We start from the raw sequence: 57462 nt of genomic DNA on the forward strand, positions 1-57462 counted from the left end.
CATGGGAAGTGCTTTCTAGAAGCCCACATTTGATGCATTTGCAGAGATGTTGATTGTTGAACAATCTCACTTGATAGATTTGGGACTTCTCACAACATCAAAGACCAAAGCATCGGTCGCTAGTGATGAGCACCAATCAATTCAAGGAGGGAAAAGTTATAACAAGAAGAAGAAGAAGTAGTGGAAGCAAAAATTACAATCTAAGACACGACAATCCTCCTCATAGCAAGGCAATTCTTCTTCCAACAAAAAGGGAAGTAATGAAATGGAAAAACTTCTTTGTGCATATTGCAAAAAGCCAAATCATGATGAGCATCATTACAAGACTAAAAGAATCGATGAGTTGGAAAACCTACTCAGGAAGAACAAAATTCGAGGGCCAGGTACTTCCAAGGATTCAACTCCAACCACTTTAAAGGGAAAAGGGCAAGCACTTATGGCAAATACAAGTTCTTCATTAGAATGGATTCTTGACTCAGGTGCCTCCTATCATATGGGTTCTTCAAAGGGAGAATTTTCTTCATTGAAGCAGTTATAGGTACTGCACATCTTTGTGGGAGATGATACTAAAATGAAAGTTGAAGGGAAAGGACATGTGGAGATGGAAAATGGAGAATTCAAAGACATTCTCTATGTTCCAAACCTAAGCTCTAATCTCCTCTCAATATACCAAATCACTCACCTTGGAGATGGTAACAAAGTTGAGTTCCTTCTAGATTCAATGATAGTGTGAAGTCTAAAAGATGATTCATTGGTTGCAATGGGGAAAGTCAATCATGACAAGAGGCTTTATTCCTTCTCCCACTTTGTGTCTAAGTCTCCTTCACATGTATTGTTAACTCAATCTAATTCACAAATCAAACTATGGCATGAGCGGTTTGGTCATCTTGCCTTCCGCTATCTTCAACAACTTTGCTCCAAAAACATGGTCAAAGGTCTACCTAACATCAACTTTTCTAAGGGTGAATGTTCATCGTGTTCAATCGATATGCATCTCGAGGAGAAGTATGATAAAGGGAAGTCTTCAAGAGCACCAATTGTTCTTCAGATGGTTCACATGGTTTTAGTAGGTCCTTTTCTAGTGACTTTAGTCAGCCAAGGCTGCTACATCCTTACTATTGTTGATGAATTTTCATGCTTTACATGGGTCTACTTCCTTCATCACAAGAATGAAGTGGTTGATCAGCTTCAAGCCTTCAAGATTCATGTTGAATTGAAATCAAGGAAAGCCATCAAGGTTCTACGACTGGACAATGAAAGCAGATATGTGGACAGAAGACTTAAAGATTTTTGCAAACTTGAGGGAATTGATCTTCAAAATCCACCAGCATTCAGTCAGCACAAGATAGATGTTGCAGTTGTGAGGATTGGAACTCTTAAGTCCATGGCAAGTTGCATGATTAAAGTCAAGTCTCTTGATCCAACACTTAAAGTTGAAGCCATTAGCAGTGCTACTCACATACTTAACAAGTCTCCTCATAATGCCCTCGACGGGAAGACTCCTTTTGAGGCATGGTGCGACAAAAAACTAGTTGTGAGTCACTTTAGAGTCTTCAGTTGTCCAACATGGGCAAACATATCTTCTCGGGGATGTAAGGCACCACCACCTATGCCTTGTACTTTCATCGAATATGAAGACAGTACTAAGGCATACATATTTCTATATCTTGAGACTCATGAGATCTTTGTGGAGAAGGATGTACACTTTGAGGAAAGTTCACCCAACTTATCCTCTAATCCTCTTCACACTTCATATACAATGGAAACTGATAGTGACACCAACAATAGTGCTTCAACAGATTTAGATACGTGGGGTTCTATCGACAGTTGTAGCAAAAGGTCACACCATTAGTATAGTCCACATGCATATATTGCCACAGTGATAGGTCTATCACATCAGGGTACACATTGTCTTCCAACTTCAGCAACAGAAGATGACTACATGGCAGACATTGCAGGTTTGTTCGTGGAGTCACACACCGTAGATTTGGGAGAGAGCCTTGATGATTTACATCTTCTCTTTGATGAAGATGATCTTTCTATAGTTGTTGCGAGGGCTCACTCTAACCCTCATGTTCATTCTCTATATGATCAATCTTTATAGGTTGGCATGATTGTGGATCCTTATGAACAACAGTTATTAGAGGTCTCTTTATCAGTTGAGGAGATAGATGGTTCATTGGGACAAGTTCTACAGACATCCTTGCCATATCTGCATTCTTTCTTTTCAGCAGTGTTGGAAGGGGTGACCATCAGTATCAACATAGGGATACTTGAGCAGGTTTCAGGGCCACCATACATCTTCAAGATTGTACCTTTGTCATTGTTTCTTCCAAAGGGGAGGAACATCATTCTACACTCATGGACTAGCTTCTTCCTTGGAGCAGCAATCCCTGGTCGACATTCTTAATTGGGGGGGGGACTACCTTGTCTCTCTTCCTCTTCTTTCTTATGGGGGGGACTTTTTCCTCTTACGAGGTTTTGTTCTTCTCATTCTTCACTATTGTATATACTTAATGTATGTCGTAATGGGGGGGTCTTGATTACTCCATCCATCCATGCATCTTGTTTTTCATCTCTCTTTTTGGGGGAGGGTTTTTCCCATGAGGTTTTCCCTCTTTCTCTGCTTTATGAGAGATTGCATTTCATTATGTACATTGGTACCTAACATGGCCCAGTAGCTAGGACCAATTATGCATTTCATTCTAGTTTTCGTAAGCTTAAGGGCATTCCCTAAGTTGCACTTAAGGGGGGGGGGGGGTGTTGGTGTAAATACGTATTTACTATTTACACTTTACTTAAGTTTACTTAGGATAATGCATTATTTTATTATTTATTTTGTGAGACACTTAGGAGTTTGCGTACCTTTATGAGTTGTGTTTGTGTTTGAGTTCTTTGTTCTTGGGTGAATTTTGCCCTGAGGCAAATTTTTACAATATGCACACGCACATGTGCACACACATGCACATGCACATACACATATATAAACACATACACACATGTGTGTGCATGTTAAACATGGACAAAAAGTAACTACTTATAAATTAAATTTTTAAAAAGTATTATGTGATGTTATAGACCATCCAAAATGTTCAAGAAAAATGAAAGGACACTAAGGTGCAAAAAAACCCTCCTAAAAGTAATCTAGTGAGGTAGATAGTACATTATTTTCTTACAAATTGTAACTACTATCAAAATATATGCACATTCAAAAGGAGATAATGAACAAGCATAAATATAAACAACAATATATACAAGATATGTCATGGAGAAAACTATTTCAAGAGAAATGCTCCACACTTTAGAAGGATAAATTTTTCTATTTCAATAAATAATACAATGTAATATCATTACTTAGCTTTTTTGACAAACCAGGATACAGGGTTGAATCCCATCATAAGAAAGCCAAGATATTTGATGTTGGTGGTGAATTGATTGGAAGTGGTAATCAAACAAAAGGAAACTTGTTCTATCTAGTTGGTAATGATGCACCATGTCTTATGAAAGGTAAATAATCAATACATGATAAGATCAAGTATGACAATGTTTATTGGGTTGAAGGACTTAACTATAGCTTGTTGAGTGTTTCACAGTTGAACAAATTAGGATACAGGTGATGCAGAGCATCCTATAAATCAGCAAATCAGTGGGATACATGCTGATCCCATCAAATTCCATGAGATAAATTCCATTCTTAGACATCTCATGAGGCAAAACACAACACTTTTCAACACAAGTTTACTAGTAATTCACCATTTGCATTGTCTGATTTCTATTCCATAGAATATAATACATAACTTTTGTTTTTGACATTTTATTTCCAAACCCTTTGGAGGAATTCTTTGAAATTAGTCTTTCTCAAACATATCCAAATCTGAGCCTAATAAAATAAACGAATTACAAGTTATGGTCTCTCTACCAAGACCTATTTTCTCTGTCATAAACCAGAAGCAAAATTGGTCACCCTTCCTAGGGCATCCAATATATTCTTCAAGGAATATCCCAATGATTCCAAACCAATTTCATAGTAACCCTATATGAATCTAGTTTCCAAAAAATGTAAGCCATTGAATATTTCAATCCATAAATCATCACATGCATACAAACTATGCTTACAACTCCATTGAAGATATAAAAAACCAATTTCCACTAAAACATTCATAACTTCTAGAAATATGATTGAAAATAACTAAAACCAAAAGTAAATGAAATAATATTCACATATCTTTCCAATGAATCCATTTGAAGGTCATAACTCTTCCATATGTGTCAGTACCAAGTGTTGCAACACAACTGTTTGCGAGAGTTCTCAAATATGAAAATAGTAACCTTCACCAAAATCATCATAACTTCCTTAAAAATGATTAAAATTACTCCAAACCAAAGAGAGGAAAAATATAATTCATAACAATATCCAAATATATAGATTTCACATGGTTTCTGGGCCATACATAGCCTTGCAAGGCTTGGAACCAACACACATCCAAAAAAAAAATCAAAATAACAATAGTAGAAAACACCAAAATTGCTCCAAAATGATTCCTTTTTCCCCTTGTTCTCATATATTGATTTGGAATGACCATTTCAATTTTATAGGATTTTTGATAGTTGATAACTTCCCAACCAACTTTTGAACCAACTTATTACATTCTTTAACCCTTGTTGCACTTTTTGCACTATTACAACTTTTTAGTTTTGCACTTTCTTGAAAACTTTACATTTATTGCCTTTAGGTATTACCATTGATTCCATTACATGGAATATAACATATGAAATTATTAAAATATTTCTTGGGATAATCTACAATATCTTTATGACTAGGTTCTCATGCACCAACAGGGTTGAATTCCATCACAAGAAAGCTAAGATATTTGATGTTGGTGGTGAATTGATTGGAAGTGGTGATCAAACAAAAGGTAACTTGTTCTATCTAGTTGGTAATGATGCACCATGTCTTATGAAAGGTAAGTGATCAATACAATTGACTAATAAGATCAAGTGTGATAATGTTTATCGGGTTGAAGGGCTTAACTATAGCTTGTTGAATGTTTCATATTTGAACAAATTAGGATATAGGGTTGAATTCCATCACAAGAAAGCCAAGATATTTGATGTTGGTGGTTGTTGACATTACAATCATGTTTGTTATTAGTGACATACACTTATTTAGATTGTAAGTATCTACCAAGCATATTGTATAGTTAACAGAGTTAACCAAGCATTTCAGACTCTACCGAGTTCTACAGTTGCTACTGAGTCCAAGGGACAATATTCAGTTTGTGCCAAGTAGTTACTACCAAGTTGGCGATCAACAGTGTAAACCAAGCTTAGTAAGGTTTACCAAGTTCCTTAGTGCAAACCGAGTTGTGTAATGCTCACCGAGCTTACAATTACAGTGATGTGAATCTAGTGTTGACCGAACCACTCAGTGTTAATCAAGTGACTTAGTTTATATCGAGCTCATAGTAATAGCATTACCGAGCTATGTAGTCAGAATCAAGTGACTCAGTTTATATGCCGAGTTACACAGTATTCCCCGAGTCATCAGTGCAAACCAAGTTCAAGATCACTTGAAAGTGATTAGTATGGATCGAGCTTCTATGTCTACCTAGTACGTGACGATGTCGAGCATTGAAAGTAGATGTCGAATATCAGAACCTCACCAAGCTAGTCTTCAGAACCTGAGTTCCTACAATTGGGCTGACTTTGTGTAAACTTGTATTGTGGCCAACTTTATAATTTATAATTTGAATTGGTATATATGTAACACATTTGTATCGCATCCAATGAGAAGTAAGAAGTAATGTAACAAGCAGAGAAGAGCTGAAGAACGAATTACAAAGGCTACAACAGTATAAGGAGCAACAAAGTTTTATCTATCACAGCAAGGTGATCATTACACTCAAAGGAATCTCATTCAACAAACCAAGTTGCATATCAGAGATCAACTACTATTCATCCCAACAAGTGGATCAATTAAATCCTTTCACAAGGTAGACCTAACAATCTTTTGTAAATCTCTTTACTGAGTGCATACTTCATTGTGTGTTTGTAAATCCTTTTGCAAGCTGGACCTAGTAGTCCTTATTGCTCCTAACACAACAGACCATCGGAAGTGATCATTGTAAGCCTTAACATGCCAACTTTATACTACAATACTAAAGCTTGTGGGTATCATTCCCACCCTAGTTTTACTTTCTATTTGGAAAGTTTTTGGGTCACCAAATTGTGTGTCAAAAGTGTTATGAATGCTTTTATGTTTTCAATTTCTCATGCATGCAATTAGATCATAATACTCTTGAAGGATTAATTGCTAGTAAAGGATTAAGTTTTATTGGTTACTGATTCACCCCTCCCCTCTCAGTAACTTAGCCTATCACATATATTTCCAACAGGTGGTAAACTAATTGAAGTGGTGATCAAACAAAAGGTATCTTGTTCTATCTAGATTTATCTGATGAGAATGTTTGTTTGCACAATGTGAATATAAATGGTTATGGCATAAGAGGTTATGTCATGTGAATTTTGACAATTTGATAAGCATTAGTAAGATGAAAAGAGTAAGCGGTTTTCCAAAACTGAAGAAATCTAATAATGTTATGTGCAAACAATGTCAATTGGGAAAAATGACAAAGTCTAGTTTTAAGAGCAATACATACTCATCTAATGATATTTTGGAAGTGGTTCATAATGGCCTTTGTGGGCCTATTGATGTTCAAAGCTACTGCGGAGACAAATATTTCATTCAATTTTTTGATGACTATTCTAGGATGATGACTATGATGTTTCTTAAAGAAAAATCTGATGCTTTTCAATTGTTTAAGTGGCATTTAGCTAGAGTTGAAAATGAAGTAGGTAAGAGTCTAAAGCGCTTGAGATCTGATAGAGGTGGAGAATTCATCTCTAATGAGTTCAATCTATTTTTCAATGATAGAGGAATCGAAAGGCAAATGTCAACACCTAGGACCCCTCCCCAAAATGAAATAGCCGAAAGGATAGATAGATCAATCATGGACCATGCTAGAACACTGATGATGGAGAAGAATGTGTCACAGAAATATTGGAGAGAAGTTATAAGTACAACTGTTTATACTTTGAACATAGTGAAAGTCAAGAAAGGTACAAATGTTACACCTTTTGAATTGTGGTATGGATATGCACCTAATGTGAAGTATTTTGAAAATTTTGGAAGCAAAAATAAAAATGGAAAACTTGATGCTTAGAGCAATATTCCTAGGATATTCCACTAAGAGTAAAGCTTATAAGTGTTTGAACTCTAACACTAACAAAGTTGTGAAAAGTGCAAATGTGAAAGTTGATAAATATGCACATGCACATACACATACACATACACATACACACATGTGTGTGCATTTTAAACATTGCCAAAAAGTAACTACTTGTCAATTAAATTTTAAAAAAAGGTATTATGTGATGTTATAGACCATCCAAAATGTTCAAAAAAAATGAAAGGACACTAAGGTGCAAAAAAACTTTCCTAAAAGTAATCTAGTGTGGTAGATAGTACATCTTTTTTCTTGCAAATTGCAACTACTATCAAAATATATGCACATTTAGAAGGAGATAATGAACAAGCATAAATATAAACAACAATATATACAAGATATGTCACAAAGAAAACTATTTCAAGCGAAATGCCCCACACTTTAGAAGGACAAAACTTTGTATTTCAATAAACAATACAATGCAATATCATTACTTCATTTTTTTGGTATGAGTCTACGACTAATAAGACACAATTAATTCTAACAATATAATAATTCCTTTGTGATACATAACACACAATGCTTTGAAGACCACTTTATATAGAAAAAAGTAACTAGATTGTAACTTCTAGATGAAGATATAAGATGAGGTTGTGTAAAACACTTAGCACAATTTTCCATCCACCTAAAAGCATGCAAATGCCACATGTACATCTTTTAAAGATTTCCAATTCAAAATTCTTAAGTTGGGTTCATGAAAATTACCACCTTGAGGTATGAAAGATGCTCTTACACATCTTACATTTGCCACAAGAATCCATCATAAATATTTTCATAAATTACAACAATTGTAAGAGAATATGTCATAGTTGACAATAAATAACCCATTCTCTTATAGTTTGTCATAACCAACTTGGGTGTCTACCTTTTTCAAATGAATATATCTCCTATCACTTGTCCTTTTTGTCATAGAATATATCATAGGTTGTAACATATAAGTGCGTCATAAAATGGTCACATATTTTGTCACAAGATGACACTTGTCACCTACATATGCTAAATACAAGAATCTCAAAGTGGGACACCTATGTCCATATGCGCAACACGTGTAAAAAACCACCACAAAATAAGATGCCACCCTATCTATGCATCCCATTGGATGACTAGACATATATAGGCAATGCTTTAATAAACAACAAACAAGTATATCAAATATTACAAAAATTAATGTTAAGATTTGCAAAGGTTAAGAACCTTAACAACCAGTTATACCCCAAAATGATCCTTTGAAAATGCGAAATGAGATAAATTCAAGTAGAAAAACTTGAGCATAACCATTATAAAATTTAAATAGAGGCATTCAAAGGATAAAAACACTCCATTAGTTCAAATTCCTAAGGGTAAGGTGCTCATCAAAATGAAAGGGTAAGGTAAAAAACTTGCACAATCCTCAAAAAGTGTTCAAAGAAGAAAAAGCATGAGAAGAACATAGCGAGGGTACTTATAGACATGTGACTATACCATAAAGAGCCAGGAAGAAACCTATGATATGAAAAATTCAAATAAAGTATATAAAAAAACAACAATAATTCACATGCCTTTTAATAATATGTATATCTACAAAGTAGACCTATGCACTTATAATGTAATATTTACTTCATAAAATAATACTTTGTTTCTCATTTCAAGAAAATAATAGTCCATATAGGATAATGAGTGAGAAGATTAATTAATGGTTGGCCTAAGTGACAATATAAACTACCTTTACTAAGCTTCTACCACCTCATTTGTACTATAGTAAGAAAAAAATCTTCTTATTTCTTGGAAATGTAAAACTATTATAATCTATCATATGTAACGAGTTGGTCCAAACAATTTAAGCACTTTATTCACACCTCATTGAATAGTACAAGAAAAACAACACTTCATAGAAAGAAAAAACCTCAACCAAACTCTACAAAAACCTCATCTTAAGATTGCTTTGTATAATGGCCACTTTAGAGATATATTATGGTAAGGTTTATCCACGAACACCACCCTCCAGGCCTACTATGATTCAAAAAGAAATAATAATAAAAATTCCCTTTGTAGAAATGAGATTAGGTAACTATTATATCTTAAATGCAATCGTAGATGTTAACTCAAAAAATTATATGCAAAAAACCTCAAAGATAAATGGACACCAAAACTATGATCAAATTAAAAATAAAATATTAAAGGAAAAAAATAATTCATAAAATAGAAATAAAAATAAAATTCAATAAGTAAATTGCATTTTCCCCTCCTCAAATCTACCCAAATCATTTAACGACGAGTTAAAACGACAAAGCAAAACAATTCAAAGAATCATTTGAAGCAAGCTGTTGGTGAAAGCCTTGAATAATCCGCATAAATGTACTGGCGTTCAATAATTAAGCACAAATGTACATAGATTCTGGGGTGATTGTATTCGAAGTTTCAAAACCGCTGAACTGGCAATGCCATGTATATACATTCATAGAAAAGGCATATACAATGTGTATCCATCACGTGCTCGCCTGCATTTTAAATTTTTGCAAAATCCAACATTTATTGGAAACAATCCTTGTGCGTTACAGACCTTGTTGACTGTCGGTAGAGATCCAAATAACTCAACAGATTTCCGTCAATTGACTGACAAAAGCTACAACTCACCAAACTACTGTAGTAGTAGGTGTGGCTTCCATTAAAGCCCTCGGCGACCCAACTCATCTGACGACATCATTCTGTCACCCGACAGGAAAATTGAAGCGGAGCGAGACAGATTTTTATGTCCGAAGGTCAAATATTCCGTCCATTAACGCGAACGGGAAGCCCTTGAAGTCGTGGAGAGTGATTGAAACGCGAATGTCAATAGACAACCACATGAACTGCAAGTTTACATCTTCAGAAAAGAGTAAATTAGTTGGTCACACACTTTTCTTCTTCTTCTGACGCTTGCTTTAATTGATTTCTCTGTGTGAGCCCACCAAAAGAATTCCTTATTTAAAAACCCATGTAAGCAGCTCTCGAATCCCTTCAATGTTTCTAAGGCTCAAAAAAATCCGGCCAAAAATCCTTAAAAAACCCCATAAACCGGATCCATAAGCTGAAAAGTATCGGTAAAAGCCTTCATATATCACAATGCAGGTTCAGGATCGAGCTGCTGCAAAGCCGTCCAAGCCCAGAATTGCCTCTTACGCAGCGGACGCCCCTTCGGAGTCCATTTATGATGAATATCATAGCCAGAAGCCTCGCTTTTGGGACTGGTTCTCGAACAATCTGCCCAAAATAATTATCGTGGGGTTTATATTCATAAGTGCCTTGATACTCATCATTCTCCGCAATGGCGGTGACACGGCCGCATTGCTGTGCTTCGAATCTGTTGCAAAAGAAATGGAAACAATTGCCTATCCAGAGGTTCACTTCAAAGACATTCAAGTTATCAGAGACAGCAGCAGATACAGCATCATTAAAGCAGAGAAATGGATTGTTGTTGCCGTAACGGGTCACCCAACGGAGGAAGTCCGTCAATTGACCAAGATCAAGGGCTGGCGGGTCGTGGCCGTGGGAGATTCAGAGACGCCATCGGACTGGAATGTCAAGGGTACAATTTTTCTGTCTGTAGAGCAACAGTCTGCCCTGGGCTATCGGATCCTCAATCATGTTCCTTATAATTCGTACGTAAGAAAGAGTGTCGGGTATTTGTTTGCCATTCAGCACGGGGCCAAGAAAATATATGATGCAGATGAGCGTGGGTCTGTAATCAACGGGAATTTGAGTACCCATTTCGACGTACAGTTGATAGGCGAAGAGGCCCGGAGGGAGCCCATGCTGCAGTATGTGAATAAGCATAGCCGAAATAATAGAAGTATTGTAAACCCTTATATTCATTTTGGTCAGAGATCTGTCTGGCCTCGGGGGTTGCCTTTAGAGGATGTGGGTGACGTTAATCCCGAGGATTACTATGGAGAGGTTTATAGTGGAAAACAATTTATTCAGCAGGGAATTGCCAATGGGCTTCCCGATGTGGATTCGGTGTTCTACTATACTAGAAAGTCTGGAATTGAGGCATTTGATATCAGGTTTGATTCACATGCTCCATCAGTTTCCCTGCCACAGGGTATCATGGCCCCTGTGAATTCGTTCAATACTTTAATTCATAGCCCTGCGTTTTGGGGACTCATGCTTCCTGTTTCTGTCAGCACTATGGCCTCTGATATACTCAGGGGCTACTGGGCACAGAGGATTTTATGGGAGATTGGTGGTTATGTTGCCTTTTATCCTCCTACTGCTCACAGAATTGATCGAACTCAGTCATATCCTTTTTCAGACGAGAAGGACCTCCATGTTAATGTAGGTCGTTTGATTAAGTTTCTTATATCCTGGAGGTCTACCAAACCGACCCTGTTTGAGAAGATTTTGCATTTGAGCCATTCCATGGCTGTGGAGGGCTTCTGGACTTCACAAGATGTGACTTTCACTGCTGCTTGGCTTCAGGATCTGCTGGCTGTGGGTTACCTTCAGCCGAGATTGTTGTCATTAGAGCTGGGTAGGCAAAGTGCTGTAGTGTTCCATGGAGATCACAAAGAGTTTGTGCCTCTGAAACTTCCGTCGGTGCATCTTGGTGTTGAGGAAGCAGGTGCAGTGAATTTTGAGATTGGAAACCTGATCAGGTGGAGGAAGTTTTATGGGAATATAGTGCTTATCATGTACTGCAGTGGACCTGTGAATCATACTGTTCTAGGGTGGAGAATGCTGTATGGTCGCATATTCAAGAGTGTGGTGGTTGTATCGGAGAAGAGTAATCTAGATCTTGGAGTTGAGTATGCTGAGTGGTGGCAAGTTTACAAGTAAGTTTCATGGTTTGCACCAGTTTTTGTATTTTGTCAATTTATTTTATTTTATACGGAATCTCGATCTGCTTTAGGATCTTGTGGAAAAATATATGATAGATCGAAACTATGGATCTTTGTTTGATCATCTGTAAACTGATGCCTACTACAAGAACTGATTATGTGATGCAACCATCACAATGTGCGCAAATGACAATTTTGTATCTTTCATGGTTTTGTGATTTCTATGCCTCGAGAATTTAATAATTTTAGGGTTTTACTCCTGCATTTGCTACTTATTATATTTTTCTTTTGAGTTGTATTTATAAATCAATTCTTTACAATGTTTTGACAATGGGCCTAATGTTTAAAATCATATTGTCTTTATTGATTCGTTTTTCTCAGAATAAGATCTTGTGAGTCCATGCCACATTTATGTTTTACTTGTATCTTGTTTCTGAATTGGTATAACTACATATTTAAAAGATAGCACAAGTAACAAAGTTGTGTGGCTCTTTTGCAAAATGCTAGAACAATCCCTTGCAATTTTGTGACTGAACTTCATATATTAATAGTGCCTTTTACATTGCTGTACCAGCTCCTGAAAATTATAGAATAGTTTTAGCTGGTTCTTTAGCATGATAGAGTCCTATTCAAGCAGTAAGGAACATACGCTACTTGCATTTGATTTTGCAAAATGTTATTTCTGACCACCTGAATAGGGAAACCATTTGATCATCATGGGACGTCCCATAGAACAAAACCTTATGCTAGTTGTACTTGGTTTTCTTGACTCCACTCTTAAGTAAAGTAACTCACTTTGTAGTAAGTAGATGATAAGAACAGCTGTCACAAGGTTCACTTTCCTACTTAGTTTTTTTGTATCCTTATTTACTAGCAAATACATTGAATACTGCTTCTGGATTGAACAGTGTCTGCAATTTTTTTTTATACCATCCTTTTTTCTCTCTTCCTCTTGATGATGGATCACAGAGTGTAATCTGAAAAGTTACTATCATATGTTGCAAATAATTCAGAAGCATTATTCAATATAAGCACGAGCTTTAGAAATCTAATGAAATTAAGCAAATGCATTGGTATACTCTTTTGCCTTGACTCCTCGATCGGCTTAGTATATAATAAGGTAATGTGCAAAATAATTTAAATAATCCTTGGGCGATGTTGCGTTAGGGGGTATCAGTAACAACAGTGTGCATCTAGTTTGGAGTCATAGACTGCAGCCAAGGATAACTCATGTAGCTAATGTTGTGCCCCTGCTCAATTGATATTGCCCCTAAACTCATCACTTTACTTGCCATTAAACTGAATATTAAATATAAAATAATTGTATAAACTGAAGTATAATGGATTTAACCCTTGGTCACTAGGAAATGGGGGTGGAGAAAAGATGGTTATGCCTTTTTTTTGGTATGAAGACCCCATACAGCTGATTCTTGATTATTCTTATTTTAATGTCCCTTCTCGGGATCTTCCCCATTTTTTCTCGAAAATAACAATTTTAACTTAAGTTGGAGTATGCAATTCATTTATAAAGATAACTTCTATAAAATATTATTAATTGTGATGCATATATGCGATAATTCTGGTTTAGATATTACATTAATATGAATTAATAATCATTAATAAGTAAGAATATATGATAACATCTACTCAAACGAGTATTATAATTAAATATCAACAAGTTTTCAAGGTAACATATAAATTCATATGAGCATCATGCATCTCTAAACCAAAGTGTCTCAATAGCATTAATAATTTTTCTAAGGGAAATTTCTACTGTAATCATATCAAGAATTTGTCAGAAATGTTTTCTAAACATAAATCTCAAGGATGGTTGTCTTTGTATTGTGAGAACATGGGTGAATTCTCTGTTCATCCATCTGTGTGGCGTACTTGATAAGACCCTCTGGCCCGGGAACACTCATACACTTCCTGGCCCATGAATATGGTATGATCTTCGGTCCATTCCATGCCTCAGCCCACCTTGGAGGCTGACTGTCCTCCTTAATCAATCCTTGGAACACTTATTTGCCTCACAGCCCATGAGCATGACAGGATTTTTGTTCAGTCCATGTTGGGTTAGTGTACATGAGATCTCATGAACTTGGAAGGCTAGCAGTCCTTATTTACAATCCATTTCTAGTAAATTCAAAACTAATGTCATGTAGAAATTTGCTGTATGATTCTGCTATTAGATACCCTTAAAAGGAAATGCAATTAAATTCCTCACAATGAGCAATCACTTAATTCCCTCAAGGTACATATGCATCTATTCAATGGTAATCTAATATTATTCCTAAACTTTCTCACAAAATTACTATTGCTGAAGGCTATATTTGTTTCTGCTTTTTATGACTCAATTTCCTTTTGACTTTCCAATTTGCCCCTTGATGTTCAGATTTCCTATTCTTGAAGGGTCACACCTTTTCTGTATCTCTTTGGAAAGAGTCATACTTCTTCATAATAAAGTGCTGCCTTGGCTCTTTATTTCTTATTAATTATTGCCGAATTATATTCCGTCTTAGTCAGCCCTTTACAATAAATTCTTTTAAGTAATTGTTGATAATTTTTTCTACTCTGGTTGGCCTGTATCTTGAATTGCTATTGCATTCTCATGCCTAATAAACTATTTAATGTTGTATTAATGGTCATTTAGGCATATTTAGTTTATTAGTTAGTTTTTAGATAACATAGAAAGTTTCTTGTTGGCTTTTTAGAAAGTTTCTATTTTGTTCTCAGTCATTATCTACATAAGGAGACTGTCTTCATTTGTAATCTCTCTTCTTGAATAATGAAATATTGTAACATGCCATCAAAGTGTGCTGATGGACTTCTTTAAGATTTGGGGAATTTTTTAAAAGAATAATTCGTAGCCTTTTTGTTGTGGAATTTAATAAATTTATTCCAGAAAATTTTCACTGTTTTTTTAATGAAAAAATGACTGTCCAAATTCATTGGTGGATTCGAAGACTTTTTGTTGAAAATCCCGAGCCTAGTTGAGGGTTTTGGTCACGAGATTTCCTAGTCTGAGCAAAAGTTTGTGAATCTTGTGGGTTTTCTGAATTTTCCCCCAAAAGATGATGATGGTGGGTTTTCCGATTTTGTCCATAAAAGATCATGATGGTGGGTTTTGGGTTTTCTGAACTTTTTCCATAAAAGATCATGATGGTTGGTTTTCTGATTTTTTTCTATAAAAATCATGGCAGTGGGTTTTCTAATTTTTTTCCCATAAAAATCATGGCGGTGAGTTTTTGATTCCCTTTTCCACAAAAAATCATGGTGATGGGTTTTCTAATTTTTGTCCTTCAAAAATAAGTGAATGGATTTTTAATAATTTTTTCCTTAAAACAATTCTAGATGGCATTTTCATTATTTTTTCCTTCAAAATTTTGGGAGGGTTTTATAATTTTTGACCATGAAAAAATTGTTGTAGATTTTGTTCAAATTCTTGCCCCAAAAATCGTTTTGTAAAAGGGTTTTACTGTTTTTCCTCAAAAGTGAAGTTTTGTATTTTGATATGTATCTTGGATCTTGTTTTGGGTTTTGATCAATTTTTCTCCTAAAAAATTGTGTTTTTATTTTATTTTATCCTTAAATCATTTTTTGGGTGTTGCATAATTTTGCTCTAAAAAATCATGGATTCTTGATTGAAGGGCTTTTTGCCATTTTCCCCCAAAAAACTATGCTTTGAAAACTTTAATTTCAAGGTTTGGTGATTTTGCGCAAAAATTGTGGTTTTTTGCATTGCTTTAGATCACATCTAGAGTCACTAGGGTAACAATATGGTTTGGGGCTATTTTTCACAAAAAATATGATTTTTTATAGTTGTTTTGTATGGCACCTTTAGTTGCGAGGGCAACAATTTGCACACAAGGGTTTGTTGATTTTTCCACAAAATTGTGATTTTTGGTTTCAACATCTAAGCTCAAAGGGATCACTTTATTACCCAACATTAGGTTGGGTGAATTCTTGGTTGCTAACATTTCGCAAATCTAGGGAGGGTCTCAGCAGCAACAAATGGTTTTGATGAGAAGGGGGAAGCCTTATTTGTATTTATGACTAATAGACATTATGTCTTCTCTAGGTTAGTTGATAAAACAACCATTAAAGTAGGGTAGTAAAGTATTTAATCTTATATTAAAGTATTTGCCATTTTCCCCCAAAAAACTATGCTTTGAAAACTTTAATTTCAAGGTTTGGTGATTTTGCGCAAAAATTGTGGTTTTTTGCATTGCTTTAGATCACATCTAGAGTCACTAGGGTAACAATATGGTTTGGGGCTATTTTTCACAAAAAATATGATTTTTTATAGTTGTTTTGTATGGCACCTTTAGTTGCGAGGGCAACAATTTGCACACAAGGGTTTGTTGATTTTTCCACAAAATTGTGATTTTTGGTTTCAACATCTAAGCTCAAAGGGATCACTTTATTACCCAACATTAGGTTGGGTGAATTCTTGGTTGCTAACATTTCGCAAATCTAGGGAGGGTCTCAGCAGCAACAAATGGTTTTGATGAGAAGGGGGAAGCCTTATTTGTATTTATGACTAATAGACATTATGTCTTCTCTAGGTTAGTTGATAAAACAACCATTAAAGTAGGGTAGTAAAGTATTTAATCTTATATTAATTGTCATTTAGGCATATTTAGTTTATTAGTTAAGTTTTTAGATAACATAGAAACTTTCTTGTTAGCCTTTTAGAAAGTTGTTTTTTTTTTGGTTCAATAAGAGGCCGGAGCCAAGATTAATTATTATTATTATGTGTTGTGATTACCTATTATTACTATTTATTAAGTTCAACTAAACTCGAATCCAAGACCTCGCAAATAAGAGGCTCACAATTTACTGTTGTGTTGTAGGCTCTTGCCTTAGAAAGTTTCTATTTCATTCACAATTATTCTCTATATATGGAGACTACCTCTCCATTTGTAATCACTCATTTATGAATAATGAAATGTTGTAACAATACCTTGGTTGGCCCTTACATTGAATTGGTATCTATATAATGAATTCTTTTTACTAATTCTTGATAATCTTTTTTGGCTTGGACGGCCCTTATTTTGAATCCTATTGTTGGCCCTTTTATAATTCTATTGAATTATTATTCTACCCTTGGTCTTCTCAACTTGTCTATCTATTTCTTATGATTAAGGACTTAGATATGTAGTTATGAAGGCTGCCAGTCCTAGTTTGGCAAGGTTGTGACTCTTCGACCTTTCTAGGATTGCTTGTCCTCAAGCAATTCAAATTAGATGGACTAAGGAGGGAGTGTTTGAGATGATCCTCAATAGGGAATGGCTTGGCCTTTGCAACTTCTAACTTTTTTTAATGAAAATATATCACATGATTCATTTCTGCTGCACTACTTTGATATCACCTCAAGTTGCAAATCGAACTAGGGTTGCCTGTCATACATCAAGAGGAAGAACATAGGGCATTTCACAAAATCGTGTAAACTCAAAAATCAATTCTCCCCGTTGCATCTACAAGAAATCTGTTGCAATTATTTTTGAGGTAAGGTAGGAAGTGGAACTTTCCCATATATTAATACGAGGATTGGAATCATTACACAAATTTATGAGCTTAAATGGGCGGCTCTCTATCAATGCTCATCTTGATGATTGCCTTAGTTTCAATCTAGAAGTTAATGTTTGAGCTTGTCACTTGTTATACGACGATCCCCATTTGTATTATCTTCATGTTTTTGAGACTACGGCTTCAGGAGTTTATGTTGCATGTGTTCTAATTGCAAATGAATGTTTTAATTACAATATTTTCTTGAAGGACTTAGTTCTGATCCTACCCAATCCCCAAATGAGGTCTGAAAACACCTAAAGTTGTGGGATCCATGCATTGGACTAAGGGATCGTTAAGGGAATATTCATTGGAACCTATCCAATTCTGTGATAGTAGTTTGCAGTTTGGATGGTTTTGTCCTTTGTTGTCATTTTTGCATGGCAATTTTTTGTGGGGCCACCAACTTGGATAATCCTTAGCAGTTTCTGGAGTGAGTTGTTTTTAATGCCCTTAGCTTCAATGGTTGCTCGTCCATCTCTTTAGTTTAAAAAATATTCGTTTCATGTCCATTTCCTTGTGGGGCCCCCTTGACTTTATTTTTCTTGAGTGGCCTTTTAAGCCTGCACAACATTGACTATATTTTTCTTGAGTGACCTTTTAAGCCTGCTCAGCATATAGTCAAATGAGTGCCTTCAATCAGAGACACATTAAACCTAATTTTACAAAAAATCTGCACCTTAGTTTTGAAACATTGATATGTTGAAGAATCTAGGGATCCATTTGGGTGGCAATGTCCAGTCTAAAACGAGATTAGGTTGGTACATACAGAGAACCATGACTCTTTTAATCCTTGAGTACATTGTAATCTTGTTGCATGACATGTTACCTTCATATGCTTTCAAAAGTTGTTTAAAACTTAAGAGCGTAGGTGAGCTTCGATTTTTTTGATGAAGTAACTATTAAACTTGTTTTTGCATTTTTTTGATGTACTTTCTTAAAGTGCATTTTCATCCTTTGCAAACCACACAATTCTTATTTTGAATATGTTTCAGATCTGTGATAATAAATTCCAACAGCCCAAAAATCAGGTTTTGAATTCTCCTCCTTTGTCTACACACAGACTGCTCCAATTGACATGAGATTAATGTTTGGTCTATCTGAACCTTCTTCAGTGAACGGAGACCCTTATTGATCCAAAATTATCTAAAAAGACTGCTTTGAGAGGGAAATCAAATGCTATAATATCAACCTAGAGCTTGATGTTATGCTTAAACTGACCCCTTCATTGGCTGCCCTATCAGCCACTGTTCCCTGCTCTCTTAATATGAGAAACTTTGAGCCTGTCAAAAATACTTTCCATTGAATTTTCTCATCCAAATTATATAAATCTCAACAGCCTAAAAGTCAGGCCTTAAAATTCTCCTCCTCAGTTTACTCAGACTGCTCCAATCGGCATGAGATTAATGTGTGGTCTATCTGAACCATTCTTCTGTGAATGGAGACCCTTATTGGGGCAGAATTATCTTTATAATTGTTTAGATTTTCTGCCATCAAAGACTGCTTTGAGAGGGAAATCAGACACTATAATATCAATCCAGAGCTTGATTTTATGCTTAAAATGGTCCCCTAATTGGCTGTCCTATCAGCCACTGAATTCACTGATCACTTAATATGTTAAATTTTGAGCCTGTCAAAAATACTTTCCATTGAATTTTCTTAGTCAAATTACAAAGGATTTAGGAATTTCCTTGAATCTTGATCACCATATCTATAATTACCTTGTAATCACCGTCAACTTCCACTTTTCCTTAACCCTTATTGATAACTTTGTTAAGGTGAAAACTTCTGCCCTGTAGTTGTTGTCTCGGCCAAAATAATAATTGATTGCGTCCAGTCACACTAAAATCACATCCTCTGCCGCCAACTCCTGGATAATATTTTGCTGCAAGTTCTAAGTTCACAAAGTTATCCGAAGGAGGAGATCAACACAAAATATCAACCATGGGCTTACCTTCCAAAGTAATAATGTCATGTAAACCTTCTCATTCTGTTTCAACAATCAAAAATGCTAATAAGGTTTTCCTCTTCCACATTGTCCAATTCTCCCATCAAAATATGGTTCCAAATTCTGCAATGAGTTCATTTGTCCTGTCAATTCTATGGAAAAAATCCTATCCTTCTATTAGAATATTGTAATATTTCTCTAATGGTCATCTTTGGTAGTCTTTAGTTTATTAGGGAGTTTCTATTTTCGCCTTTAATTCACAATTGTTTCTTTTAGAAACATCGTCTCTGTAAATGTGTATAAGGAGCTTTCATCTCCTTTGTTTAATACAACTGCAACAAAATTGATTTACTATAACACGGTATCAGAGCAGGTCGATGAGATTTCATAAAAATTGACAAATGTTTCAAGAAAAAATTGAGCCTGTTTTGATGCAGAATTTTTTTCCAGAAAGTTTTTATTTCAATTTTTTAAAATAAAAAATGGTAGATATTTTTATGAAAGTGTCTTTGAAGATTTTTGCTGAAAATTGCAAGCCTGATTGAGGATTTTGATTGTGTAATTCCCTTGTTTGGGCAAAAGTCTTTCTTTTGAAGGGTACTTGCATATCTTTTGCATGTACTTGCATGTGATGTTCTATCATGCGATGTCTCGTGTTTTGTGACATGAAGATTTTTCTGATGGATTTTCTTAAATTTTGCTCTTTTATCTGATGGGTTTTCATTAATTTTTTCCTCCAATAATTTCTAATTCTATAATTCGCAAAGTTGCATGGGAATCCTTTGTGGGTTTATAATTTTTTCCTAAAAAATAATATGCTGGGTTTTACCTTTTTCCACCTCAAAAATTGTTTCTGGCTTTTCCAAATTTTCTCCCAAAACAATTGTGGCTTTTTGCAATTTGTTTTGGAGTATTGTGCTCATCTGCAAAGTTTGGAGGGTTTGTCGATTTTTCCTCAAAATTGTGCTAGCTGTTCTCAGTGGCTGTTTCTATCTCTACGAAAGAGCAGCTCCATTATCCAACATCAGGTTGGATGTTTTGTGTTGATTTTTAGTCAGTTGTTCTGCTGATTCTGGGAGGGTTAGTGGTAGACTCGTCTCAGTGGCAGGCTCGTGGCACTTTTTGCAAAGCTCTCTGAAGGTGGCACCCTTCTTTGTTTGTTTCTGAACAAATTTTGGCTTCTTGGTTGTTAACATTTTCCAGATCCAGGGAGGGTCTCAACAAAGTAGCAGATTGTTCTAAATAATTTGTGACCAAAAGACAGCAGTTAGACTATGACCATTAAGGGAAGGTTTTAGAATATTATAATGTTTCTTTAATGGCCATCTTAGTTAGTATTTCGTTTATTAGGTAGTTTCTATTTCCATCTTTAGTTTACGACAGTTTCTGTTAGAAACATCATTTTTATTAATATATGTAAGGAGCTTTCATCTCCTTCATTTAATACAACTACAACAACATCAATTTACCATAACACCCTTAATACCCTTTGGTTATCTTCAGATATATATTCTAATGAGATAAAAGGGAGAACTTGCAATATTGTTTTAGCCCTTTGCATTTGCATTGTTGCAATTATAGGTCCAGTTACTCAATATAACTGCAAGATTCTCTGGAAGATCTGTTCATCATCCAAGACAAATGAAAAAGAATAGTGAAGAAAAATGAAATTATTGGATTCACTATCTTCTCTACAAAGGAGGCAGTTTGGAGGTCCAAACTTGCCCATTAGCATTTATGTGTCAAATTTGAGCTTTTCTTTATGGGACAGTCAAAGAAATTATGTAGCTTTAGGCGAAACATGACTGGTCTATTTTCTGTGAAACCTTACTCTATTCTGATTAATTTCTCCCATTCTTCTAAAGCTAGCATTTGCTTCATTAACTGTGATTCCATTAGTTTTACTTATGCTACAATTTAAACAATTTGATCTTCTGATGTTAGGAGCTGACCGTTTACTTGGCAGAAATTGTAAATCTTCAGCTACTGTGATCAAAGAAGGGGGAATTGATGGCAAAGGCTTCCAAGAACCCACATTTTTTCATTGATTATATAATGACAAACCTCAGAGACTTAAAATAAAGTTGATTTCCAATATAGCCAATTTTTGAATTCTTAAATCTGAAAAGACTGATTGGGATTGGTGGAACATTGTAATGACCAATGGGATTGTTCACCAAATAAAAGAAAATAATGATTAGGACTGAGATGGTTATGCCAATATGATTTAAAAATGATGGGCCAAACCATTCTAAGCATATACTTATTGTCCCTTCCAAAGCATATTACTCCAAGTCATCTGTTTTGTCGATTTCATTCAAAATATCCAAAATTTGATGAGTTGATAGAATTCTGAACAGGAATTGGAAATCTAAAGCAGTCCCTCTGCCCTTTCAATATTGAAGCAATTTCATTAAATTTTACAACTGGGTAAGTCAAATCTTTCAACTTGAAAAAGATACTCTTTAGGATGTTTAACTTTTGATAGATCCATTTGGGAGCGAATAAAAAGTTAATCATAATCGTGTATTGTCATTGAATAACTTTATTATATGTATTGTGAATAACGTAGTCTGTCAAACGGCAAACAATGTTCAGTCTTTTGACACCACAGAAAAATCTTTAGAAGTTTCATCCTCATTTTTTCCTCTGGGCAATAAGTGAGATAACCTGTGTGCACCACCTTCCTTATATCTATTTGTTGTACTTAATATTGAATCCAGTTTGTCATTTTTGCAGTCTTCAAATTTCTAGCTAAACTCAATCTAAGTGACTTAGACACCAATGAAGAGTTTGACTGGAGAGTGGTACTCTATATATATATATATATATATAGTTAAAGTTATAGTTATTCCTAGAATACTCTAATGAGCCCATAATGTTCTCCAAAAACCTAATTTTGCCAAATGCTTGTATAACTATAAATACAACAGTGTTAAAATACAGGCAACAAGGATATTGTGGCTTTGTCATATATAGACATTGAAGTGTGAGAAAAGTAATGTCATAGTCAAGTTTTAACACAAATATAATGCTAGTGCTAAACAAAGGTTCTTAAACAAAAAAGATTACTTATATCATAGGGACGGCTGATATTTGAGAATTAACAAATCATAAGAATTGATAAGACTAAATGTTGCCATGAGAAGTTTGCTAGTGGAGGTGACACAAGAATAAAATTGTTGCCAAAGATCAAAGCATGACACTAGTGTAAGGATCATTGTTAGATAACAGATGAGCTTCAGGAAGATTATTGTTTACTAGTGAAAATGGAGAAGAATAATGACAGTGAAAATGGAGAAGACTATATACTGGAAGATAAATGCAGCCAAGAGATAAACTTTATTGTTGACAAGACAGCCTATGCTTGTAATCTCTCTTTTGGTTTTTAATTTATAAGTACATATGTTGGCTGGAGGAATACAATATGCATAATGCCATATTAGGGGACTAGTTAGGAGGGTGAAAAAAATACTTGTTTGGAAGGTGGTCACAAGCTAGACTGTGGGGAGAGTCTGAAAGTTAAATCAAAGTGTACAACATATTAGCCATATAAGACCAAAACAGAAGAGAAACCAGAATGAATATTGACAGGTTGATGGCCAGTATGCTTATGAATTCACCAGGTATGTGCATAGATTGATAGAATATTATTCTCGGGGATTCTAATTACACATATCAGCTTAATGTTGCTTGAGGAGTGGATACATGTATGGACCTCAAGCAATTTGCTATATTATTATTAATACAATATAATGCCATTAAATGATGTCAGTTGTTCACAGGTAAACATCAGAAGCATGTGTCAATTATGGCAACATTAGTTAACTGAGTTTCTCTTGTATCCTTTGTATCTAGAATGTAAGAAGCTGCCATGTCTGGGAAATCGATATGTATATAAACTATAGTGAGCTAACATGGAAGGCAAAGAAAGGTTTTCAGCTGGATGACTGAGGACTGAGAACCATGTGAAGGTTAAATGCTGTTTTGCTTGATAAAAACTGGATTGGGGACTTAACTTTTTATAAAGAAAGGTTTTCAGCTGGATGACTGAGGACTAAGAACCATGTGAAGGTTAAATGCTGTTTTGCTTGATAAAAACTGGATTAGGGACTTAACTTTTTATTTAACTTCAATTATTAAATTAACAGCAACTATGAACAGATAAATCTCACAGATATGGTTAAATGAGTCTCTGATTCTTAGCTGATAAATTCAGATGATAAATTATTTCCAAATGTGGGAGAGGTACATGGTTTTTAGCCTTGCATCAGGTTCTTCGTGGATGCCTGCCCTAAGAATTTTTGAGGTGACTTTTTCATAATATAACAATTGTTAGATGACTGGTTATTGGTATGCCTTCTTGAGTAATAGATGGATTGTTGCAAAATATAGGAAATGACCACAAATCCTTAGCCTTGCATCCGTTGACTAATCTTACATCTCCTGGACGTAATCTCATGATGGATTAGCAACAGGTGATAATCTAGCTTAATATGCTTGTTAGGCTAAGTTCTAACAATATGAAGGAGGCGACACACACTCTAGGATTCCTGGCATGCACCCTTCTCAAGTAATTAAATGAAACATTTTTTGAATCTAGGGAGTGAGTGCAGGCCCTTTGCTTTGCATCACTTTTTTTCAGGCATTGGGTTCTTTATGGGCTTTCATTGTGACATGTTCTCTTTTCTTGTGTTTTAAGATGTTATTGTTATTTGTACCTTAGAGAAGAGATTTCTGTGGTGTTTGTCATGTTAGTTTTGATTTCTACTGATATTATAAAATAAAAAATAGGATTTCTCTTGCCTTATGTGTGTTTCTGTGTTATCAGGAGTTTCATGGTGAGTTGTTTTTCTGAATAACATTGTTTCTTGTGATCAACTTTCTGCATGGAATTGACCTAAAAGTAAAATGCTGTCCTGCTTGATAAAGACTGGATTAGGGACTTAATTTTTTATTTAACTTCAATAATTAAATTAACAGTAAGTATGAACAGATAATTTCGCAGATATGGTTAGATGAGTCTCTGATTCTTAGCTGATAAATCCATATGACAAATTATTTGCAAATGTGGGAGAGGTACATGGTTTTTAGCCTTGCATCAGGTTCTTCATGGATGCCTGCCATAAGAATTTTTGTGGTTTCTTTTTCATAATGTAGCAATTGTTAGATGACTGGTTATTGGTATGCCTTCTTGAGTAACAGATGGATTGTTGCAAAATATAGGAAATGACCACAGATCCTTAGCCTTGCGTGAGTTGACTAATCTTACATCTCCTGGACGTGATCTCACAATGGATTAGCGAGAGGTGATAATCTAGTTTAAGATGCTTGTTAGGTTAAGTTCTAACAATATGAAGGAGGCGACACACTCTAGGATTCCTGGCATGCACCCTTTTGAAGTAACTAAATGAAGCATTTTTTTGAAATTAGGGAGTGAGTGCAAGCCCTTTGCTTTGCATTTTTTTCAGGCATTGGGTTCTTTATGAGCTTTCATTGTGACATTCTCTTTTCTTGTGTTTTAAGATGTTATTGCTATTGGTACCTTAGGGAAGAGATTTCTGTGGTGTTTGTCATGTTAGTTTTGATTTCTACTGATATTATAAAAATAAAAATAGGATTTCTCTTGCATTGTGCGTTTCTGTGTTATTGGGAGTTTCATGTCAGTTGTTTTTCTGAATGAAATTGTTTCTTGTTATTGGTTTTTTCAACTTCTCCTCATGGAATTGACCTAAGAGTACCTATTAATATATATTGCTTTTGGAATTCACTTGTTATCATAGTCTTTGAGTTCTACCATATTACTTGGTTCTTCTGGATCCTCGTTGAATTACTAATATGAACTTGGAATAATTTGTGATGTGGATGGTAATACATAGAATTAATGTAGTGGTTAAAAATTTAAGGACAACTTTTGTTTGTGCAGAATCTTCCCTAAGATATTTGAAAGGTACTCAAATGCAGAAGGTTTTATGTTTCTCAAGGATGACACGATACTCAATTACTGGAATCTTGTTCAAGCGGACAAAAGCAAGCTTTGGATTACTCACAAGGTTATTTTTACATTTTTATTCCGCTTTAGCCTAAGAGGATTTTGTACTCTTAGTTTGTGACCTTTCCTTGGTGGCTGTATTGCCAGGTCAATCAATTTTGATCTAGTGTTTTCTGAATTCTCCTCCAGGTTTCAGCATCTTGGGCAAAAGTAAGTTTGGATTCTAATAGCACAGAATGGTATTTCAAAGATGGCGGCCGAGACATTGTAAAGAAGCTTTTGAGTGATTTACCTGTCCACCTGCAGATTAAATACAGAGAGAGCATGGATGAGAAAAGTTTTGTTGTTTGCAGTTCTGAAGTATTTTATGTTCCACACCGTTTTGTTGAAGACTTTGTAGATCTGGTCTCTCTAGTGGGCAATTCAAATCTTCACCATGAAGTTGCAGTGCCTATATTTTTTCTTGCAATGGATACACCTGATATGTTTGATCCTGATGCCCTAAGCAATAGCATTTACCAGAGAGGTGGAAGTTCTGATGCTTTTAGCTATTATTCAGCAGAAGTCCATGCTGTGCACCCTTGGAAGGTGTTTAATGAGTCAGATTTTGTGCGGCTGCTAAAAGCAATGTCTTCTGGTGATCCTCTCCTTTTAGAGGTGCTTTGAAATGATACTGTAGGTGTGCTGCTAGGAACTATTGTTAGAAAACTTTGGCCCAACAAGAAATAAGACTCTGGCAACAAACCCACAGTTCTTTCAATGAAGAGAGAATCCTCTTATCTTGGTGGCTCAACAGGAGCTAGAGTGCACTGTTTCCCTTGATCATAGGACATTTTTTCTTGTTCACGCACAGCATCTCAAAAGAGATTGTCTGTTGTATATTGGGCCCTTAGATTCATCATGGGGCATGTACTTCACCTTGAAAAGGTCCATGGAGCATGGTGCTGATGTTCTGACAAGCTTGTTTGCTCCCCCATATGTATCTACAATTATCTTCTGCCAATGGGCCATTCCTAATGTAATTGGCCCTCGAGGGTTGATTTTTTAATTTGTTTGTGAATATCTTTTTTTAAATAAATATTTGTCATTGGCCTTACATGAAAGGGCAAAAAATACTTGGATAGTATATTGTGACCCACTGTAATTCTATTTGTCATTTCAATGCTCTGCCTAGCTTTATATGTATTTTATTCCAATACATTTTCAAGCCATCTTAAAACAAGCCTTGTCATAGGGTACCTGACACAATCAAGTAGTTGTTTAGCACTTTTCCAACAAGTGACAGAACTCTGCTAAATAGATTTGGTGCTCGAGTTCTATTGCATTTAATTCTGAATCCTCAATTGAGACTACATGGAATTTGTCCGGACATGTAGAAACTTAACAAACCTGGTAGCTAGGTGCAAACTGGAACCAATTGCACCAGTCTGGTCACTTTAAAGTGGCTATGAACTTCAACCACTGAGGTATACTATGTCAAAACATCTTGAGCAAATCAGGTGCGAACATTTAGAGCAACTGCATCTTAATTCTGGAACTTGTCAGATCTTGCATTTTCTAGGGCTTCCCCAGAAAATTAGAGAGACAAGGCTATCATATAGTGGACTTGGGATTGTTTCATTTTCTCAGCACTGGAGTGGAGTAAGTGCTGTTTTGTTTGCAAACAATCAACAAATTTCCAAGGGAAACTGAACATGTAGAGTATTGCATCTTAATTCTGGAACTTGTCAGATCTTGCATTTTCTAGGGTCTGTCTCAGAAAATTAGAGAGACAAGACTAGGATATAGTGGACCTGGGATTTATTCACTTTCTCAACAGTTGACAAATTTCCAAGGGAAACTGATGTATGCAGTTAAAGAGGAAAGCACATTTGATTGTGTTGATTTTGTCTTTAGAGCTAGTAAGGCAGGGAGCATCTAAGATTGCTCTTATAATAGGGTGAAATAGGAACTCTACTTTGGTGATAGTTCCTATATCCACATTACTAACCTTTCAAATTCTCGAGAGCCCTTCTAATTTGAAGTGCATGAGCAAAACCTTAGCGATAACATGTAAATAGCAAGATGTACTTTACGCAAACCAATGACACTAAATGGAAAGTAGAAAACTCTACAATTCATCCACATCCAGGGGAAGGCAAAAGGGAAGGTAATCGTAGCATTGTATATGATTTCAAGTTCTACGCATGACAATTATTGAGAAGAGATGAGTGAGTGTCATGGATAGAGGTTCTAATTTAAGGTAGCATATTCAAGCAAACCAAGCACACATTAGTAGGAAACTGAATGCAACAGTACGCATCAGAAGTTGATTCTTGGAAGAAATTTATGAATAAGATGGTTCAGAATCTAGAGCTTTATATAATCATCTGGTATGATTCATGTAATTTTTTTAGGACAAATGTACACCCCACATTAGTATGCCCTAGCAAAATGTATATGGCATGATTGCACAATAGTTTGGAACTCAGATTTTGTAATTAGTCTTCTCTCTCCTATTGCCCCACCCTTCATTGTAATTGTTATATTTTTTATGGAGTTCTTGGTCGAACTTAAGCATAGCACAATGTGGAAAGATATAAGCCTTGAAACTTCACGACACCACTCCTATAAAACTCTCGAGATCAATATTTAGAGAGAGCATTACTATTGACACACATTTCAAATATTGGTGCAAAGCACTCAAATAAGGATGTATTCAAGGTACCCGAATAATTTGAAGGCTCCAAGTCATATGTGAGACCGGTCATGTTTAACTCTATAGTGTTGAGTTATGATAATAGCTACACTAAATTGTTGTGGTGAGAATTGAATTGTGCAATAGAAAATAAGTGATTGTGAAATTCCAAAGTACTTGCAAAAATAAACGAACAAGAGAGATTTCGGGCTATATAAGATTACTCAACCCTTGGTATGATATTTCATTGTGCATCATACACCATATTTTTTTGTGTGGATGATTGCTACCCTTGTGTAATTTACCATTATGCCATGTTTCTACCTTAGCTTAAAATAAGAAATTCCATGTCACCTATCACACCCTTTCATTTAGTCTTGTCAATCACTTGCTTATAATCTTGACCACATGGCTTGGCTTGGACGATGCAGGATGCGTGTGTGCCACAAAGATGTTCGCATGATGTGCACTCATCCCACAAATCTATATACATGCAATGAAATGCCTGACTCTATAGCCCATTGATGCTCAAATTGGATTTTGGCCAATACAATCATTCCACACTACATCTACATAATTTTCATTTGTGTTCTTGAGGTTGGTATTGCATGGGGAAACTTGTTTGGATTCTCTACGTCATTCTTGCCTTCACTTTCTTGAGATTTTTCTTCATGGTGGGGAAGGGAAGTGTGATATCCTCCCCTGATTTGAACTTTAACTTGCAGAAATTTAACTTAAGGAATATTGTCAAACACTTTGTATGCAAACTCATAAAGCTGATTTTCTCAATAAATTGCTTTCCAATGAGTGGATTTACGAACAACTATGAAGTGACATTAAAATGCATAATACACATCATAACATTTTCACAAACACTTGGCACACATTCAATAGTATATGAAAAATCTGGAAACTCTTTCAATTTGCTAATAAAGGGTGATTTTTAAATGTAGATGTGCACTTATAGCTGCCTTAAAGGCTGCAACAACTATTTAGACTTGTATTCAACAATTATTATGCAAAATATCAAAATTTGACAGAAGAAACCTGAAATTAGTTGCTGTAGTATTTTGCAGATGTAGTCGGCCAGCCCTCCAAACTTCTAATCAGCCGGAAAAACAAGTAAACTTGATACCAACACTGTTTATGCCGTACTGTAGCAAAATACTGTTCATGCCGACTGTAGCAAACTACTGTCCATGCGGCACTATAGCAATAACTAACTTCAGATCTGCACCTCAAACCCTTGTAAATTTCTTTATGCAAATGTCCCAAATGAAACCCAGTGTGTTTCCTAAAGTGAAAACACCTTTGATTCTCTTGACTGTGTCTTCCAACAGCGAAGAGAATGCTAGCAAAGAGGGATTCCGTCCTCCAAGCCCGATAATCAGATATCCAGCAACATAACATTAATCTTCATCCAAGCATACAAAAAAAAGCTCTTCCATTTCTTTTATAGTATTCTCACAAGAGCTCAATCCTTCGTTTTCTCCATGTGGGATAAAACATAACTCCCTTTATGTACCTTATGTCTCCAATGTGTTATAAAAATAAAAGGAACTCTTTTAATTTAAATATTTCCCACAAACTATAGTCTATGCATTAATAAAGTTAAATATTTAAATTTAACTTTATAAAATGGCTTTATCAATGCATAACAAATCTTATCAATGATAAATAAGTTTTCCTGTCGATTTTAAACAATTACCATCAACATACCACTGTGACTGAATGTCCGGCCATGTCCAATATGACTTACTATAAATAGTAAGTATGCCCAAAGTTGCCCCAGAACCCCTCAGAAAGACCTGCAACTGAAACTGTCTAGGACAAATGGCCTCTAAGCCCCTTTAATGTCCTAGTTAGCCCACGGGACTGTGGGGAAATAGGCTAACGACAACATCATGCTATGAATGCTAGAAAGGGGACATTACAGTCCGCCCTTCCCAAAATTGCTTGTCCTCAAGCAATTTCAGCTCTGGATGCTGCAATATCTGCTCATTTTCCCAAGTAGCATCCTCGACAGGTAGTTTCCTCCACTTCACTAGATACTCCCTGATAGTCCTCCTGCGAAGCACCCTCTCCCTGGAGTCAAGTATGGCCTCGATAACCAAGATAAGCTTTCCCTCATCATCAAGAGGTGGCAATACTACTGAAGGCACCACATTGTGACCCAATGCCTTCTTAAGGCGTGACACATGGAACACATTATGCACTTTACTGTCTGCAGGCAACTCTAACTCATAAGCTACTTCGCCCACTCTCCTGATTACTTTGAACGGTCCATAGTAGCGTGGTTTCAATTTCTCTGCTCCACTCTTCTTGAGAGAGGACTGTTTATACGGCTGTAACATGAGGTACACCATATCTCCCACCTCAAAAGACCTCTTACTTTCCTCCTTAGCTGGCTGAACCTCTTTATGAAAAGGTTTCTTGTCCTTATCTTTCTTTGAAGGGAAACTCTTTGCCTGGAATTTAGTTTTTGAAGATGAAGAGGAATCCATGTCACGAGCTTTCTTAATGGCTTCCTGCAAAGTGGGAGGGTTGAGAGCTTTAATCCATCCTTTCAACGGATCAGCTAACCCATCCATAAATAGAACTAGTATCCTCCGTTCAGATACATCTGTTACTAACACTGCAAGTTTCTGAAACTCTGAAATGTATGTTTCCAATGAGCCCCACTGTTTAAGCTGAGCTAACTCCTTGAAATGGAGTTCTGGATCCTTCCTATCAAAACGTTCAATCAGCCTCTCTGTAAACTCCGCATATGAGGTAATGTGTGCATGTCCCATAGTGACCATACCATGATGCCACCACTCATGTGCTAACCCATCCAGATGAATTGCTGCATACTTAATAGCTTCTTCCTCGGGCATAGGGTTCAATTGAAAGTATGTGTCAAGCTTTTGAACCCAAGCTCTTGCTGTAGACTTTCCTGAGCCATCATAATATGGTAACTCAAGTCTCCCTACTTTCTTCCGTAGCTCATAGCTCTGGTTCCTGTCATGTCCACGTGGCATATGTTTCATCCACACATCCATATACTCCCTAAAGGTAATTGCAGCAGTAAAATCTGGCCCTCCGGCTTCCCAATCTCTCCTCAACTGGTCCTGTATATCAGTAATCTGGGGCTCTGGTACGAGCTGCTCTGGAGCTCTAGGAGGAAATGTAGGAATCATGGGTCTTGAACTCACTGTCCTAGCTCGCTGGGGTGCATGACCGAAATTGTTCCCAACTTGTTCATCTCCATTATGTGTCCCATCCTGATCATTTCCATTCTGATTGTTACCATTATGATTATTTCCTCCACCCATGTTAGCATTCAACCCCATTTGACGAGCCATCATCTGCATCATAAGATCCAATCTCTGATTCTGTTCCTGTGCCCTTTGTTCTGCTACTCGCTGACCCTGTACCAAGGTCTCTAATAACTGTAAGAATCTTTCCTCTCCAGGCTCTGGACCGGCATTCTCGCCTCCACCTAATCTTGTATTCCTGTCATCTCGGTCACCCATATTGCTGTCTTGATCAAAGAATACCTCCGCTGTGTCTGTATGACTGGATTCTATACCCCCCTGTACGGATGAACTAGACTATTTGCTTTGCAGGTCTGAACTCCTACTTTGTCTTGCTCTGGTATTGCGGAAATTATAAGGCCCCTGTCGCATGCTCAAACATAAATGCTCTGATTTTAGTGTTTTGATATTTTATCAAACACTTTCCCCTCTATCCGCCAGTTCCAAATTTCCTATAAGACCTCCACAGGATGGCAGGACTTATAGCTCTGATACCACTGTGATATCCTCCCCTGATTTGAACTTTGACTTGCAGAAATTTAACTTAAGGAATATTGTCAAACACTTTGTATGCAAACTCATAAAGCTGATTTCCTCAATAAATTGCTTTCTAATGAGTGGATTTACGAACAACTATGAAGTGACATTAAAATGCATAATACACATCATAACATTTTCACAAACACTTGGCACACATTCAATAGTATATGAAAAATCTGGAAACTCTTTCAATCTGCTAATAAAGGGTGATTTTTAAATGTAGATGTGCACTTACAGCTGCCTTAAAGGCTGCAACAACTATTCAGACTTGTATTCAACAATTATTATGCAAAATATCAAAATTTGACAGAAAAAATCTGGAATTAGTTGCCGTAGTATTTTGCAGATGTAGTCGGCCAGCCCTCCAAACTTCTAATCAGCCGGAAAAACAAGTAAACTTGATACCAACACTGTTCAGACCGTACTGTAGCAAAATACTGTTCATGCCGACTGTAGCAAACTACTGTCCATGCGGCACTATAGCAATAACTAACTTCAGATCTGCACCTCAAACCCTTGTAAATTTCTTTATGCAAACGTCCCAAATGAAACCCAGTGTGTTTCCTGAAGTGAAAACACCCTTGATCCTCCTGACTGTGTCTTCCAACAGCGAAGAGAATGCTAACAAAGAGGGATTCCGTCCTCCAAGCCCAATAATCAGATATCTAGCAACATAACATTAATCTTCATCCAAGCATACAAAAAAAAGCTCTTCCATTTCTTTTATAGTGTTCTCACAAGAGCTCAATCCTTCGTTTTCTCCATGTGGGATAAAACATAACTCCCTTTATGTACCTTATGTCTCCAATGTGTTATAAAAATAAAGGGAACTCTTTTAATTTAAATATTTCCCACAAACTATAGTCTATGCATTAATAAAGTTAAATATTTAAATTTAACTTTATAAAATGGCTTTATCAATGCATAACAAATCTTATCAATGATAAATAAGTTTTCCTGTCGATTTTAAACAATTACCATCGACATACCACTGTGACTGAATGTCCGGCCATGTCCAAGATGACTTACTATAAATAGTAAGTATGGCCAAAGTTGCCCCAGAACCCCTCAGAAAGACCTGCAACTGAAACTGTCTAGGCCAAATGGCCTCTAAGCCCCTTTAATGTCCTAGTTAGCCCACGGGACTGTGGGGAAATAGGCTAACGACAACATCATGCTATGAATGCTAGAAAGGGGACATTACAGTAAGTCACTTATATCATTTTATTTATAGCTTGCTTAACACATCATACTTATTTATCAACATCTTTCAATATTATCATTTGGTGATTTGATCTTTACAATTATCTACCATCGTTTATCTCATGTATATCAGCTGTCATGGAGGCGGAAACACCAAAACAAGAATATGATTGAGGCAGGTCTCTAAAAAACTACCCAACATTTTTCCTTTTTTGCATGTGTTTAGGCACATTGAATGCAGAAACAAAGCAATTCAACAACCTTCATGGTTAGTGAGTTTCTTCTATCTATATCCACCTGTACTATCTCTGTTTTTGTGTTTTAGTGGCCATTTTCATTCTATGTCATTAGCTTAATTTCATTTCAGTTATTATTGTTAGTTCTTCGTTTATTTGTTCCTTTTTGTACTTCGTCTGTACTTGACGAATGTGAATAGCTCATACATCCTATATCAACATTGTTATCCTTGACTCGCATGCGTGTCTGAGGTAGTGAGCTTTCGAAGTTAGGTAGTTAACCGTGGTAGTTTTCTTTTCTAGTTCCAGTATTTAGAATAAATATCAATAGTTAGCCGTTATTGTGGTTTCTTTTTTTGCATCTTAGTTCTTTAAGTCTCTTTATCAATCAAATTGTCTTGATATTTTAGCTTTCCATAGTGCTAGTTGAAGTAGGGATCATTTACCCCTTGAGACTTTGACCAATCTTGAGGTTGGCAGACTTTTCCTTCCCCTCATTTTGGTAAACTTGTCATGAACTAGGGTCCTCTACATCAATTCTCCCCATTTTCAAGTTGTAGCCCATTCATATAGATGGTGATGATAACTCCTATCTCACCACCTTCTCAAAGGGTGCTTGAAATTATTATCACTCAACCCTCTAGGTGGATCGCACATCAAAGAGCCCTTTCTTGCCAATTTTCTAGTGTTGACCAATGGTGTCTCTATTAGAGTTGTCTTGGTTAATTCTACATGTTGGTTTGATCTTACCATTGAGGAGGTCCTTTTCATCAACAACTTAAATCGGGCAAGATACGATGTGTGTTCTGCCACCATCTAATACTATCTAATATCAATTCTCCTTTGGGTTCCATCTCCAAGCTAGGACCCTAGGCAGTCTTGAATTTTGTCATGATTTATGAATTGGAGCTCTTTAGGGTCAAGCTAGGTAACTCTTGGCTAGCATCCATGGTAGCCATCCCTTTGGTGAGGCACTTGCATCCCTTTAGTCATGCACAAGTGCCTTAAATATACCGACTTGATGCCATTTACATGATCTTGAACATTGGCTATTGTCCTTTCGTGTCTCATACAAACTTTCATCTTGATTATTTTTGGCCTACTCCAGTACGACCTTTGCATCCTCAGTCATATGCATCATTCCCCACTTATGAAGAGTATAAAGCTAGGGAACTAAACTTCAAATATGTAGGACATATCCCACTTTTCCTATTCACCCTCTCATGAGGCTCAACATGATTCATCCTTTGTCCTTCATCGGGGGCTTAGGAAAAGCTACACTCTATGTTGCAAATTTGAGTAGAATGAGTTAATGGTTGAGTTAGTAAGGTTTTCATTGGTGTTAACATTATATGTTTTAATTAGTGATTGTTTCCTGTTTAGTGTTGCGAAGAGATTTTCTCTACATATTTCTTATATTACAGATATATTGATGTGGTTTCAGTTTGTTGTTTAGTAATGTTTGGAGATGTTGGTTTCAAGTTTTTGTGCTTCAAATCGTAGTTCAGTGAAATTTGTGTTTGTTTGAGTGTGTTTTTTGCGTGAAATGCATGCTCCACATGATGGTTTCTAATGTTGTGATTTTGGAACAGAGCTTTTAATGTCCTTGATTCATTCAATTCAGTTGGGAGAAGTTGAGTTTTGAAAACATGGTTTCATGGTTGATGGTGTTCTTACTCTAGGTTTCACTGACCTTGGGTGTTTAATTAATTGTCTTAACAAATGTAAGATGAAATGTAACATGTATGATGATTATTTTAGTCCTAGTTAAGGGTGATTTGCGATTCACTTCTCATTCTTTTCTACCATGGGAATGACTAGTGTCGACCTAGTTCAAATTATGTTTAGTTAATATGCTTATTCAATAGTTGTAGATCTTGCAAATGAATGTATGGTATTAATAAATAACTAATTATCGAGGAAATGTTTGACATGCGTTTATACTTATGCAAGTGCTATACAAGTGTGTGTGTGTGTGTGTGTGTGTGAAGGAGGATTTATTTCCATGTATAAATGAAGTGGTGCAAAGTGTGGTATAGGGTACTGTGGACTTTCATGTGTTAGCTACCAAAAGTAGTGAGACGAAGGTATCTACATATCATTTGATTGAGCTGCAAAAGTGCACCAACTACGGATCTATTATCTTGTAAACACCTTCATCTCGGCAATGAGCTCTCTGATAGCAAGTCTCTCTTTACACAACAGGCCTTCTAGTGCTAAGTCTTTCTTTATAAAAATCATCTTAATTGGTGCTACCTTAATAAGAATTTATATATTTGATGATTGATCTTCTCCATAGTTTTTGCTTTAACAAGGTTTTCCATGAAAATTTGGTGTTCCATTATGTATGGTTGTTTTTTTTCATTTCTATGTACTTTTACACATTTACATCCTTTTGTGATTAAAGAATTAAGGATATGCTATGGATCCGATTTGAGGAAAGGTTTTAAAGGTTTTGCTAACAGCTAATTCACCCCCAGTTGTCCAATGCATTTAGTAATTGGTATTAGAGCATTGGTTTTGTGTAGAGGTGCTTAATTTCTTAAGAACTTGATGGCGCACAACAAACATTCTTGATGTTTGATGGATTCGACTATGCTTATTGGAATGTGAAGATGCAATGATATCTAATATCTCCTAGTTATGGGAATTGGAAAGCTGTCGAGAACAATATGTGAAAGCAACAGATGAGATGAAATGTCATGACGGGGTCAAGACTCATGAGAAAAATGAGAAGGCAAGGTATGCTGTTTTCTGTTTTTAGTGCTTTTTCTAGGATTGAGTCAATAAAAGTTGTATCTATAGAAATTGCTCGTGATATTTGGGGAAATTTAAAGAGTAGTTATGAAGGAGATGATATAGTCAAACAAGGTAAGTTGTAGAATGTCATTGTTAAATATGAATCCTTGTAGATGGAAGAAGATGACAATATATCAAGATGTTTGCATAAGATAAATGATGCTGTGAATGAAATCAAATGTCTTTGTGTTGACTTGAAGGAAAATGATGTTGTGCAAAATGTATGTATAACTCTTACTAAACCTTATAGCTCTAAGGTTGTTGCTATAGAAGAATTACAAGATTTGAATAAGTAGATCAAAAAATAGACATATGGCTCCTTACTTGCTTTTGAGATGTGATAATTTAGTATTGCGAGTGCAAGAACACAAACCACATTTAAAGATACCAGGTTAGTGAAGGAAGAAGAATTTAGTAAGGAAGACTTTGATGAGATTGAGGTGACCATTGCGAGGAGAGGGAACTATAAAATACAAAGGTAAGTTTCCCTTTAAATGTTTTAGTTATGGAAAGATAGGTTATTATGCTTCTAGATGTCTTGATAGAATTATAACAAAAATACAAAAATAAAATTTTAATAAGAAAGCTTGTCATGTCAGAGAAGATGCTAGTATTTTTTTTTAATGATGAATTTGATTATGTAGAAGAAAAAGAATGCTTGTTCTTGTTGGTTAATAAAAAATCTTTTTATGCTAAACCTTGCACAATTATGAAGAAAAAAATATATGGAAAGAATTACTAAAATTATAGACATTGTGGCTTTTTCTTTCAATTTTAAAAGAGACAAGGATGACTTCTTGATAGTGAATGTTCAAGTAATATGGCTAGTGATAATATTAAGTTTGTGAATCTTGAAAATTATGATGAAGGCATTGTTGGATTTGGAGGTGATCAATCTACTAAGATAGTTGGAATAACTTCTATTAGTTTTGATGACAAGCATAACATTGACAATTTTTACTATGCTAAAGAATTAAATCTTCTATTGTGTGTTGAAAAAATGTATGGGAATGAATACAATCTTGTTTTTAGATTGATGACTGTGATATTAGGAAAAGATCTAAAATTGTGATTGTTATTGGAAAGAAGATATATGTAAATGTTTATTAGTTGAAGACTACTAGTGGATATTATCTGATGTGATATATCAATGAGAGCTGGCGATGACATTGAAGGATTTGTCAGATTAATTTTGATAATATGGTCAATTCAAGTTGTGAGAAGTCTGCTAAATCCTGTAGATCCTAGTAATGATGTTTGTAAAGAATGTTAAGTTGAGAAACAAACAACAAGGACATTTAAAGTTTAAAAACAATCTTGTACTTGATTGTTGGAGTTAGTGCACATTGATCTTTGTGGTCCAACTAGAACTCAACAAGGTGGCATATACTTTATGCTTTTAATTAACGGTTACTTTATGAAGACACGAGCTACTTTCATTGAAAATAAATATGAAGCTCTTGAAAAGTTTAAGATATTGAAGGCTATGATTAAAAATGATATGGACATAAGAATCAAATGCTTAAAATCTACCAAAAGAGGATAATTTACTTCTAAAGAGTTTAATTCTTTTTGTGAAATCATGGGTTAAGGAGACAATTGTCTACTCCTAGAACAAAACAACATAATGGAGTATTTGAAAACAAGAATAGAACAATTCAGAAAGTTATAAAATAATGCTAAAGGAAACAAACCTACGAGAAATCTATTAGAAAGATTCAATATAAATTGCAATATACATACTTAGTAGAGTACATATTAGAAGAAACTTTGGAAAGACATCTTATGAGTTATAGTATGGAATAATTCCTTCACTGAAATATTTTTATAGAATTTGGAAGTAAGTATGATGTCAAAAGAGATGAAGAGAACTTGGGTACGTTTGATACCAAAGCTAATAAAGAAACATTCCTTGGCTACACTACTAAAAGAAAATCTTACAGATGTTACAATAAGAGATTGAGAAGGATAGTTGAAAGTACAAAAATGAAGATTAATGAAGACATCCCAAAGACTATACAAGTTGACAAACTTCTAGTATATGCAAAAGAATCATCTTGAGAACTAGATTAGTGGGGATAAAGATAGAGTTGTTGTCAAAAGAAGTGAATTTGATGAAAAATAGGTGCTTAGTTTTAGAAATAGAACTAAATACTTTTAATGGTTTAACTTGTCCTACTATCCCCATTGAAGATTTTAAGAAATAATTAGATGTCACCTTTGCTATCATCCATACTTTTGATCAATTCTAGGTAAGACTAGGACTTCCTTGGATTACTTCTATGAAAGCTATTTCTTCTTCTATCCACAAGCATTTAAAATTTTCTCACATTGGAGAAGTTATCATGATTAATCATAGTCTGTATAAGCCTTAGAAATTCATGAAACCTTTGACCTTGAATTCTTTGGCCTCAAGTACTTCAATCCAAGTTGAGAAATCCTAAGGATGTCCCCCCTCCTCATCTTGGACCCAGAATCCTTCCTATACCTTTAATTCCTCCTCCTATATCTTACAAACATCCAGATTCATTTATCTCTCAACCTAGAGAGGTTCCTTTCATTCTCCTCCTGTAAAGGAATAAAAGCAGTTGATGTTGATTGATCCTAAACCTCATCAATTTTTAATCAAAACAAAAAAAACCATAATGCTTATGTTTTCCTCCATAGATATCACGAAAGTACCATGAGCTTGCTTCCCAAACTATTTCCTCACCCTAAAACACCTCATTATGATTTGATTGAGGAAAAAATAAGCATTATATTAACATTAATTTAAATCCACCTCTTATATTAATTTAGATTACGATATGGATGATAATATAGACAATGTTAACAAATTCAATAATGTTGATTCTAATGATTCTGATTATATGTATGAGGCTATTGAAATCAATCATGAGCTTTCTTCAAGATTTCCAAAACATTAACCCTAGCTCCTTGTGACAAGAAAAATGACTCATCATTAAAGCATGGTCCTTGTTTGGAACTTGTGTTGGCTCCATTTGTTGTGCTTGATGTTTCTCCTCTAATAGGTTGTCCCTCTTCCCTAAGCAATGTTCAACAAGATATGAATACATGTTATATGCTCGAGTAACACCTCTTATGTGGTGGGTTTTCTTGTTTGTTTGCTTGTTCATAATGCGTTTCAATTCTTAATATGCTACTTGTTATTGTGTTGTATTATCTGTCTTTTTGGATGACCCTTGTTGCTTCATTCACATAAGGTGATAAAGGGATCAAACTTATCATGACATTCTTCTATATGTGATGCTGGTAGAAATCCCAAGACACAGAAGGAAACAATAAAGGAAAAAAAAGACACTTTTTCTATTATTTGATTATCATAAATTTTGATTACAATCAAATTACCAACTATATACCTATTGGCTATGTTAATTCACATTGTTATATTAAGTTCTCGAAACTACCCTTTTCCTAAAGTCTAATTGCTTCTAACCTTAAAGATGGGCGCAAAATAACACGTTTTCCAATTAAAAGCCAAAAATTAAAATTAAAAATTTGAAATTTGGCAGTTGGGCACCAAAACAAAGAAGTTAAAATTTAAAATTTGAATAAGGTTAAAAAACAGTGCAATTCTCAAAAAATAGTCCCGCTTTTGGGAGGCATAATTTTATTATTATCTAGGTATCTAATTAATGAACTTTTACACAGTTGGAAATCTCTTTGAGAAAACTATGCCCCAATTATTTTTTGAGGCCATATAGGATTGTTTAGTTCCTCAAAATAGTCTTGGAAGATTTTTTCAACATGTTTTTAGAAAATTAAAACTTAAATAAATTTTAAATCATGAATGAATTTGATCCCATTCTTTCTCCAAGGTGCTTAATTTTCCATTTTGAAGCTTCTCCTAAATTTTAGCCTCCAAAAATAAAAATTAAAACTTACTAAAATAGTAGGTTGACCCAAAAATATAGGAGTGGGATTCTCCTACATCAGACACCTAGGGTGAATTGATAAGTGAACCTATCACATCTCAGCTAGTTGAGGAAAGTCTAAAACGTCAATCTCTACTTTGGACAACCATGAAAAGTCTTCCACATGTCTGGCTTTCCACTTTACTAGATATTCCTCATACTACCTATTTTTGGTACTGCCTCACACATGACTATCCAAAAATGCTTCAATCTCTTTCTTTTTTGAACGAGGAGCTAGGATGCTACATTGTTCCAATATAGGTTCCTCTTCTATTCTACATTCCCAATATTATATTAGATCTACAATGTTAAACACAGGGGAAATATTTACTCCATTTGGAAATTCCATTTCATATGCATTCCCCGAATCACACATTTTCAAAATATTTCAAGGATTGAAGTTTTTCATCTTTAACTTGTTGTATCTCCCCATTGGAAATATTTCCTCCCTCAAGTACACCATAACTTTAAGTTTATCATCCCAAATTTGAAAATTGTTATACAACCTCTTTTGGTCAACTTTGGCTTTATACTGCACAATGATCTTGGTAATGTGTTCCCACACTTCTTCATGTATATTATTGATACACCTTTGAAACCCTTAGGTTCAAAACTTTAGTTCTGGTGCAATCCTTGGACTACCTCCATATATAGTTTGAAATGGTGATCTACCAATGCTCTTGTGGAGAGAATTATTATTAAAAATTTTATCCTATAGTAGGATAAGACCACATCCCTTGTGTTTATCCTCTACTAAGCATCTTAGTATGTTAACTAGACTCCTATTTAATACTTCTGTTTGTTCATGAGTTTGTGGGTGATGTGAAGAACTCAAATTCAACTCTTGCTTTCATTTATTACACAAAGTCCTCCAAGTTTATCCAACAAAATTTAGATCATGATCTAAGAATATACTCTTTGATAGATCATGTAGTCTCACCACCTCTTTGAAGAATAAATTGGCAATGTGATCATCATGGGTCTTCTCGAAAGGAATCAAATGCACCATCTTTGAAAAAATTTCAACTACCACAAATACTAAATCATTTTCTCTTTGTGTCTTTGAAAAATAAAAGTTGAAATACATATGTTTTCGTAGGGCCTTGATCATAAATGTGATTGTTGATAAAGTACTTTATTCTTACTATACTCCATTCACCATCTATCATACTCAACAACTCAACACACAAATCTTTATGTACTGCGACATTTGCAGCCAATAACAATGCTTACTGGTAATGGCAATGGTCTTGTCCAACCAAAGTGCCCTACCATTCCTCCAACATGCCTCTCTTTGATCAAATTCTCTCTCATAGATATCCTTGGAATGCACAACTAGCTTCCCTTGAACAACATTTCATATTGTATCTTGAAATCAAACCAAATTGTCTTGTCTAAAGTAGTAAAGTCCTTGCAAGCTTCCTAAGATTCTACAAAATTTGGATCTTCAGGGTTAGGGAATTGAGTTTATTGAACATGACTACCTCAATTTATATTTTTATTAACAAAAATTGCCTCTTACTTAAAGCATTAACATATCTAGTATAACTTCCACTTATATTTTTCAAAAAAGGTAAAACTTTGCAAAAACTCTACCCATTTCAAATGCCTCTGATTCAATTTACCTTGGCTAGTCAAGTATTGTAATGCTTGGTGATCAATATCAAAAAACTCATTTTATGAAAGATAATATCTCCAATGCATATAATTCCTCATCATAAATGAAATTATTTTTCTTTGAATTATTTAACTTCTTGATGAAATATGCAATGAGCTTACATTCTTCTCTTAGAACGACTTTAATGGGATTACCATTGGAATCATAGTCCACCTGAAACACCTTATTAAGAAGGAGGTGTACATTGGGTTTCTCTATCACTTTCTTCATCATTCCAAATCATTTCTTACTCTTGTAGTCCATTTGAACTATTTTCTATCCCCTCTCACTATCTCGATCAATGGTGCACAGATGCTACTAATAATCATAATGAATTCTCTATAAAAACTAGCTAGACTATGGGAAGACCTCATCCTAGTGGTAATATTAGGAGTAGGACATTCTAGGTCCATTTTAAGATAGTCTAGGGAGACAAAAAAACTGAAGTAAATTGACTTCCTTTTGACAAAACTATATTTCTTCTAGTTAATCAATAATTTATCCTCTCTTAACTCAAAGAGTCCATGAATGTGCATTAAGTTCTCATCTTGAGTCTTACTAAAAACCAAAATATCATCTAGAAACATAGTAAAATGTTCCCAAAAATCAAATTGAAATATCATTCATGAGCCACTTGAATGTGCTTGGTGTATTGGTTAGCCCAAAAGGCATGACTAACCACTCATACAAGATCTATTTTCTCTTGAAGGATGTTTTCCATTCATCACCCTCTTTCATTTGAATTTTTCGATACCCACTCTTGAGGTCTATCTTCGTGAAATATTGTGCTCCACTCAAGAAATCTATAAGGTCACCCATCCTTGGAAAGGGGAATCTATATTTGATTTTTATCTTGTTTATGGTCCTAGAGATGGAACACATAATCCACCCCCAATCCTTCTTTGGTTTCAGTACTATACATAGTTCACATGGACTTAGGGTCTCTCGAATCAATTCTTTTCTAAAAAAAAATTGAAATTGTTTGTTTAACTCCCAATTCTCAACATAAATAATCCTATGAGCTACTTTATTTAGCAATCTAGCTCCAGGGATTAAGTCTATCCAATTATTTATCTTCCTTACTGGTGGTTGTCACTTAGGTGCATTATCAAACAAAATATTTTGAAACTCATTCAACAAGCTTGCAACTTCTACTGGTACTTCTATACTATTTCTTTATCCAATTTAGGATTCAAAGTATAACACATACATTTATATTTTATGTATTTGAAAATCTTCTCCCATCAACCAAATATACACTAAGACTACTATACACATTTTCTTTTTCTTCACTAGGGGTTTCAACTTATGAAAAAATCCATCCTTATTCAAAAAGTAGGTGTTTGCATGAGCATGATGTATAACACATTGTTCAAACATCCACAACCTTGCAATAAACTATGACACACATCCATGGGCATGATGTCACAAAGTACTTCACATGGAAACTGTCAATCATAAAATTCACCAAACATTTCTTTTTAACAAGGACTTTGTCATGCAAATAATCAACATCCCTAAGGATACTATTATGGATCATGGGTGCACATATTCTATTCGTGCTCATCCAAATTTTAAATTGTTAAGGATCCCTATGCATGAGCGTGTATATCCACATGGGGGTATTCTATGCTTGGTGGTCTTTGATGGTCATCTGTAAGTTGTTGAGGGTCCTTCAATAGGTTTTAAAATGATCCCTAACACTACCATGTCCTTGGTTTTGAGTGCTATGGCTGGTGATGTGGTGCATGTGCATGGCAAATTTGAGGCTCTGGAAGTGGGGATTTTGCGTGGATCTGGTTGCTCAGGCTCTCCTTCAATGCCCGCTAGAGATGGTTTGTTGGGTGTTAAGAAACAAACTTCCTATGCCTAATATCTGTATAATGGTAGGGGTTTGGAAGCTGCTACAAATTTGGTAGTTTCTCAACCATATCCAATATTATTGAATCTTCATGAAGATATTGTATCAGATATTGAACAACAGTCTGAGGCCCTCTTTGAGGATGTTTTTGTTTGTCGATTTAGGGGTTTTTGGCCTACACTTATGGGGCTCCATGATTGGATCTCTAAGAATTGGGAACCTCATAGTAAAGATTCTATTTAGATATTTCCTTTAGCAATTTTTTTATTTATTCTTAGATTCGACAATTCAGAGGATAGGAGGGCCATTCTCTGTGATCACTTCTTTACCTGGGAAAATCGCTTCCATCTGATGGCTAAAACTTGACATAAAGATTTTAACCCATCAACTAAATCCTTTTGTATGATGTGAGTCTGGGTAAGACTTCTTAATTTTCCACTTCATCTTTGGTTGGATTTTATTTTCAAGGAAATTGGAGAGGCCTTAGGCGAATTCCTAATGGAGGATTCAAATTCTTCCCATATTTTTCATTCTACCTATGCTAGGATTCTTGTTGATATAGATGCTTCTAAAGGCTTTTTGACTGAGATTAAACTGTGTACTCCAAAGGGATCTTATATTCAGTCTCTAGAATATGAAGTTCTTCCTTTCAATTGCAAAAAATGCTTTAAAACTGTGCTTATTGCAACAAAGTGTGAAAGTGAAAAAAATATAACTAAGAAACCCTTCTCATTGTGGATGGGGGTTTCATTGCAACACTAGATGGTGGTGAAAAATTCCTCTCCTTAGGATGAAATTCCCTCAAAGGCTATTGGTTTTGATAAGCAACATGAAGGGATTGTGATTTCTTCTTTTGTTGGCTCCAAAAAGAATGAGATTGTGGTGCCTGTTGGTTCAACTCAATGCAAAATTTATTGCTTTGTGTGTGTTGACTCTTTCTCATAGAGTTTTGGTATTTGGGTTGTTGGTGTATCTTCTCAATAGTCTTCTAGTCATACTCTAGTTTCTATCTCTATCCAAAGTTTTGATCTTGTGTCTATTGTATCTAATGGGGTCTCTCTAGCAAAGGTTTTTTGTGCCAGTCTAATCTAAGTATCTTAATCTGGTACCTCTATTTTGGATTCTCAGGTGTGACAGTTTAAGGAAGCTACAGTGGAGGATGACTAGATTCATGTGACTAGAAAAAATTCTAAAAAGGCCCTTCCTCCATTGGATATGACTCTCCAATCCCAGAAGAAGGGATGTAAAGGAAAATCTTATTTTTTCTTCTAGGTGGTAGGTTGTGGGTTCATGTTTTTAAAAAAACCCATTTCTTTAGTGTGGAAATAATGTTTATCTCACAAACTATTTTCTCTTATTACGCTTAGGGTAGCATTACTCTTTCCATTTGTTTTGGTTTTGTTGGGGCTGCTAGATATTTTCTATTTTTGTAGAAGCTTTTGTCTTGTTCTGGAGTTCTTGTCTCCACCTTTCCTATATGGGGTTTCAGGTTCCCTCAAAACCTATTTTTGGGTCCTCTTAGGGATGATTGAGTAACTTTGAGTATCTTTTGGATCAAGTTGTAAGGCGTTTTAGGTCCCCTCAAAAATTATTTTTACCTTAATCCAAAATGAGGACTTTGTGGGGTAAGTGCACCGAGTTGTGGTGCCAAAAAGATGACACCCTTTTTTTCCTTTCTATTTTCAATAAGTGCGCACGCGCCATAGTGCGTGTGCGCTATAGTGCACACGCACTATGGCTTGGGTGTGCCAAGCCATAGTGCGTACGCGCTATAGTGCGCACACACTATAGCGCGTGCGTGCTATTTTAAAAAATAATTAAATTTTCAAAGCGCGTACGCGCTATTTAAAAGTATATTTAAATAGTGCGTACGCACTATAGTGTGTACGCACTATAGCGTGTGCACGTTTTTTGAAAAATAAAAAATTTACAAAGCGCGAACGTGCTATTTGAAAGTAAATTTAACATGCTTTAAATAGTGTGTGCGCGCTATAGCGCGCACGCGCTATTTAAAGATTTAAATACTACCAAGCCTAACATTTGGTATTGCTTTGGGAATCCAAACCAAAGCTTTGGAGTCCATAAACTGGTCTGAGACGTGTTTTGCTGCAAACATACAAAAAATGATTGATTTTTCTTGTGTGCTCTCCGTCTAGTTTCTTCATGGTTGAGCATCAATAAAATCAGGTTACATGACATTGTAGGTCTCTTTGTTAGCTACACAACCATATAATTTATTTTTAATTTGAACTATTTTAAGCCTTTCATCTATAATTTCTTTTGAATGTATGTCCATTTTTTGTCAAAAACCAACATGTACTAATTGGGCTATAGATTTTAGCTCGTTCATCAAATTTTGAAAAAACTTAGTTTTTTAGAAACTAGACTCCATTCTACACACTTTGAAAAAAAGAAGTTTTGATTTTAGATTAGTTTTCAATCATTTATAGGGGGAGCACATAGATATTTCACATTTTTTGAATGTGTCCAATTAAAAAATTCATAAAAAAAAAAATACATATTATAAAATTACCCAAAAAATCTGGGATAAACTAAATAGTGTTAGGTAACTTTTGACTAGAGCGATTAAAGAATTTTAAAAAAAAAGTTAAAATTTTAGGGGGACCACACTTTGTACTATGTTATGTTTTTCTGGAAAAACTAGCACCACTTTTTGTGGCCCCCTTTTTTGAGGACCTAAAACTAAACCATTTTGAAAAAAAATTAGTAGTTTAGAAACTAGATTCAGAGGACTATGACTTTTGTTTTTGTCATATCTTAAAATTTTGAGCGTATCTATTTCAAATTCTTGTTGAAGTCCAAAAATTGCTGATTTCAGGAAAAAGGTGTCCACTTATACCCCCCTTTTGGCACCACAACTTGGTGCACTTACCCTATGGTTAGTCTGCAACTTGCATGAAATCTAGTATGGATGCGAGTGTCTCTCCCTCTTCATCTTTAATTTTGTGTCCATATCTTTAGACAATATATTTTATGTTCTCCCACTTTCAATGATCGCATTACAATACTTATTATCACACTTTTATTTAGTGAAAAATAGTTTCTTCCATTGATCAAATTACTTTTCTTCATTTAGCAAGGTTTTCCTAAAATCAAGGGTTTCTTCGCTCCAAAAATCAATAGAGTTCTCTCACTGATCTTCTTCATCTCCATGTTCTGCCTGCACATGGCATTTTTCTTTTGTTTTCCCTTTCTTAACATTGTGTACACTCATAGGATCTATGTACTTCTTCCTATTCTTGAAATAAGTTCCACATAAGTCACCTCTCCAATATCCTTGTCAAGGTCTTCTTCTTCCTCTTTTTTCTCCATTGTTTTGATCATGGGGTGGTTGAAACTTTAATTTTCTTTATTTTGGTTGGTACCCACACGTTCATTTTTCCTCAAGTTTGTATTTCAACTTCCTATAGATCTTCAACCACCCCTTCATCCTCGATTTCACTCTTTTTTGAAAATTTCCATTCATCCTCAATATCGGTCATTTTGACTAAGCTTATCTCTTCTTGAATATTTTTCCTTAACCAATTAAGGTAACAATTTTTTTTTCCTTATTAGCCTCTACCTAATTTTGTAAAACTCCTCTGGATACTCCTTAATAGACATTCTATCTTGTCTCAACTCTAGAGTTCATTTGACAAATCCAACTCATAGTATATTAGAATTAACTATTTCTTCAAATTGTAAACCATTATTTTGTTGGAATGAGACACACAATTATGGATTATATGTTGTCATTGATGGTAAAATTTCATGTTTCCTATGGTCACTTGTTAGTATGAAGGATTACCAAAGGTGTGAAGACAAAAATTACTAAGTATGGAAAAACATGGATAGTGAGAAGGGTACAATAAAAGCTTCAATATGGAAAGATGTAGATGAATTATGTAGAGAGAACCTAGGGGGACCTTTAGGAAAATCTAATCTACTATATTATATCTTCGTTTTAGTTGGTGATGACGAGAAAGAAAGTTATGATATTTAGAGTATGAGTGTCTAGAGAATAGGGGACAATAGAGATAAGTAGTTGGTAAATTGTCCACCAATCCTAATAGATCAATAATGTATATTTATTAGAGAGATTAAGTCATTAGAGCCAACCAAATAGAAGAGGCATGTGGTGATATACAAGGTTAGGTGAAAATTTTGTGCAAAGATCTAGCTAACTTTCTACACATGCTTTATTTTGTTATTAGGATGATCAGATAACATTGAATTTTTGAGTTGATCAATGCCTAGATGTGTGGGATAATCTAATTGAATGATGAACAATGTTGTAATGAGAGGAAGCACATGAGAAAGGATATGTTGTTACTACAAATTATATTGATACCCAAACTGATGCTAATGATGAACAAGGTTAGTTAATCAAGCACTGAAAGGAATGTAGGAGAATTGGATCAATTGTTATATTTTTATTAATGTCAAGCCTATTGACTTACCTATTTATGTAAGTTGCCAAATCATTTGAAGGATGTGGTGTTGAGTAAAGAAATGGTTGGTAAAGATAGAAGATGATACAAAGAAGTGATTTTTTAAGTTTTTGAGATTAAATGGGCAATAGTTGAATTAGTCTTTCACAAGATACTATTGGTTTGGTTATTTTACATGATTTGATGAAGTATTAGATTGATGTACAAGTTAGTTATATTGATCAATAATAAAGGGTTTAGGTTGTGAGGTGAAAATACAAAGAATAAGTGTGTGCTACTGAGTTGAAAATGGTGGTTGTTAAGAAAATATATTGTTTGGTGGAAGTTTATTGAACATGTGTTAAAGAACCAAGTTTTTTGATAGTGTTACCAAGAAAATAGTTGTTACAAGCAAATAGTTTCAATCGAGTGAACAATGTTAACCAAATAAATGCAGGTGTTTGGTGAAGAAAGAACAAAGGTCAATAGAGATGAACATTTTTTGTAAAATTTATCATGGGACAACATCGTGTGAGAATCTAGATTGTTCTAGAAGATTCTAAGGAAGGAAATAAGTTTTTAAGTGAAATCTATAGATTAAATTGGTTAGATAAGATCAAATGGAGAAGACTAAAGGAAAGGTTCATGATCCAAGAAAATTTCAAGTTTCAAGGTGAATTACAATTGACACGATGCATAAAACATTTTTTTGAGTGAAAAATACATTAAATGTGAGATGAGATATGATCAAATGAATGAGAGGAAATTAGGGAAACCCTAATGAATATTATTAAGTGGAAAAATTGCCTATGTAAAGGATAAGCAAGAATATTGATGTTGTTGATGGATGGATGAGTAGGTACATCAAGCAGAACAAAGTTAAGAAAAAGTGCAAATCAGGAGAAGGAAAGTGATGAGTTGAGGGTTATGTATTGATCAACCAAAAAGGAAGAGTTGTGGAAGAGAAAGGAATAGAAAAGAGATATGAATAAGAAAAAGTAGTTGCTATTTCTACAGATCATTTCGCTCCTACTTTCTAACCATTGTAGTAGAAAATATCTTAACCGAGTGGATTTAATAGTCCTATTTTAAAATCCTTTGTAAGGTGGCATTATAATGAATGTACTAAGTCCTTTCGTAAGGAAACTCATTAAAGAGTGATAGATCTAGCTGATCTTTGGTAAAATCCCATCAAAGATTCACATCTAGCAAGCGTGTTTGTAACCTTTAAAAGGGTTGACACTTAACTAAGCTCATTTCAGAAGGGTGGACTTCTTTGTGGGTGAAAATTCTCATATTGGGTTTTTACCCAAATTGGGTTTCCACTTTAAATATTGGTGTTAATGTGTGATTGAATGTGTTGCATGTTATTTCATGCTTTCATATGCATAATGTTATAAACTGTTGTTGCTCATTTGAATGTTGAAATTGATTAGTAAGGACTATTTTCTCATAAGTTTAAAGAGGTGAAAATTGTTTTAAAGGGACCTGAGATAATTGATTCACCCTCGCCTTTTAGTTATCCAAAAATGAATATCGTAGCATTTGGTTCTTAGAGTAAAAGTTTAAAATATTTGACCTAAAGATGTTTTAGAATGTAAAGCTCACCAAGATTGTCGATCCCTAAGATATGTTGTCTATTAGTGTCAAACACTTAGTCATTTATTTGGCAGAGTTGGCCAACCATCACTATGACCAAGCCATCCATTAAGGCCAAGCTATGTATGTTATACTTGTTCATATTTTAGTTAAAGCCAAGCAATTATTATTGTCAAACAAGTCTATGGTCACCGAGTACTCCTATACATGCCGAGTGAGACAAAAGTCAGTATATGCCAAGCTATACAGAGTCAGTTCATGCCGAGTCATACAGTAAGTTCCAAGAAAATAGAAGCTGAGGAACAATAGGAAGATTTGTTGTGACCAAGCATCAAAGTGTTCATGTGTTGAGCGAGCCAATTTTGGTATATTTGTTTAAAATTGTACAAACATTGAGGTAAACCATTTTTTGGCTGACTTAATGCATGCTTTAATGATCAAGGAGTAATTTAAGGAGATGATTACACATTTTTTATGGATCATGAATCCCCATGCAAGTTGATCAAACAATTAGAAAAATGGAATGTTTAAGCAGCAAAAGGGAGAGACTTGGATCATTGATTTTGATCTAGAACCTTCTCTAGTTGGTTATAAAAAGAGGATCCAAATCCTATTTTCATGCGAGTGGATGTGTGTGTGTTTGGATGCTTGAAGTGAAGTTTGAAGAAGAATTAGATAGAGAGACTGAGTAGAGTAGTGAAGGATAGAATATTGAAATATCAGATTAGAGATAAGATCAAGGATTGGAAAGAGGAGATTTGTAATCAAAATATTAAGTGAAAACTGAAGGATCAGGTACTAAGACATTCTAGCAAGTGTTTTAGGTAAGAATTTTTTTGGATTCAATTGTGTGTGTTTTTTTACCATCAATGTTTCAGATCATACTACATGATCCATCATCAAGATGAGAAAGAGCAGGATCGTAGAGATATGCAGACTAAGCCTTACTCAAGAGATATAAGAAAAGAAAGGGAGAGCACACAAATTCATGTAAAACACAAAAAAAAAGAGAAGTGCAACATCTAATGAAATAAATGAGACAAGAAAGATAAAGGGCACAAAAGAGTTTAATAATAAAAATAAAGGTGATGAAAATAAGAAATTAGAATGAAAGAAAAAACAAACCTAAGAGAACCACAATAAACATACATAATGAGAAAAAAAAACCACAAATATACCTGCGTAAGTGAAAGCATAAAAACACACACACACACACACACACACACACACACACACAATTATATTCTATTAGGCACTGTTACTACTGATATATACTAAAGTATATATTGTTACACAGTATATATATAATATACTATGTAAATAATGTGCGTTTATATATATATATATATATATATATATATATATATATATATATATATATATATATATATATATATATATATATGCATGTGACTATGCAGCTCTATGCGCGCACCATATCCATATAATTATGTCTAGAAAATATATACATATATGTGCAACAATATATATATATATATATATATATATATATATATATGTATGTATGTATAGTATATATATATACCTATATATATACTATACCTATGTATATATCCACTATATATATATATATATATATATATATACAACTCTATGCGCGTACCATATCCATATAATTATGTCTAGAAAATATATACATATATGTGCAACAATATATATATATATATATATATATATATATATATATATATATATGTATAGTATATATATATATATATATATATATATATATGTATAGTATATATATATATATATATATATATATGTATAGTATATATATATATATATATATGTATAGTATATATATACCTATATATATACTATACCTATGTATATACCCAATATATATATATATATATATATATATATATATATATATATATATATATATATATATATATATATATATATATGTATAGTATATATATATATATGTATAGTATATATATACCTATATATATACTATACCTATGTATATACCCAATATATATATATATATATGTATAGTATATATATACCTATATATATACTATACCTATATATATGTATAGTATATATATACCTATATATATACTATACCTATGTATATACCCAATATATATATATATATATATATATATATGTATAGTATATATATACCTATATATATACTATACCTATGTATATACCCAATATATATATATATATATATATATATATATGTATAGTATATATATACCTATATATATACTATACCTATGTATATACCCAATATATATATATATATATATATATATATATATATATATATATATATATATATATATATATATATATATATATATATATATATATATATATATATGCATGCATATGTGTGTGTGTGTGTATATATATATATATACACCTATATAAATATATATACCCACATATGTATAAATCTAAAAAATGAAAATATACAAATTTATATATAAAAATACAGATGTATGCAAATATATTTATAAATACAAATATATAACAAAAGCATAAGGATGAAAGTGCATATATATATATATATGTATATATGTGCAAAAGTATGTGAGAAAATATGTATATATATATATATATATATATATATATATATATATATATATATATATGTATGTATGTATGTATGTATGTATGTATGTATGTATGTATGTATGTATGTATGTATGTATGTATAGAAAGAACACACACACACACACACACACACACACACACACACACACACAATACATAAGGAAACAACATTAGAAAGAAACTGATAAGACAAAAAAAGAAAAGATGGATAAGGAACTAAGAAGTGTAAAAGAAGTTTAAAAAAATGAACCCGATTTGACAACAAGTATGACCAAGATGCAAGGTTTTAGTGTGCTTGTGTGTGTGTGTGTGTGTGTGAGAGAGAGAGAGAGAGAGAGAGAGAGAGAGAGAGAGAGAGAGAGATTGACACAAACCAAGGAGGGAGGTAGACAAGAGCAACCAAGGAGAAAGGGAGAGCAAGAACCAGAGAGAGGGGGAGAAAGGGGGAACACCACTACATAAAAAACCAAAAGAAAGAGCACGAAGGAGAACCACTAGAGAATCAAGGATGGTGGGGTCTGTCAAGCAAGCCAGAATGGGGGCTGTCAAGAAAATCGAGCAGGGGGTGCCATGTATGGTTGATTGACCATCCATCATCACGGTTAAGGTTAATGGGATGGCAGGTAATGACAATGGCCTCTTTCAACTTCCACTTGAAATAAATGTCCTCCTTGGACACGATTTTGGTATTCTCTAGAAAAATATGATGTTTGGTAGAATTTGAGTGTTCTACAAGAGCAGATTTTTGCAACCTCTCATGCCTGATGTCAGCACTGTGCTTCCAGATCCTAGTGATAACAGAGCAATTGGTTTCCCCAATACAGGGCATGTCGCATGAGCACTCGATCTTGTAGACTCCAAAGTCTGGAAGAGAGTTACGTGAGTCCTTGAGTGGGGGGATATAATTTCTTAATTTTGAGAGGGGTTTGAAGGCAACTTGAAGGCCCTTTTTGGTTAAGATTTTGCCAATTTTTTGGGAAATGCCTTCCACAAAAGGAAGAGAGACATTACGAGCAGGAGGGTTTGAGGGGGTTTGATGACTACTTCAGGAGAGATAAGAGGACTTGGCTTGGGTGAGAGCTTTGGAGATTTTTTTATGAGAGCACCCATTGAGCTTGAAGACTTGACGAAGATAGTCAAGCTCTTGGGGTAAGTTTTCTACATCGCAAATTCAATAGGCTTTGAGGGAAAGAGTCTTGAGGATACTAGCTTTTTGGGAAGGGTGGTGGTGAGAAGAGGAGTGGAGATACAAGTCAGTGTGGGTGTCTGTCTGTCTGTCTGTCTGTCTCTCCCCCCTCCCCCCCTCTCCCTCTCTCTCCCTCTTGCTCTCTCACACACAGGCACACTAAAACCTTGCATCTTGGTCATACTTGTTGTCAAATTGGGTTCATTTTTTTACACTTCTTAGTTCCTTATCCATCTTTTCTTTTTTTGTCTTATCAGTTTCTTTTTGGTGTCATTTCCTTATGTATTTAGATTCTATATATATATATATAAGTGCAAAAGTATGTGAGAAAATATGTATGTATACAAGCACACTAAAACCTTGCATCTTGGTCATACTAGTTGTCAAATTGGGTTCATTTTTTTACACTTCTTTTACACTTCTTAGTTCCTTATCCATCTTTTCTTTTTTTGTCTTATTAGTTTCTTTCTGGTGTTGTTTCCTTATGTATTTAGTTTCCTTTTATATATATATATATATATATATGCACTTTCATCCATATGCTTTTGTTATATATTTGTATTTATAATTATATTTGCATACATATGTATTTTTATATATAAATTTGTATATATTCGTTATTTAGATATATACATATGTGGGTACACACACACACACACACACACACACACACACACACACACACACACACACACACATATTGGGTATATACATAGGTATAGTATATATATAGGTATATATATACTATACATATATATTGTTGTATGCATATATTTTCTAGACATATTTATATGGATATGGTGCACACATAGAGTTGCATATTCACATGCATATATATATACATTATTTACATAGTATATATTATATATATACTATGTAACAATATATACTTTAGTATATATCAGTAGTAATAGTGCCTAATAGAATATAATTGTGTGTGTATATATATATACTTGCTTTTGTTTGCGCATGTATTTTTGTTTCTTTTCTCTTAGTGTATGTTGTTTTTTTGGTATATATTAGGATATAATCGTACATAATAATACATATTAGTATACAATAGTATGCTCTATATAATAGTATATATATATATATATATATATATATATATATATATATATATATATATATATATATATATATATATATATATATATGTATGTTTATGCTTTCACTTACGCAAGTATATTTGTTTTCTTTTCCTCGTTATGTATGTGTATTGTGGTTCTCTTAGGTTTGTTTTTTCTTTCATTGTAATTTCTTATTTTCATCACCTTTATTTTTATTATTAAACTCTTTTGTGCCCTTTATCTTTCTCGTCTCATTTATTTCATTAGATGTTGCACTTCTCTATTTCTTTTTTGTGCTTTACACAAATTTGTGTGCTCTCCCTTTCTTTTCTTATATCTCGAGTAAGGCTTAGTTTGCATATCTCTACTATCCTGCTCTTACTCATCCTGATGATGGAAATTGCAGACTTAGCCTTTCTCAAATGTTAGCAGAGACACCGGTCTAATTCTAGGTTTTATTAGTATCCACCACCATCTGAGGAGTGTGCACACACAACATATTTTCTTTCGGGCAGGTCTCTCCCTTCTCAAATCTGTCATCCAGTTTGCATGGAGGTTGATCATCCATATCAATGCCAAACTTATGCCTCTTCACCTGGAGCTTGCTACTTCCCTTCGTCCAAACCTGTGGATACGGCTGGACACTTCTTCCTTTTCCAAAGCATCAGGACACCAAGTGGAGAGCATCAAAAGAAAAAAGAAGAAGTTTTTTTTCCTTTGTTACATAGATCTTGCGGTTGGCATCATTCTTCTGGTAGCATCCCTCATTCTATGTGCCCTCACCCTTCGGGCATTCCTAGGGGTCCAAATCACAGCCCCTCTCCTTTCGCAGACTTGTCTCTCTTGGAGACAGCTAGCTCCAATGGGACAGTGGCTTATGACAGTCGACTCAATAGCAACTGCTCCTCTCCTAGAGGTCCTCTGCCTTTGGCGTCTTCCACAGCTGAGGATACACATGCAAGTAGCCGACTCAAGTCTCTTCGCACCAACAAATGTGGTCTGCGCAATATTGATCGCTCACTCTATCCCTGAGGCTCATGCACAGTGGTGTACTCCCAACTACGTGGGTATCAACAAAAATCTTGCACAGAGTTGGCTCCTCGTCTCTCACCAGTCAGGCTTGAGGCTCGAGCATGTTTTGTAGCTAAGAATGTTGATGGCGCAAAGATAGCTTCGCTTCTCTCACTCGTCAAGCAAGAGGCTCGACCTCAATCTACAACAATGAACATTGATTATGTAGAGATGACTTCTCTTCTCTCGCTTGTTACGCAAGAACCTCAACCTCGATCTGCAACCAAGAATGTTGATCGTCAGTGCTCACCTACTCATAACGGCTCCTTGCCAGTCCGTGTAGGTACGTGCTTTTGTCCCTCCTCTTCTCTTGGCGTGTTTGATAATTCTATCATTAATTGCTTAGATTTTGCATCCCAGCCTCTTGCCTCTCATCGTACCCCACGCTTGATTGATTTGGGTCATGTCACCAGCTCTAGCATTGAGGAGCATGCACAGTGGTCTCACAAGGTGACTACAGTCAGCCCATATAACCCTTCCATATCTACTTTGATATCCTCCTTCAATTCGATGCCGTATCCCTCTTCTCCGTATTGTGAACCTCTAGCTTTGGATAGCTGCCATGTTGGTTCTTCCACATCTTTTCAGATCAAACCTCCCCTCGCGCAACCTCGTATCTTGGAGTTTGAACCCTTAGTTCATCTGAAGGCCTCCTCCTCTCTACGTGCAGTAACTGATTGGGAAAATAAGTTGATTATTAACCTATCCAGTGCCACCATACACCCCCTCTCTTTCAACTTGTTGAAGTGAGGCCTCAATTTTTCCCAGTCCCCTCGCTCCATCCCTCACATTCAATTTCTTCTTGAGATTGAGAATGCTATCCAATCCCTCCCGTCTAGTGTTGCTAGAGAAGTTAGGCAAGATTGCACTGTGGCTTTGCGACATACCAAACCGCCAAGACACAAAATCTCTAGGGCAGAGTCACAGACTTTTCATGATTTTGTCAATAACAATGATATTGTTATTTCCAAGGTGGACAAGGGTAACACCATAGTCATCTTGAATAGGCAAACAAGGGTAACACCATGGTCATCTTGAATAGGCAAGACTATATCTCTAAGATGCTTAACTTACTCTTAGATACTAGTAGCTATAGGATCCTCTCTCGCAATCCATGCTCTAGGATCTTGAATAAAGTCAAAGCCTTAGTTTCCAACTCTTCCTTTGAGGATATGATTAAGAGAAAATTAGTCCCCTCTAAGGAAGTGACCCACCGCATATATGGGGTTCCAAAAATTCACAAAGAGGGCGTCCCCTTGCATCTTATTGTTGATACCATTGGATCCCCAATGTACCCTTTAGCCTCTCATCTTGCCAAGATTATCTCTCCTTTATTGGGGCGTTTCGACTCTTTTGTCAAAGATTCTTGTCATTTTGTCCAATTTATTAAGGACGCTAAGTGGGAACCAGGCGATATCCTGATTAGCTTTGATGTGGTTTCTCTCTTTACCAAAGTTCCCATTCTTGACTTTGTTCAAATTGTGAGACGCAAGGTTGGAGATGAGATCACTAGCTTGGTTGAGTTTTTCTTGAAATCCACTTTCTTCTCTTTCCAAAATGTCATCTATGAAGAAGTTGAAGGGGTGGCAATGGGTTCTCCCCTCTCACCCAACATAGCTAACCTCTACATGGAGTATTTTAAGAGATGGCCCTCCATTCCTTCCCTTTGAAACCCAAATGGTGGAAATGTTATATTGATGATGTTAGT

At 34.9% G+C, this 57462-nt stretch overlaps 1 protein-coding gene across 1 annotated transcript; it reads left to right on the plus strand.

Moving 5' to 3' along the window:
- Window positions 1–9645: 9645 nt before the first annotated feature.
- Window positions 9646–26641, plus strand: LOC149533800 (putative glycosyltransferase STELLO2). Its single transcript, XM_089803007.1, has 3 exons — window positions 9646–12076; window positions 25528–25654; window positions 25783–26641. Exons 1-3 carry the CDS (start codon window positions 10368–10370, stop codon window positions 26257–26259), a joined length of 2313 nt encoding a protein of 770 aa, XP_089659133.1. The 5' UTR covers window positions 9646–10367; the 3' UTR covers window positions 26260–26641.
- The last annotated feature ends 30821 nt before the right edge of the window (window positions 26642–57462 follow it).

The sequence above is a fragment of the Cupressus sempervirens genome, chromosome 10 (genome assembly GCF_028749045.1).
Source record: "Cupressus sempervirens isolate cs-2001-9-10 chromosome 10, ASM2874904v1, whole genome shotgun sequence".
Classification (NCBI taxonomy): domain Eukaryota; kingdom Viridiplantae; phylum Streptophyta; class Pinopsida; order Cupressales; family Cupressaceae; genus Cupressus; species Cupressus sempervirens.

Coding starts and splice junctions, on each gene's coding strand:
- LOC149533800 (XM_089803007.1), top strand. CDS start 10,368: ATGCAGGTTCAGGATCGAGCTGCTGCAAAGCCGTCCAAGCCCAGAATT. Junction 12,077..25,527: donor GAGTGGTGGCAAGTTTACAA/GTAAGTTTCATG, acceptor TTGTTTGTGCAG/AATCTTCCCTAAGATATTTG. Junction 25,655..25,782: donor AGCTTTGGATTACTCACAAG/GTTATTTTTACA, acceptor ATTCTCCTCCAG/GTTTCAGCATCTTGGGCAAA.